The 72,089-nt window shown below is 30.7% G+C and overlaps 1 protein-coding gene and 3 non-coding genes across 8 annotated transcripts; all 4 read left to right on the top strand.

The window, feature by feature from the left end:
- The first annotated feature begins 10,858 nt into the window (after window positions 1-10,858).
- Window positions 10,859-19,814, top strand: LOC115712534 (MADS-box transcription factor 23). 5 transcript variants are annotated; one of them, XM_061114376.1, is made up of 8 exons: window positions 10,861-11,323; window positions 14,285-14,366; window positions 15,174-15,235; window positions 18,381-18,480; window positions 18,563-18,604; window positions 18,776-18,859; window positions 19,035-19,228; window positions 19,413-19,814. In XM_061114376.1, the coding sequence occupies exons 1-7, from the start codon at window positions 11,142-11,144 to the stop codon at window positions 19,194-19,196; spliced, it is 714 nt and encodes a 237-aa protein (XP_060970359.1). In that variant the 5' UTR covers window positions 10,861-11,141; the 3' UTR covers window positions 19,197-19,228; window positions 19,413-19,814. The 5 variants fall into 5 exon arrangements, with proteins under 5 accessions (XP_060970360.1, XP_030496685.1, XP_060970359.1 ...); XM_030640823.2 differs by having other exon boundaries at window positions 10,868-11,323; window positions 19,047-19,228; window positions 19,413-19,813; XM_061114377.1 differs by lacking the exon at window positions 19,413-19,814 and having other exon boundaries at window positions 10,859-11,323; window positions 18,735-18,859; window positions 19,035-19,165.
- Window positions 19,815-27,399: 7,585 nt separating this feature from the next.
- LOC133037562 (small nucleolar RNA R71) lies at window positions 27,400-27,506 on the top strand. Its single transcript, XR_009687652.1, has one exon. It is a non-coding gene; the product is annotated as a small nucleolar RNA R71 (small nucleolar RNA).
- Window positions 27,507-47,589: 20,083 nt separating this feature from the next.
- On the top strand, window positions 47,590-47,662 carry TRNAK-CUU (transfer RNA lysine (anticodon CUU)). The gene has a single exon. It is a non-coding gene; the product is annotated as a tRNA-Lys (tRNA).
- Window positions 47,663-70,380: 22,718 nt separating this feature from the next.
- TRNAN-GUU (transfer RNA asparagine (anticodon GUU)) lies at window positions 70,381-70,454 on the top strand. Its single transcript has one exon. It is a non-coding gene; the product is annotated as a tRNA-Asn (tRNA).
- Window positions 70,455-72,089: the final 1,635 nt, after the last annotated feature.

Below are 72,089 nucleotides of genomic sequence, written 5' to 3' on the forward strand. Positions count from 1 at the left end.
TTTAGTGTCAGTTAGTAGTCCGACACTAAAAGTATAACCGAGACAAAAATTATTTAAAAAAAATATATACTAATTATAAGTCTCGGTTTATATTCGACACTAAAAGTTTATTTAGTCTCGGTTATAAACTGAGACCAAAGGACTGATTAAAAAAAGTCCAAAATAAAAAGCCCAATGAAAACCCTACTATATATACATATTATTCTTTTAAAAAAAAAAAATTCAAACCCCCTCTCTCTTTCTGCCTCACGAAACCTCTCTCTCTTTCTGCCGACTCACGTAACCTCTCTCTCTCTCTCTCTCTCTCTCTCTCTCTCTCTCTCTCTCTCTCTCTCTCTCTCTCTCTCTCTCTCTCTCTCTCTCTCTCTCTCTCTCTCTCTCTCTCTCTCTCTCTCTCTCTCTCTCTCTCTCTCTCTCTCTCTCTCTCTCTGCCTCACGAAATCCTTGGATTGTTTTGGGCTGGATATGATAGGACCACTTTCTTGATGAAAGAGTCACGGATTTGCATCATATTCAGGGTGTATGGCTCGCCGGAGGGGGATCAGAGGGCGTATTCTCGATCGATTTCCGAGTAAGAGAAGCGAAGGACGTTGGATCTAGTCAGAGGGTTGAGAAGGAGGGCGGAGGGGGTTTCGTCGAGGATTACGAGCCAGCCATAAGAAGAGTCGCAACAACGCATGTCGTGTGGTAAAGCTTCAGGAAGGTTGAGAGATTGAAAAAGGCAGCGCGATGGAGTCGGCGGTGGCGGGGTTTGGGTAGCATCAGCCATGGAAGTTGTGGAGATAGGTTGTTTGGGGTACTAGGTACGCGAGTTCCGACATCTGTTCGAGACCGTTCCAGACCGATTGTACAAATTCTGGAGGATTTAGGGTTTTTATTAAATTATGTTATTTATTTTAAATAAAATCATATGTAATATAATATTTGTTATAATTTATATATTATACTATATTTATTATTTATTGTAATGGATATTTTGTAATATGTAATTTGTTGTGTAATAATAATCTTTAAATGCATTATTAAAATTTAATGTATTTTTATATTTTTTAATTTATCTGTATAATTTATTTTAATTATATAATATTTCATATTTTGTATTTTGGAATTACTAAAGTCTATTTTAATAATTATTTTTTTTGCAAATACCCCTTTTAGTCTCGATTTTAAACCGACACTAAAGGAAAATATATAAATATACACTTTTAGTCTCGGTTTTAAAATGACATTAAAAGCTCTTTAGTCTCAGTTTATAACCGACACCAAAATTTTAACTTTTTGTCACTGTAGTATAAGTGTCGGTTTTATGAACCGACACTAAAGGTATAAGTCTCAGTTTTAAACTGAGACTAAAAGTGCATTTTGTAGTAGTGAAACTTTACTAGTTTAACTCTGATTCTAAAGATTAAATGTCTATCTAGTGTGAGTGATATTAGACCCATTGTTTGCTGCAATGTGATCTATAAAATTATCATCAAAGTATTATGTAATATACTAAGACAAGTGCTACCAAGTTTGATTGCTGATAATCAGAGTGGTTTTGCACATGGGAGATACATTGGGCATAATAATTTAATCTGTCAAGACTTGGTTAAACAGTATGGGAGGCTACATAATAGTTCTTCTTATATGATCAATATAGACTTGAAGAAAGCATATGATATGGTGGAATGGGGGGGTTTATAAAAGAAATGTCAATTGCTCTTAGTTTTTCTATGAAATTTGTCAACTTAGTTATGGAGTGTGTCACAACTCCAAAAATTTTCTTAATGATTAATTAATGGCAATTTGTATGGATATTTTCTTCTAAGAGTGGGCTCAACATGGGGATTTGATGTCTCCCATTTTGTTTATGTTGGTGATGGAGTATATCTCAAGATTGCTTGCTAAGGTGTCTCAGATGAATGTTGTAAACACCATCCAAGATGTAAAACTTTAAAGTTGAACCAACTGTGTTTCATTGATGATCTTTTACTCTTCTCAAGTGGGGATTTGCAGCCAGTGATGCTTCTCTTGAGAACCTTCAAAAAATTATCTGAATCATCAGGTTTTCATGCTAACATAAGCAAGACTTCTATCTTTTGTTCAGGTATTTAAAAAGAGGATGAGCAACACATTTTGGATTGTTCGTGGTATACTAAGATCTCACTGCCTTTCAGGTATTTGTGTATCCCTATTTTCTCTAAAAAAAAATTCAAAAATTGAGTGTGATAATATTTTGAAAATATGGGTTCTAGAATTTGACTTTGGAATTCTAGAAATATATCTTATGTTGGGAGGTGTGTGATAATTAATTTAGTTTTTATTATTGTCCATTCTTCTTAGACACAATTAATGGTGTTGCCAAAGTATATTTTAGAGCAGATAAATAAAATTTGTAGAGCCTTTTCGTGAAAAAGTTCCTATGATGCTCAAGGGTCGGGTTTGGTTGCTTGGCAACAGATTTATAATCCTAAAGTTGTTGGTGGTTTAGCATCTCAAAATACTGAACAATAGAACTTTAGGGCTCCAGGAAGATATGTTTGAGATATTTCTCTGGATAAAGTTAGCCTTTGTGTAAGTGGAACCACTCGGTATATCTTAAAGGCTAAGATTGTTGGAGTTATAGTTCTCCACAAAGCTCTATTTGGTATTGGTAAAAAAATATTGAGATTAAGGAGGCAATCAATGGAAAAAAAAGGACTTGGAGAAATTTAAAGGTATGAATTTTAATATTACTAATCTCTGTAAAAATCTTAAAACATCTCATTTGTAGAAAGTGTGGTATGCTTTCATTTGGGACATATTTAGCTGTCTAAAACATAAAGTTATTATATAAGCTCAAAAATTATATCACCTCAATCTACTTTCTAAGGGAATCGTTTTATTATGCGGAAGCATATGTTTTTTACCATTGTCGATAAAGATAATTAAACTTAGAAGTAACATTTTAGTTTCTTTACTAAAAAATAAATTTTAAATACCAGCTAATTTCTAAAATAACTTATAAGAAACTAATTTTTTTTAAACAAATTCTCTCTTTAAGAAAACTTCTCCAACCACATTAGTAATTATTTAGGCTCATAAATTATACTATCGCGAGATACTCTTCAAAGTGATCACTTTGATAAGTATATATTTTTTTCGCCTTTTCAGAGAAGATGATAAAAAATAAATATAACTTTTAAGGTTTTTTTCTAATTAATTAATATAAAAAAAATGTCCAAAAAAAATACTTAAAAAATAATCAACCTTTAAATTTTAACAAAATTTAATAAATTAATCAATTTGATGATGAGTTACTAAAAAGTCGGTTATTATTTCAAATTTTAATGTTATTAGATTGTAGTTTTATTAAATTTATGTTAAAGAGCAATTTTAATAAATTTTCAAAATAAATATATGTACCAAGTAGTATGTCAACTATCATAAAATAAATTATATTTCAAAATAATAAATAACTATTATTATACTAATTTTGATTACATTACTAAAATGTACAAGTTGGTTGGTGTTTATCTTTCATATTTGGTTATATAAGGTGATTCCTCATTTGACGAGTCAAGACACTACAAATAATTTTACTTTTAGTTACAACAAAATTTGTGGCTAAAAGTAAAAAAATTATGACTAATTATAAAATATCATTTTTATGTTGTGACTAAAAGGTCCACGGCTAAAAGTATTACGCTACAACAAATCTAATTTTTTAGGGGTGACAATGTCGCCCCTATTGTCAGGCGACTTTTTTGTCGCCCCTAATAGTACTTTTAGGCGCGAATTATTAGAGGCGACCTTTTAGGGGCGACATGTCTTCTCTAAAAGTCATTACATGAGATTTATTGTTGTTTTAGGGGTGACTTTTGTCGCCCCTAATAAGTGTATTTGTTGTATAGTGTTAGTCACGATTACAATTTTGTTGTGACTAAATATATTTTTAGTCACAATACTTGTTGTAACTAAAACTAAATTAGTGACAACTTGTAACTAAACGTTATGTTTTAGTCACAATTAACTTTTTTTTTTTTGAAAAAAAAGGAATCTTTATTCAAAAACGAGCGAGCTACAAACAACTAAAAGCCAAAACTAACAAAACGACGGTTGTCGAAACAGCCAGCAACCACACCAAAAAAAAACTCTACCAATTCTTAATTAAATTGAGTAAATACAAGTTTCTTTGGCAAAATTTGAAGGGACCTTTACTCATAATTCTAAGTTGAACAACTTTCCTAACTTCCAAACTAAGACTTCTAGGAGAAGCACAAGTCAACTCAAAGATGTAACGGTTCCTATTTTTTCACAGCTGGTATAAAGTGGTTGTTGTCACCATGTTTAAGACCCGATTTTGAAGGTCTTTCGCCTTGATTCTGCTCCTGCTAGTTAGATCAGCAATCGAACTAGGCCAAATATAAACTCCCAATCAAGAGTTCACCTCCTCAAGAACCTGTTTAGCAAATATACAACTGAAAAAAAAAATATGGTCATGAGTTTCAAACTCAGTTTCACAAACAGGGCACATAGTATGGGGAGTTTACAATCTGCCAGTACACAAATTTGTGCTTAGCTAGCAGTAAGTTGTCCCAAATAGCCCTAGCGTACTCAGCTTTAGGCTCCTCTAACAACATATTGTAGAACTTTTTTGCTCTGAGTCTTGTACTTGTCACAGCAAGCCTCAACATGGTTTCATTTGTACTATCACGAAGATTCAGCGACTTCTTAAAGTACCAGTTGGTGTCTCGATTCTTTGGGAAGCTCCATATGTCCATTCCTTTAAGATAGATAGAGTTTATCCACTTTATCCACAAATAATCTTGTTTGTGATAGATAGAGTTTATCCACAAGTAACATTTTGTTGTGACTAAAAGTCACATTTAGTCACAAAAAATTTATGTTGTGACTAAAAAATTGTCACTAAAAATATTTGTTTTTTGTAGTGAGATATTGTACATGACATTTTCTTTGCTATATAAGATGTGTTGATGTTATTTATTTAAAGTAAATTTATTTAGATGTACTGTCAAAACTTTTAAATATGAAATATTTATTATAGTAACCCATAAAATTAATTGGTATACTTGTTTTGTTCAAATATAATATTTAGTTACTTCTTTATTAATAATTTATAAAAGAAATAAAAAGTTACTTTTATCTTGTCCATAATTTTTTATATCAGAAAAAATATATATGTTTCCCACAACTCAAAATATAGTTTAAAATTGATATACTTTTAAAGTTATCTGATCAAAATACAGGGGAAACTTACAAAAATACTGGAATTTGGGTTAACTTTTACAAAAATACTGTTACACGGAAATTTTTTCAAAAATACTGTATTTTTATAAAACACCAGTAAAACACAAAGCAGTATAACTCAAAACAACAGTAGAACACTAGTAAAACACCAGTAGAACACCAGTGAAAACTTAACACAAGATATCTTTAACGATATGAAACTTATAAAAAAACACAGTAAAAAAGTAAAAAATACCGTCTGACAGTATTTTTGTAAAAAAATGGCAAAAGTTAGTATACCATGTAAATTTCCCATACAGAAACTTAATGTGCATGAGAAAAAAATTATCTTGGAACAAATTTTTAAGGGTAAATAGCGGTATAAGTACCCAAAGTTTTATGTTTGTAAGCGGCATAAACTCAATGTTTATTTTTAGCGACATAAGTACTCAATATTTGTAAAACTGTAATTTTCTTCCAATTTCGTCAATATAGACTCTGTTTTAAATTTATTAAAAGAATATTTGAAAGTAACTGATACTACATATTTCTATTTAGATCCAATGATCAAGAATTTAGGCCTTATATGTGCCTTGTTTAAGACAATAACAGAGTTTGTACTGACAAAATTAGAAAAAAAAAATTACAGTTTTACAAACATTGGATACTTATGCCGCTAAAAGTACATTAGGTTTATGCCGCTTACAAACATAAAATTTTGGGTATTTATGCCGCTATTTACCCTTTTTCAATAAAAAGTAACTAATTGATATATTATTTGTAACGTCCCCGCTTCAAGCCTCCATTGGGCCCTTACACCCACGGAATAATAGCTCTTATACACGAGTACGCCACACTCTGGTTGCTTTCTGGATTGATGACTGACCCTACAGATCAACACAAGTGTTTTCAGCGTGCTTTGTCCTCACTCACACGTATCCTGGGAAAACTTCCCAGGAGGTCACCCATCCTTAAAATTGCTCCAAGCCAAGCACGCTTAACTGTGGAGTTCTTTCGAGATGGGCTACCGAAAAACAAGATGCACCTTGTTGACATAGGTAGTACCAATCAATCCATTTAAGCTCTCTTCAACTGTGTAGTCCCATACCTACACAGTCTCAGAATCATCCAACTTGACCTTCCCCAGGCGATGTGGGATTGCACAGCTTACCCGGTATTTCCCCTTACGGATCACGGGACTACTGACTGTCACAATCACCCCCCCTTACGGGGTCCGACGTCCTCGTCGACCACACTTCCGGCTGGGTCAAGGCTCTGATACCAACTGTAACGCCCCAATATTTTTCCTTATTTTATAACTATAGCCAAATAATTGTACACATGAAAACCTTTATCATATAGGTCCATACTAATTGTTCACACCATACATATATACAGAGATCATAACTCCAGTATCATATTCATAACATAATCATATCAATACTATAAATAATAATGTAATTACCATAACATTGACATATCATAGCCATTTCTTACATAACCCGGCCTAGCCTGGCCCTAAAGTATCCTGGGCCTAATCTGCCCATATAATAACCTGGGCCTATGCAGCCCTACCATTGTTATAGGATAGGGTATCTCTATATTCAACAGTAACATCACTGTATCATACCCACCATAACAATCTCATACACGACTCAGTAAAATGTAGGGTAGGGTATCTCTACATTCAACGACCTTATCCCGTATCATACCCCACCATGGTCCCCCACTTTACCTGAGACGTTAGCATACAACATACAACATGCAACATACAAATACAACATACAATATATACTGTTCATACAACCATAATCTATGTATCAATTAACAAACTCATATTGTGTCCATACCACACATTCTCAGTACCATACACATATTCATAATAACAAATCATAAATCATATTTCAATACATAAAGAATTTAAGTTTATCCAGATAAACACATACAAAACTATCTAATTTCCTTACCTCAAATCCCGATGCTTAAACTTGTTATCTCGTCACTACTCAAATACATCGAGCTGCTTGGATCGATAGACATAAGATGATGGTGATCAAAGATGAGAGTGAAGAGTGGTATAGATTTGGCTAAGGATGTAATGGAAAGAATTTGAAAATTTTAGGGTTAGTCTTGCTCAGATAGATGGGAAGAATAGAACGATATAATTTTAGGGTTAATGAAACCTATACTATTTTGACTCTTATTAGGTTTAGTTTTATGAATAATAATAATATTAACATAATAGCAATAACAATATAATAAATTATTAAATAAACAAATATCTTACTTTTAAATTTAAATTGTAACCTCTAAATCTCGTAACTTTAGGGCTTAGTTTTCACCTAAAAAAATTACGAATTATGATATGATTATTTCTACAAAATTTATAGATCTTTGAATTATCTTTCCAACGCCACTGGAATCACCTCAATCGGAGTTATAAAACTCCAGATATGGTCATTTTCGTAAAACAGTTTCTAAACCTGCGAATTTCTCTAAACTTACGATTTTTTTCTAACATTAATAAAATAATAATATTATTTAATACCACTTATACAATTAATTAAATCTAATAAATATATTATAAAAACCTAATGGACTTTCATATCGGGCTTTAATTAAACGATTACCTACTTATGAAAATATCATAATATTTTACTTTCGTAGTCAATACAACTTTAACTTTCTTTAAAAAATGGTACAACTACTCTAAGCAATAATATCAACTCACTAACAACACAAATAAATGAATTATCCTCGCACAATTAATATCCAAACGAAAAATTAAATACTATTTTAAACTGGATATTACATTATTTACATCAAAAACAACTAAAATGTTATTTTTTAAAACTTTCAAAAGACTGAAATTTTTGGAAGCGAGATTTTTCAAGTTTTTTTTTTTTATTTTCAATAATTATTTCAGATTTCAGTATTCATGCTAATGTGACATACTTTAGTATTTGTGTTTATAATTTTATTGAAAGTATTTTTATAAATAAATTCAATTTGAAGTATAATATTGAAAAAAAATTTAAAAAATATTCTTTTCAAGTCCATAAATATCATATCCAGCATAAAATAGATAGCAAAAACTTATGATTATGTTCAACTTTAATGGACATCCAAAGAAGTTTTTTATAGTAATGACTAGTAGAAATAATAATAAAATAGGTCGGGAGTATATTACAACAAATACTTCACTCAAAAATCATCTTGGTAAAATAATTTTCTTATTAATATTTAAAAATATATTTTCTAAAATTAAATCATCAATAAGGTTCACTATAGTTACTTATGAGGTACAGTGGATTGTTGTTTTTCAGTCCATAGGAGCATGTGGGCTTCATCCATGGAAAGAGACACACTTCTCCTCCTTCCAAAATAAAGGCCAATCTTTTTATGCTTTGGGTGGAGAAAACTAATCGAAAGTCATGATAAAGCTCATGTGCATTAGATATATTATTATTGATTATGCTAATTAAAACACAATATTAAAGAAGCAAAACTGTTCCATTGGTGGGATCATAAACTAATGCCAAAAAATGCTCACCTGAATCACTTTTTGTTTGGTCCACTTCTCCTATGATTTGTTGATGATTGACACCTGGCCAAGCTCGAATACATATAGCCATTTAATAATATACTAGTTTAATCTAATCTTTAATTTGGGTGCCCTTAATCCAAGGGACCCGCCTCTGAGGAAATAGAATCTTATTGGTCTAACAAATCCATCCCCACATGGGTTGTAGCCAATGAAAAGTTTAGTTTGGAGAAAGTCACCAAACCTTTTATGATGTTGGCATCCACCAATTTTTCTTAATTATATATTATTAGATCAAAGTTGGTATCTATATATATATTATAGTGTATGTATGGTTTCCAAGTGTCTTACTCCTTTTGGATATATGAGACAAGTAGCACAAGTTGTTGCCCTTTTTCGTGCAGGGACTGTTTGCCATTGGCTAGGCTTGTGATGAGAAGCGTGCGAAGTCTCCCCTCGATTGGCGAATGGTAATTTTGGTCCTCATCATCCTCTCTTCACAATCACATGTACTATGTCAGTCACACTCTCTCACTCACTCACTCACTAACTATGATTCTCATATCTTATATGCCCAAAGAAAGGACTTCAAGATACAATATTATAATCAAAGTGACCATGATATTTATATTAATAAATTTCTTTATATATAAAACATAATGACCTCCCAAACAAACAATCTTAATAAGGCAAGCTAAACTAAACCCATATCTTCTTACTAAATTAAAGTATATAATTCATTAAAAGTGAAATTATATGGAGATCTTCAAAAACATTAATTTAGAAACATCTTAGTAGTTTTAATATTTCACTTATAAAACACACAAATGTTGTCAAACACATCAATATCTTTCACATCATGCATGCGCCAGGATAATTAATTATAATTATACTTTGATACTGTTTAAGGATCAAATGCAAATCTAATTAAATTATACAGAACCAATATATATATATATAGTAGTTAATCATACCAAAACAAAGTTATAGTATTCATTCCATTCAAAAACAAAAATTGAGGGTATTGATTAGTTTGCTGTGTTTTCAACATGTACACTACATTAATTTTCTCTAAATTATAGATTTAAAACAGAAATAACTGAGTCTAGAAAAAATCCAAATTAGGGTGCACCATGCATGTTTTCATAAATAAACATAAAAATGTAACATGTGTTTGTGGTTTATATATATATAGTAGCTGCAACTACTCATGCGACTTATAATTAGTAGAGCGTATGTAGCAAGAAAATGCACACAAACACACTCACTATATATATATGTTAATTACTCTTTTTTCCTCCGAATTCCTCCCCAACACAACGTTTTGTCTGGCAAGTTGAACAGATTTATAAGTTACCTGCAGAAAATTCACCTGCTCTTCGAATCCATTATATAAGTTATTTTCTAAACTACTCTTCTAATATAATCTAATAACAATATATATGAAAAACGAATATTCTTAATTATTTTTTTGGCTAAAAGCCAATATAAAAAGCCCCTTTCCTCTTTTGTGTTAACTCAAAATAAGAGATAGATAAACCAACTAGCTAGAATTAGCATAATTAATAAGTTGCCAATATATGTATAAATATAAATAAAATATAATAATAATAATTTATAATTAGTTAGGAACTACAGGACGACTTAGTAATCGACAAGATCAATCCTAGGTTTAATTTTTGACCAAACACTCAACCAACGGTAAAGCAAACCAAAAAAAGAAAATCAGAAAAAACACATTTTCTTATGTACTGGGATTCTCACGTGTGAAGTTATCTACAGCTAATAAAAGTACTTTTACTTAAAATAATATAAAATACTAAAATACACAGCTTTTACTATTAATTATTAAGTACTTCACTATAGTTTTACAGTCTTTCCTTCTACTTAAATTGTAGTATATATAGTATTATTAATTTGATCAGGTACAAGTACAAAGCCACATTTGTACTATATTTTAATATACTTGAAATACTTAAAACAGGCCTTTTTCTTTTTGGGAAAACTTTTCTAGTTTCACACCAATACATATATAATTTAATAATTTATACACATATATTATATACTTTATATAAAAATAATTTATTCTCGAAAAAAAAATATAAAAATAAATAAATAAACGCTGTGTAGATGAGCACATAAAAGAAAATTGTAATTTCCACACGGCCATCGATCCCTATCACCCACAAAATTCTTAAAAAGCTTTACTTTGGCCAAATCCTAACCCTCAAACCTTATAAATTTTCTGTTTTTTTTTCTTTTTCTTTCTTTCTTTCTTTCTTTCTCATCTAGCTCTAGCCATGAGCAGTAGTAGTAGTATTCATCCTAGTTGACCAAGGAGACAATAGTAATAAAACAAATACTGATCAAACCCTAGAATATTATTATGGGGAGAGGGAAGATTGTGATTCGGAGGATTGATAACTCAACAAGCCGCCAAGTAACTTTCTCCAAACGAAGAAAGGGTTTGATTAAGAAGGCGAAAGAGCTCGCAATTCTCTGCGATGCAGAAGTTGGCCTTGTCATATTCTCCAGCACAGGAAAGCTCTATGAGTTTGCCAACACCAGGTTTGACCACTAATACATATATCTTTAATTTTTCTTTCAAAAAAAAAAAAAAAGGATTGATTAATAATCCTAATTTGCTTTTTCATAATATTTTGGGCTGGAAAAGTTGTGGATTCGGTATTAATTAGCTAGCTAGTTTGGTTTCTAATAAGAATATTTTAGTAAATCTGGTTTTCATCATATGTGTTCTTAAAAGCTGTAATTAATTATGATCATAATTAATTGGAGAAGGTTTTGTGTATATAAATACTGTTTTATTATATAGTACTTATACTGATTTATGGTACGGCATGCAGCATTTTGTTTTTCATTGCATGGGAGTAGAGGCCGCGCGGTCCTTTCCTGCGAGTTAAGCAGATCAATACATGTTTACATATAAATATATATATAACAGTACATGTTTATCCCCATATAAATATATAAACATATATATGCGTTGATATCGTGATACATTAATAGTACTAATATATGTACCTCTCTTATAAATATTATATGTGCAAACAAATATTATTTACAGATATATCTATAAAATGTTTGAGCTTTATTTGAGAAGTGAAGATTACATTAAGGTTTTATCTCCTCTCATTTTCTTTTTACTAATAATTAATTATTCCGATCCATATAAATTGATCGAGATATATATAGAAAAATTTATCCCTAATTGTGATCTCAGTCAATTTATGGATCAGAAACAATTAAGGTTAGTGCTAGCTAATTAAGTATAGCTATAGAGGAGTTTGAGGTAGCTAGAATATTTTTTAGCATAATTATATATATTATAGATAGCATCATATTCATTTCTTATCCATTGCTGCAGATCCATATATGTGTATACACATATATATTATCATTTCAGTATAAACTATAACTGGAGTAGATATTACTCATGATCAGTTTTTTCAATATATATACATATATCTATATACACACACACCATAATTATAAAAATTAAAACCATATTTATTTTATATCTTTGTTTTTGTGCACCTACATATTATGCATATAAAAAGTAGTATATTGGCCCATAATGTGCTTTCTTATCAAGAAATGATTTTGTAGTGTGGCTGTCTCCTTGTATTTATATATAGTTTAGGGTTTATTTAGTGTTGCTTAAACATATTAAGTTTATAGCAACTTAATTTGCAAGTTACTATATTTAATGATGATATAAATTAGAGTATGAAATAATTATGTTAGTTTACATGATTTAGGCTTTCATTGTCATGATTTTTTTTGTTGACATATCGAATTTAGAGTGTATATACATAGCTAAATAATATTCTGTTATTGATGATAAATTGATCACATGTACTATAATTAGTAAAACATAAAAATTAAAACAATGTAATTAAGCAAATTCCTCATGCAACCTAAATAAAACTAAGTAAAATATATTAATTATTGAGATCAACCTATTACTTGTAGAAGAGAAAAAGAAAAAGACTCACTCTCCTTTTTTTCAACAATAGAGATATAATAACTCAGGCATGTTAATTAAGCTGGCACATCAATCCAGAAAGAATATATAGGCAAAAGTGGAGTTATGTGTGTTGAATTTTTCAAAAACCAATATTCATGTTTGGTTTGGCTTGTGATGTAGTCCTCTAAAATGTGAGGAAACACAGCAAAAAAAATTGATATATAAAATGTCCTCTAAAATTATTTCGTATTTGTTCATATTATCATTAACAAATTGATATATAAATGAGTGTGTGGGTTTCTTTAGACGATTATATATTGCTTATTATTAACTATTTAGCACATATATAGCTTGGTTTAAACTATAATCCAAAACAAACAGAATAAAAAGTCACCACAACTCATTAAAGTGAATTAATTAAAGCTTATATATTATATATAGTAGCTAATAATGGCCATAATGTTTGGATTTGTCCTCTGAATATTGTCTGAGGTAAATTATATATATTGTTAGTATATGTTGGTGACATGATGAATTTTATCATTTAAATAAGGCAATTTGAAATATAGAAATATTGAACACTACTCTACAATATAAAAGCTTTTAGTCACAACATTGGTCTTGATTCAAAATTTATTGAGTAAAATGTAGTTGCAGCAATTTACATATATTTACAATAATAAATTATTATAAGTAAAAAAGTATATTCAAGTGATCTAAAATGTTACCTTTCTTAATTAGAATTTCTAATTGTGGTTATTATGACACCTTGTGGTCATCATTATATATTTCTTATTTATATTTATATATGTATATATATAAAATAATTAAATTGAGTTATCATTATCTTTGTGCCAAAATAACCTTTATTATACAGATATGAATCATGTCATTTACTCATTAAATGATATTTTGAATTGTGGGTCAGATCAATATTAATTAAAAGGCTAGTACAGTTGATGATCTATCTCCCTTTAGTTTAGTTTCTATAAGAAATTGTTTTAGCATTTATAAGATATGTATATATACATAAATTTCAGGCATATTTCAGTTTTGCACTTGCAGAAGAGATATTTTCTATTTTTCTAACACCTATATCTCAATTCCTTTATATAAAGATGTATAGTGTAGATATATATATATATATATAATTATAACCTATAACTAACATCTTATACTTGTTTTCAAAAAAAATTGAATAATTTACAGTGTAAAAGATACAATTTAAAGAAGTCTCAGTTGTATATATAAAAAAAAAAAAAAAAAAAAAAAAAACAAATACATATAAGTGAATATTTAAATTATATTTTCAGTAAAGTAAATTATTTATAATTTTCCAAAAACAAAGCATCTTTGATAACCATAATAATGGGTCCTCACCTCATATTATAATTTCTATACTAAGAACAAAAGTGATACATACTTAAATATTTTCTAAATATATTTACATAGAGAATTGTACTGATAATTAATAAGGACAAAAGTAATGTGCCTAAGTAATAATTAATGTTCTGATGATAGTAAATTACTTTCATATCCAGCTGCATGAAATCGATAATTGAACGATATAACAAGGCAAAGGAGGAACATCAGCAACTTCTCAACCCAACATCAGAGATAAAGGTATTCTCACTGTATGCTTAATTGTTTATTTGATGAAAAAAGGGTGCAGCAGTACTATTAGTCATCTTATATATATAATAGTTTTTTTGTTGCTGCAAATTATATATTGCCAGTCAAAAGATATTATTTCTCAGTTACTCAAAGATAGACTCTGTCTGCTGTTAACTTTATAAAGATAGATCAGAAAGAATATACTATAATGTTGTATATATATATATATATATATGTATATTGTTGTGCACATTGTCCCACATAGAATAAATAGTAGAGAATTGAGCCATATATCGAACATGGGCTACTCCACTCATTAACAATTGGTTTTAAGATAGAACCTATAATTCTCAACAAATTAATGTATATGGCTTAATGGTTCCAGCCCCTTACACATTGTTTACAAAAGTACTATAGGTGTGCATTTATATAATATTAATTTATGTAATTTAGCTAAATAGTGAGTTATAACTGTATATCTTTACTCAGAATCTGCTATCAAGAATTAATATGAGTCCTATAATATATATTGTACTCGCGCGTACTAATCTTGTTCCCTTAATAGATGAATATCTCTGACCTTAAGCATGATAGAGTATATATATGCTGTATATAACTGGAAAGTCAATGTATATGAAATTGTGCTATACATACTTATGTTGATTAGCATATATATTATTTCCACAGGAAAATGTGCCAAAATAAACTGGATAGCTATGAGTTCATATTACATGTATTTGAAAAGTAATATGATGATACTTTGTGTAATAGATACTCACTTGTGTTTTGGTTTTGTTAATTTTGATGTTGCTATAGTTTTGGCAAAGGGAGGTGGCAATCTTAAGGCAGCAACTGCAGAACCTCCAAGAAACATATAGGTACTTAATTTATATATAGCCATCTATATACATAATATATAACTTTTTTAACATAAATATATATTGGGGTTGGAATTGTTGTTAATCATTATCTAGTGGGGTTAGAAGGAATCAAAATATTATTATACATAAATTAGTTGCAACTTCATTAATTATATATTCTTTTATATTAACAATATGTACATAATATATAGTATAAATATATTTATAGGAACTTCTAAATATAGTATAGATTGATAAAAATTAATGGTTCTAACAATACTTACAAATGTATAAATATTAAAACAAAATAAATACCCAATAAGCTATTTGAATCATGATTTCAATATTTTAAATTATTTAAAATTTTTTGAAAAATTATAAAAAATACCCTACATGCAATTATAATAGTTAAAATTTTTTAAAATATATTAAAAGTACTATATATTGATATATAGTAATTAAAAGTAATTATAACTATCCAATTATATTTCTTATTTATTTATATATACATACCAGGTTAATTAATATTAGGTGCAATGTATGTATATATTTAGTTATATTTTTAATTTTTTATCATTTATGTATATTTTTAATTGTATAATTAATTTTTTTTATATTATTCAATAAACAACATTATTTTTTATTAAAAAAATATTTAATTTAAGCGTTATTTATAAAAATAAAAATATAATAATATTTAAAAGGGAAATTTACATGGTATACTAACTTTTGCTATTTTCTTACAAAAATACTGCCAGACAGTATTTTTTACTTTTTTACTGTATTTTTTTATAAGTTTCATACTGCAGTATACAGTATTAAGTTTTCACTGGTGTTCTACTAGTGTTTTATTGGTGTTCTACTGTTGTTTTGAGTTGTTCTGCTTTGTGTTTTACTGGTGTTTTATAAAAACACAGTATTTTTGAAAAAATTTCCGTGTGACAGTATTTTTGTAAAAGTTAACCAAAATTCCTGTATTTTTGTAAGTTTTCCTGTTTAAAATTTATTATTAATTATAATTTTAGTTTAACCGTAATACTTTTAATTTTATAATACTTTTTAATTTGTTTTAGAAATATCAAACATTTTTTCTTCTTTTTTTTTTTTTGAAAAAATAACAATAAAAATATATTTGGTAAATGTAATAGTAGTTGCATCATAATAGTGATTCTATTAAAAAGATAAACATTTTTTTTTATTTTATTGTTTAAATAGAAAATAATAATAGAAATATGTTTTTTTAAATATGTGGATTACATAAAAAAAAATATTATGGAAAAATATTTTTTTAAATAGGTGCAATGGTTTAAATTTGAATTACATTGTCTTTTTTTTTTTTTTTGTAAGTAAGCTGAATTTTTATTGAACCTCAACAAATATAATTACTAGTCCACAGACTAAAACACCTTCCAAAAAGCATTAAAAACCCTCCTATACAATTTTGCAGAACCAAATCTTAAACCTATTACAGAACTTTTTTGTATCTACAAAACATAATCTTCCTATCATTATACCATTTTGATTTCTTTTATAACTTTATGTATAGTATATATATTTGATTCCAAAAAGCCTCATTTCAGACACTCTAGATATGGCATTTTGCTGCATTTAGATCAGCAACATACACCAATCTTCAAGGTCTAGCATGCTTGCTTCTCTTTATCCACTTCAAGATTCCTGCAAGCTTATATTGGTTTGAACCAATACCAAGTCAGCCCAATATAACTCTTTGATTACCCTCCTGCTAAAGTAACATTGGAAGAAAAGGTATTGGTGACTTTCTAACTTAGTTCCACAAATTACACACATGTCCTCATTTGTTACCCCTAATCTGACCAGTCTATCCCTAGTCAAGAGTCTCTCCCAAGCAGCCATCCAGACTATGAATTGAATTTTTGGCTCACTTAACTTGTTGTTCCAAACTATGGCATTCTATCTTTGTCACTCTTGAGGCCATAACTTTGAGTAAATCAAAGTAACTCATAATCTCATTTGTATTACTTCAGCTTGACTCATTTTTTCCTTGATAATATTTTTCACTATAATTATCTTTTTCTAATACCAACTCCCCTTTGTGGAGCCTCATAGCTCCACTAATCCTTGTCTTTAATGTAGATCGAGTGTATACACCTGACTTAAAGATCGTCTTTCTTCAAAGCCAAGTCCCAAACATATCGGACAAATGCTGCTATGTTCAACTTTTCAATGTTAGTAAAGCCCAGCCCACTTTCCCTTTTAGATTTGCACACTTCACTCCAAGCTATCTGTCCCAAACCAAGGGCTTCTGCAGTGCTTTTCTGTGGAAAGGCTCGACAGATACAATTTATTTTATAAAGAATAAACTTCTAAAGAAAGGTAATTTGAGCCCAATAAAAATGTATAAAATTTATGAGAATACTTCAGCCAGCATATATAGGATATGTTTCCAGTGCTCCAAGTTTTGATTCGAAAATAATAATCATAATGATAATAATAATAATAATAATAATAATAATAATAATAATAATAATAATAATAATAATAATAATAATAATAATAATAATAATAATAATTTGGGGCTTTTTCATTTTTACACTTCAAAACAGTTTTTTTGCATTTTTACGAAATTCTACAAAGAAACTTCCATTGCAACTAGCACTGCAACCTAAATTGCAACAAAAAATCGTATAGAAACACCTATTGCAACTAGCGCTACAACCACTTTAGAAACTCAAACCGTAAATTTGAGAAAAAGTTAAAAAAAATAATATAGGAAGTAATTCCCCTAATAATTTCTATTATTTAACCACATTTAATATAATATAAACTTATTTATATATTATTATATTTTTATCGTGTTAATGGTTGAATTCTTTTTGAATAATTTCATATATATGATTATAAGCATGAATTATACAAGTTAATTATATATATTTTCTTTTTCTCATTATATGCATTGTTTTCCATAAGTTTTCTATTTTCACTCTCATTCAATAGCTACTCATATATTCTATACGTAAACTAGCTTATACATTGAATCAATAAAGCAGTCGATTCGATCTGTTACGAATAATAATAAAAAAAAAAAAAAATATGAGGACGATGAATATAAACATAATTGATTAACTTGCATAATTTTAGAATTAATTGTGATCACATTTATATTAATATACATAAATTACAGACAACTAATGGGGAAAGAACTTTGTGGTTTGAGCGTGAAGGAGCTACAAAATCTGGAAAACCAGTTGGAATTGAGTCTCAAAGGCATTCGTATGAAAAAGGTCAGAAAATCGTATACTCATTTGATTTTTATATCCAATATCCTGGCCAATAATTAACACTCTTTAATTGATTCTCCTGAAGGAGCAAATGCTCACCGATGAAATACAAGAGCTAAGCCGAAAGGTACGTACATATTATTTTCCTCAAGATATACATATATAAACATAATTATAATTGTTGTTACTTATATACCTTAATTATTCACCACTTAATATACATTTATTTTTATATACACATGAATATGTACATATAGTCTCAAGTCCGCAGTCTTAGTGGCTGTTTCATATACGACAGGGTAACCTTATTCATCAGGAAAATGTTGATTTATATAAGAAGATAAATCACTTTAGCCAACAAAACACGGAATTGCAAAATAAGGTATACACATATATTTATATATAATGTTATATGGTGCATGTTTCTGTGGCTCTTTGCATGCATATGTATACATATTTTGTCAAAATAAATTTACATATATAAATTAATATAAGTACAGTATTACTTTTGCTCTAGTTAATAATTATTAGCTTTATTAAGAGGTAGCATCATATAGATAATTTCGCAGGTTTATGGTGCAAGGGACATGACTACTACGACTGCGACAACAAGCGAAAACAACTTCACTATTGTTTCTTACAATCTGGACATGAATGGAGAGCAGTCAAATAATATCCCAGTCCACCTTCAATTAAGCCAGCCCAGTCAACATACTTAATATTAAGTCATTTCAAAACTCAAACTTAAAAGGTATATATATATAGAGAGACATAATTTACTATTATTATGCTAATGATCACTTACTTACCCCTTTGCTGAAAATAAAGGTTCTTCAAACACTACTACACCTACCTGTGTTGTTATGTGTTATATATTTGTTATCCCAATTTTATGTTACTCTAATAATTTCTTATTTAAACTCGTAATTATGCAGGTATATATATACCATCTTATAATCAATTTTTTCCTGAAAAGATCGAAATATTACCAAAGATATATATATAGTTGATCTTGATCAAATTAACGCGCTTGCCGCTTGCTACACTCTCTGTCTCCGTACGTTATTTCACAAATGAAGAATCGAAAATGTATAACTTTGTCCACCACATAAAGATTAACTATATATTAGTGAATTATTAATGGATGAAGCTACCTATATATTTGTAAAGATCTAATATATTTGAAGTAAGAAAAATAAGAGAATATATAATGTACTCAATAATTTTAGATATCTCGACCATGTACTTTTATGTTTTATGGATTATCTAGCTAGCTAGCTAGCTATACCAACGATCCGAGTTGTAATTGGTAGCAATAATATTGTTTAACACTTTCTTTTTATTATTATTATTATTATTTATTTAAGGATAAATAAGTTTTTTTTCCTTGGAACTTTGTTTTGCACCCTTGATTATTATTCCCTCCAACTTTAAAAATACTTCGTTAAGATTATTGTTAAAGCAGTTTCCCTTATATACCCTAAGCATTAGAGTACTATTCATTGGGTTCAAAATAACAATTTTACCAACTACTTACAACTACAGCTTAAAACAGAAACACAAGATCAAGATCAAAGAATAAACAGGTACAACAAATTCAGTTACAGCATAAGTCACTAGAGCTCTGCCCTAAATCAGTATTTTTTCACAGAACCTAGTCTATTTAAATGATACTTTTTTCCTTTCATTTGGTAACACAGAGAGCCATTTTGAGAGAGCGCTTCAGTTGAGAGAGTTCCTCCTAGAGAGTTTTGCATAGCTCATTTGTGTGTTCATGTAAAGAAAAACAAAAGAGAAATAGTTAGTTTCACAAGAAAGAAAAATAAGAGAGAAATCAAAAGTTGTAAATCAAAAAGGTTTTAACATGTTGTTGATGAATGGATCCAAGATCTGAGGTAGCTTGATGGAGAAGTAGCCGATAACATTGGGTGAACTCCGAGATCAAATTGGTGTCTCCATCTTTACCATTTCTGTTTGTATTTCTCATCTTAATCTCTGTATTTTTTGATATTTGTGTGTGTTTGTGTTCTTGATTTTTTTCGGGTGAGTTGGGTTTTGGCCGAGAGTTAAAGAGAGAGACTTTCTGGGTTTTTCATGTTTGATTATCAGGCAGAAAAATTTGTTTTTGGGTTATTCTTGTTTCGGGTAGAACAAGAGAGAAGAAGCAGCAAAAGAAAATAAGAACACCTTTAGAACCCTAGAACTCATATTCAGCAGAAGATCAGAGAAGAAACATTAGTAAAAACTAAACTCCATATAGAACCTTAGTGTTTCGGCTGTAGCAAGAAGAGAAAAAGATTAGAAGAAACCCTAGTTGTGATTGTAAAGAAAAGAGGAAGAAGAGAAAGGAAAATTTTGGGAAACCTTAGATTTTAGGTGCGACTATTCTGAGAGAGAAAGAAAATTTGAAAAGTTTTGAATTTGGGATAAGTGGTTGCCGTAGGTATTGACTATTAGGTTTAGAAGAGATACCTTTTATATTTTAGGGTTTGGTGATATTAGGGTTTGTATTGTTGAGCTTTGGGTTGTTTTTTCTTTGGGTCGAACCACTTGAGTGAGTGAAGAGAGTGTTGACTCTCTTGTTAGGCTTGGTCTTGTTGGATTTGTCATTGTTGTTGGACCTGAAAGAAAAGATTGCAAATTGTGAGGTTTTTAATAATACCAATTTTATTGTGGATGCACAATAAAAGTAAAATTTGAAAAATATCACTTTTGCACTATTGTATTAATTTTGTGTCTTTGAAGTTGTGTTGGGATAAAAGCTGTAGATTTTGTTAAAATTCCAACAGTGGTATCAGAGAAAATTAATTTCTGCAAATAATGATTCAAATTAATACATTCAAGAAGCAAGTCTGGAAGATATCAAAAATCAAGAATAGGAGGAATTCGATTTTCAAGAACATGAAGATGGCAATCAAGAGGAAGAATTAGATATTGGAGATTTAGAGGACATTCCGTTAAATGATCCAATCGAAATTTTTAAACCTTTAACTGATTTAATTTTTTACAAATACAATATGAGTAGTCTTAAAACTGATATTGATAAGTTTGATGGATTAGGTGACTACAGAATATAGAGGAGAAAGATAAGATCTCTACTGGCACAACAAAGTTGTTGAGGGTCCTTGAAGAACCCATTGAATGGCCAGATGGAACATCTAAGATAAAGCAAGAAGAGTATCTTGAAACAGTTACTGGGATCATCATATCCAACCCCATTGAATGGCCAGATGGAACATCTAAGATACAGCAAGAAGAGTATCTTGAAACAGCTACCGCGATTATCATATTCAACCTAAGTGATGCAATCATTAGGTTGGTTGATAAAGAAGAAAATCTAACAAAGATATGGAGGAAGTTGGAGGAGCAATTCCAACAGAAGTCACTAACAAACAAGATCTTTCTCAAAGAAAGGATCTTTTGTTACAAGATGAATAGATCTAAAAGTCTTGAAGACAACTTAGATGAATTTCTGAAGATGCATATAAAGTTGGCTAACTCGAGAGAAGGAGAAGCATTGAGTGATGAAAATCAAGCAATCGTCAATATCAACTCATTACCAAAATCCTATAAGGAAGTAAAGATAGCAATCAAGTATCACTACAAGAAATGTCCATTTACCAGCACAGTTTGCCACTGCGCTGGTTACTTTTACCAGCATATTTCGCAAACTGCAGTGGCAAAAAGATCAAAGTTTTACCAATGCACATTTGCAGTGGCTAAAATCTAAATTTTACCAGCGCATTTACGCGCTGGGAAAAGTCATTTTTGCCAGCGCTTTTCATTTTGTGCTGGCAAAAGTTCTAATGCCAATGTTAATTTTCCAACACATCAGAAGTAAATTTCATTTTACCAGTGCAATACCAAACTTTTTTCAGCACAAAAATGTGCTGGCAAAAGAGACATTTCTTGTAGTGTATGAAAGAACTTCGATTACCCTAAATGAAGTCATCTCTCCACTAAAGTCTATGGACTTAGAGATAAAGAATGAAAAGTTGGGGAGCTCTAATGGTGAGCTGAACTTGAGTAGAGAAAGGCCTCACAAAAAGAATCCTTGGAGCAATAGGGAAAGAGTAACAGCAAAGATTCTTGACATGGAAATGGGAAGTCTCCATCAAGAGGACAGAAAGATCCTAATGGCTGCTATCACTGTGGTAAACCAGAGCATTTCAAAAGAGACTGTTGTTTTTAGAAGAGAAGTAACAAAGGAAGAACAGATCATAGCGATAGTGACTCAAATCAGGGAGAAAATTATTTCTCAAAGAAAAAGGGAAAGAAGCATGAAGTCAATCTAAGTGGTGGCTATGAGAGTGGAGAAGTTTACATCACTGCAACTAAATTCAAAGATGGATGGGTTTTAGATTCAGGATGAACTTTTCACGTGACTAATAATAGATCCTTACTTTTTGATTTTAGGTAATCCAAAGGAGGGAAGGTCATTCTAGGCAACTGTTGGAAATATTTTACCAGGATCTAGATTTACTAGCAAGTATGTTGAATTAACATCTTAAATATGAATTCTCTAAAACAATGAAAATAAACACATAAGGGTTTAAGAAAACCTTACATTGATTGCAGCGGAATATAATAACTTCTTTCGTTCAAGATCTCTAGCCCTTGATTCCTTTCTGTCGCAGAGCATTATCAATATCTGAATCTGGATCTCTTTCTCTCCTTCAGGTTTGGTTACCACTGTCTTACTGTTACGAATTTTATGTTTATTACGCAAGTGTACGCAATCAAGTAATATCTCACGCAAGTGAGGTCGAACCACAGGGAATTGGATTAAGTACTACTAAACTATACTTATGATTCTATTTGGTAAAATAATAAGTTTGCAATTTGAAAGTAAATAACTCAGAAAATTAAAGAGAAAATAAACGAAGATTAATCAAGATGAGAGATTAGGGAGGTGAATCCTGTTGATAAGCTACCAATGTTAATACCTAATTGCTATCCTTATCTCAATGTGAATGACAGATTATAAATTAACCTAACTCTTTTCAGATCTTTTAGGTTCTAAATAATATGTTCTCTAATTAACTTCTTAATTAAATCAACACAAAATCAGCATTAAGCAATAATCTTTTCGTCACTGAGGCTATGTAAATACTTTCGTTTCACATCAAAACCTAGACTATCCAAATTTTAGCATTCTCAATTCTCACTTTTCAGATTTCGAATTGAGATCATTAAACATGTAAAAGGTGATCAAGCTTGCACATGGAATTAAACACAAATATAGATAGCATTCACACATAAGATGGAGGAATGGCAATTATTTATTAACTAGCATAAACTTAAACAACATTCATCATCCTCCCTTATTGGGAAATTTAGTTCAACATAACTCTAAAAACATCCATGATTAATTCATAAACAAAAACAAACATAAAGAAGAATTTAAGGGTAAAAGAAAAAAACTAGAAGGTGATATCGCTCCGGGTCTTCAAGATAGCTTCCTCTCCACTTGCATCCACTATTTAGGTCTATTTCTGCTTGCTTTGACCTTCAGTGTCGTATTCCTTATATAGGGATGAGAAGTGTGCCTCCAATTTGAGAAAAAACCAAAATTAGGTCAAATCTGTGATTTCCGTACCAAGTTGCGACTAGCATTTAAGCTAGTCGCGACTACAGGCAAACCTCAAAAATCGAAGGTTATGCCAAACCTCGAAGTCGCGACCAGAGTCGCGACTAGGAAAAAGGGTCGCGACCTAGCTCTCTGGAGGTCGCGACTACTGATGCGTCTGGAGCTGAATTTTCCAATTTTTATCCAAGTTTGTCCCAGTTTTTCACCATTTGACTGAATTCGAACTTTAACACCCCGGGAACCTGAAATAATGAAAATCAAGCGTAAAACTGCTCCAAAAGACACCAATAGACGAGATAATGCTAACTTTAAAGACCCGAAACATAGGCTAATAATAACCTAACAAAATCCCCCAAACTAGATTCTTACTTGCCCCCGAGTAAGATAAAAAAAAAAACTAACTACGCTATCAGATAATTACTATGCTGATGACTCATGCTCTGTTTCCTTCCTTGCATAAACTAGAATTTTGATCCTACTAACTCTAACAATTAACTCGGATGCTCAATTAATAACACTATGTACAACTGCAAAAATTTATTCAAATGTGAATTATTGTTATAAAAGTTTTACTCTTTCCAACAGTTTCACAACCCGATAACTCATAAGCTTGCATGCTTACCTTTCTCCACTAATGTTGACAGTATTCTTCGGAATCATTAGGTCTTTTCAAGGCTTAGGTAGTATGGCTCAGATATTCAGGGATAGGCAAAAGACAATTTCGGCTCAAGATATCATAAGCACACAAACAGAACCCACAAGCTTTTTACTTTTCTTTCTCTAGAATCCCATAATGTTCCCAAATTTACCAAGACTGATAGAAGATATCTCTATTACTTTCCAACATCACTGAAATCATATTTATTTATTTATTTATTTATTTTTTGAACACAAATTTTTACTTTTCATTGCGTTTTTTTTTTCTTTTTTCATTTTTTTTCAGTGACATTGAATTACAATTTTTTTTCCTCTTCTCAATCTTACAAGTTTTTCTCTCTCTCACTAATTCCTCACACTAAATGTTTCTCCTCCCCCAAACTAATCATGTAGCTTATGATATCATGGATAACATGGTGAAGAAAAATTAATAGTGTGGTTGCAAAAATTTTCAAAATAAATGGGTGAAAAACAAAACAGGTTTAGGCTCAAAAGGTTAACTAGGGATACACATTATTATGGTAGGCTTGAAAGGCTCAAACTATCCAACAAATGCCTAAGTCATATTCCAATTGAACACTATCAAGGATTTCATCTCAAAAGAATAAACATGCAAGTTCTAAGCCATCCTGCCAATCCTACGACAAACCATAGTAAAACAATTATAACAATTTTCACAGATTGAGTAATTGCAATTGTACACAGGTTTCTAAGCATCCAAACTAATCCAAAGAGTTAACAGAATCAAGCACACAGTTATTTTACAATTTCAGATCACATCACACTAATCAGCAGTATACAACTATCGTCAAGCTTATTGCTATTCCTTAACTAAAACAAAAAACTAAAACAGAAAATTAAAATGCAGAAATTAAAATAAGTGCATAAATTAAATTTTTTTAAGTCTCTCCCCCCAAACTAAATATGACATTGTCCCCAATGTGTACAATAATATGCAGAGAGAAAAAACTTACCTGAGACCCTCTCAGAAAGGGTTGGGTGGACCCTTTTCATCCAAAAGATCCCTCGTACTAAATGAAGAAAATTGACCACCAATAGTGTTGATTTCAGATTGTTGCACAAGAGTAAGCTCACCTTCAGAACTACCACACATCAATCTTTTCCAACGACGCTGAATCGTTCGAAGTCGCTCTTTAGGCTTTGCTTTCTTCTTATCAGCTTTAACAAAAGAACCCTTCACCATCTCAATCTTGCAATAGGTAGGAATGTCAGTTGGGGCAAAAACATTAAAATTGACCTCTTCATCTTGCACTCTCAACTTTAACTCTCCCTTTTGAACATCTATTACTGCTCGGCCCGTGGCTAAGAATGGTCTTCCCAAAATAATGGGAATAGTTGAATCTTCCTCCATATCAAGAATTAGGAAATCAGCAGGGAAGATAAACTTACCAACCTTCACCAGTACATCTTCAATTATCCCACGAGGATGAGTCAAAGAACAATCTGCTAGTTGTAAAGTAACTGTTGTAGGCTTTGCTTTTCCCAATCCTAGCCTCTTGAAGACAAACAAAGGCATTAGATTAATGCTTGCTCCTAGATCACATAGAGCTTTAGTTTCCACCGAACCCCCTATAGAGCATGGAATATTGAAACTACCCGGATCTTTAAGCTTGGGCGGTAGTTTCTTTTGCAAAATGGCGCTACACTCCTCAGTTAATGCCACTGTTTCATAGTCCTCCAATTTTCTCTTCTTAGACAATATCTCCTTCATGAACTTCACATAACGGGGCATTTGTTCCAAGGCTTCAGCAAAAGGAATGTTGATGTGTAGTCTTTTGAAGACCTCTAGGAATTTGGTGAACTGCTTGTCTAGACTTGACTTTCTGAGCCTCTGAGGATAGGGTATTTTCACATGGTGATCAATGCTAATTGGTGGAGACTGTTGTGGTTGTGTTGGGCTGTCAGTAGCCTTCTCTGATGTTGGTGTTGGGGTTGGCTTTGGTTGAGCTTCATTCTCCTTTTCTCCATCAGCTGATTGTGGCAGTTCAGGACCATCATAATTTTTACCGCTTCTCAGGGTAATTGCTTTGCAGTTTTCTTTGGGGTTTACTTCAGTTGTGCTAGGCTAATTCCCTTGAGGACGGGTTGCTACTTGAGTTGCTAGTTGGCCCATCTGAGTTTGCAGGTCTTTGATTGAAGATCTAGTTTCGGTCATGAATTGAAGCAGTAAATCTGTTTGCAAATTAGAATTTCCACCAGAGGCTTGTTGCTGATTAAACTGTTGGTTCTGATTCCGGTTCTGATTTCGTTGCTGATAGAACCCACTGTTTCTTCGGTTATTACCCTGGTTGAACCCATAATTGTTGTTGTTATTCTGCGAAAAATTTCCAATGGCTTTAGCTTCATCCATTGGCAAATCATCCACATCTACTTGACACTCTGAAAAGTGATGATTTCCTCCACATATCTCACAAACAATTTGGCCTTGTTTAGCTTGCCCTGCCATTAGCTTTGTCAATGCCTCAACCTGAGCTGTCAACTTTGTGATGGCATCAACCTCTAACACACCAGCTACCTTCTTAGATTGACTCCTTTCAGTTAACCACTGTTGATTGTTTAGAGCCATCTCCTCCAATAGATCATAAGCCTCATTAGCACTCTTTCTCATAAAGGCTCCGCCATTGTAAAAGTTGTGGACCAGCATCCACTTCTCTATACCATGATGAGGGTGCTTTCTGATCAGATCTTTAAACCTCTTCCAAGCCTCATGGAGAGATTCATTATCTTGTTGGTAGAAATTGTTGATTTCTCCTCTCAGCTTTGCAGACTTTGCTGGAGGAAAGAACTTTGACAAGAGTTTTGTTGCCAGATCATTCCAGGTGGCAATAGAGTTGGGTGGCAAGGAGTTTAGCCAACTCTTGGCTTGTTCTCTGAGAGAGAATGGGAACAGTCTCAGTCGAATGGCATCATCATTAACTCCATTAACTTTAAAAGTTTCACAAAGTTCCATGAAGTTAGAGAAATGCAGGTTAGGATCTTCAGAAGGGAGGCCACCAAACTGAACTGAAGACTGCACCATTTAAAGTATGGCAGGTTTAATCTCAAAGTTGTTCGCATCCACTGCCGGTGGCCTGATACATGACTGCACTCCCATCAGAGTAGGGAGAATGTAATCTCTCAAGCTACGACCATTAGCTTGATCTTCCACGACGCCACCATTATTACCGTTATTACCTCCATTGTTCGCAGCATTAACATTCACATTAGCAGCCATGATTTCTGAAGTTTCAGCAGTTGCTGAAACTCCTTCTTGCCTCTTGTTCTTTCGGTTTCTCCTACAAGTTTTCTCGATTTCAGGATCAACTGGTAATATGGCAGCTTGTCCTTGACGGCGCATACACTTAGGATTCCTGAAATAGATCAAGAAAATTTTGCAAGAAAAAAGGTTAGAAAAATCAGCAAGAGAAAATATACCAAAGTAGAAGTTAGTATAATTTTGTGTAATATTAATCTTTAAACAATTCCCCGGCAACGGCGCCAAAAACTTGTTACGAATTTTATGTTTATTACGCAAGTGTACGCAATCAAGTAATATCTCACGCAAGTGAGGTCGAACCACAGGGAATTGGATTAAGAACTACTAAACTATACTTATGATTCTATTTGGTAAAATAATAAGTTTGCAATTTGAAAGTAAATAACTCAGAAAATTAAAGAGAAAATAAACAAAGATTAATCAAGATGAGAGATTAGGGAGGTGAATCCTGTTGATAAGCTACCAATGTTAATACCTAATTGCTATCCTTATCTCAATGTGAATGACAGATTATAAATTAACCTAACTCTTTTCAGATCTTTTAGGTTCTAAATAATATGTTCTCTAATTAACTTCTTAATTAAATCAACACAAAATCAGCATTAAGCAATAATCTTTTCGTCACTGAGGCTATGTAAATACTTTCGTTTCACATCAAAACCTAGACTATCCAAATTTTAGCATTCTCAATTCTCACTTTTCAGATTTCGAATTGAGATCATTAAACATGTAAAAGGTGATCAAGCTTGCACATGGAATTAAACACAAATATAGATAGTATTCACACATAAGATGGAAGAATGGCAATTATTTATTAACTAGGCATAAACTTAAACAACATTCATCATCCTCCCTTATTGGGAAATTTAGTTCAACATAACTCTAAAAACATCCATGATTAATTCATAAACAAAAACAAACATAAAGAAGAATTTAAGGGTAAAAGAAAAAAACTAGAAGGTGATACCGCTCCGGGTCTTCAAGATAGCTTCCTCTCCACTTGCATCCACTATTTAGGTCTATTTCTGCTTGCTTTGACCTTCAGTGTCGTATTCCTTATATAGGGATGAGAAGTGTGCCTCCAATTTGAGAAAAAACCAAAATTAGGTCAAATCTGCGATTTCCGTACCAAGTCGCGACTAGCATTTAAGCTAGTCGCGACTACAGGCAAACCTCAAAAATCGAAGGTTCTGCCAAACCTCGAAGTCACGACCAGAGTCGCGACCAGGAAAAAGGGTCGCGACCTGGCTCTCTGGAAGTCGCGACTACTGATGCGTCTAGAGCTGAATTTTCCAATTTTTTCCAAGTTTGTCCCAGTTTTTCACCATTTGACTGAATTCGAACTTTAACACCCCGGGAACCTGAAATAATGAAAATCAAGCGTAAAACTGCTCCAAAAGACACCAATAGACGAGATAATGTTAACTTTAAAGACCCGAAACATAGGCTAATTATAACCTAACACTTACTCACTATGATTGAGTACTTGACTTGCTATGTGTGGGCATCTCACTCTTTCACTCAAGGTTCGAATATGGAAGAACAATGAAGGAGACTGAAATCACTAAGGAATGAACTCTCTCATCTAGGTTGGTTGAATAGTCAGGTTGACATTAGTTTAACAAATTGTCAAGAGGATGAGATGAGAGCATCATGTTCCTTTTATATTGTTTCAACTAGGGCTTAGGGCTGAATTATATGGATTAAAAAAGAATAAAATATTGGGCAAAAATTAACTTCATGGCCGTACACTTAATGGACCAATTTCTAGTTAGATTTTTGTCACTTTATCTAAACTACTTATTCTTCTTTTCAATAATACTATATTTTTCAATTCAATCATATAAATGCCAAAACTATTTATTTAATAATTATGATTGATTACTAAATAAAATTGTCATTTATGTAATATATTAATTAGACCATGCAAAGTCTCTTAATTAACAAATTGACCCCAAAACTTCTTTTCTCTACAATTAAGCCACTACTAGAAAATTGGGTTTTAATGGCACACATTGAGTGACTCTAAAACTATATAGTGACACTTCAACGCGCGTCACTAATGAGGGTGACTGGAAAGACAGTTTTTAGTGACACTTCACACATGTCACTGAACCCTTTTACATTCATTTTTTCCGCGTCACTATAGGCATATAGAGTCAGGTTTTGTCAGACTAAAAAGGTAACAGCCACCCACATGAAGTGTCACTATATCCTTTTTTTTTCTTCTTTTTTTTTCTTTTTTATTACTATTTTTGGAGATATAGTGATGTTAGGTTATTTTTAGTATTAATTTAAGATTAATTTTAGTATATTTTTAATTGAGTTTTAATCGTGTTTGGAGCATTTTTACGCTTGTTATCTTTTATTTTTGCAGATTTAAAATAGAAGAAGATTAGAAAAATATCAGAGAAAAAGATGGGAAAAAGATAAAAAAATATCATGATATTTAAAATAGAGAAAATTGTGCAAGCCGAAACTTCAAGCCTGAATTCGACGGTGTTCTGATTGGATTTTGGAAAAAGTTAAAACATGAAAGTTCTAGATCTCTCTTTTATCTTTCCGGAACATCTTGAATCGTCCAATTCCGAGCAATATTGAGAGAGTTATGGCCAAAATACTATCAGTCAACGCAGCAGAAAAAAAATATCTCGTTTGAGGTTTCCTAAAAATTTAAATCCGAATGGGAATTTAAATATTGCGTTTTTTCCATATTTTTAGGCTTTCAATGCCTATATAAATAGAAGAATGGAGTTGATTTCATCAAGCAATTTGAGAGAGAAAAACAGAGAGAATACAGATGCAAAGTGGAGAGATCAACTGCAATATTGGAGGCATTCTTCAGAGGGTTTTCAGCATTCTTCTCTTCTCTATTTTCATCTCTTTTCTTTAAAGTTAATATGTGTAATTGTGCTTCAATGAACATGAGTAACTAAACACTTTATTAGGGTTAGATGGATATTGTTTGACATTGTTTATGGTTTTAATATAATTTATTTTCCCCCTAATTTCTATGTATTCTATTTTATTTGTGCTTAATTACTTTTAATTGCCTGATCACCAATTATCTGTCTATGAGTTTGATGCGAGATCTGAGAAGTGAGTGTCGAATATGCTATAGTTAAATAGAACTGAATTTTGATATAGGACGAGAGTACCTATATGGTTTAGATAGCTTATAGGGTTTCTGTGTTTAATGCCTGTTGCATGTTAAATTTATCACGAGAGTAGAAAGTTTGCATGTAATTGAGATTTATATATCTGAGAAGACTATAAATTACCTTAGTAAACCTGCTATTGCATAGAAATTAATATTAGGAAAATAATCATATTAGGTCATAATCAATAGAAACAATTGAAATCAAAGCCCTAGTTTTTTATTAACTTTCAATTTTCTTGAATAATTGTTTCTTACTAGTTTCTTATTTTTAATTCTTTCTTAATTTTCATTCAACCAAATAGAAGTAAAGGTTTAATTTTAAAGTACTTAACTGCACTCCCTGTGGGATCGACCTCACTCCTGGTGAGTTTTACTACTTGAAACGATACGTACACTTGCGTGTGCAAAATATCGCAACAAGTGACACACAAAAAGTGCCACTACATTAAATATTTTCCTACAAAAAATAATATTTAATTATTTTAATTCAAATTTTATATATTATAAATTTTAATTTATATTAATTATATACAAATACAATTAAATATAACAATAATAATTTTAATTAAGTGAACAATATTTTGTATTAATCATTTTTCCAAAATCACAGTTTACAAATGAACAATTTTTTTACCAATACTAATCTTTTTTCATACAAAAAATCCAAATGTACAGTATGAACCCAACCAAAATAAATATCAACACTTCAAACCCTATAAATAAGAAATAAAATTAAAGTTACAAACTCAAACCCAGTTACAAAATACATTTCTGAAAAAAATTGTTCATTTTCTAAACATGAATAGTCTAGATCGAACACGAGCCCAGCTCTAAATTGTTGGGTTTTATGCCCTAGATAAAACTCATTGCAATCTGATTAGTTATCAATTTAGAAATGAAGTATGATTACATGTATGTTACATGTTTATGGTTTAATACATATACTTGATATATGCACAAAATCAGTTAAATCCAGAATATATAGTTATTCACAATTACAGTATCGTCAATACAGTGGAATGTGATTGTGATTATATGATTCAAAAGATTTGGTCCCTGTTCATCAGTGTTTTGGATTTACACTGATGTGATAATCAGCGATGAAGTATACTTACACTTGGAGTAAGTGTTATGTTCTTTTCAGAACATTGGCAAAGTATACTGGTTTCGAATGCATGGAGTATGCATTGGACTGGACCGATATTGAACTTGGTTAAAGATATTGTAAACTTACCGTTGTATCTTTCCAAGTCAATGTCAGAAGTTGATCTTAGATTAAGAGAATCTAAATCCTGATATGCTTAGGCTCAATCTCAGGAGTGCTATTCTTGTTCTTTGATTTATTAGTTAAAGCCTACCTTTGGGTCAGGATAATACATATATTTTGGGAACATGATAGCATAACTGAATGGGAGTGCTAAACATAAATATGGAAATCTATAGCTTCTACTGGTGTATAGAAGTAAAGTGATGATTCCTTTTGAGGTTAGTTAAATAGAAGTAAATGGATGAGATCTTGTTTCAGTGACTATATATTAGATCACTAAAACATCATTTACAGGTAACTAAGTGTTCAAATGGGCAAAATACATTGAGGGGTGTAAACGGTAAATTGGTCCCATCTCGATGTAAATCATCTATATAGAGGATCTCTAAATCACATTAAGATTATAACAATGGTTAAATGAGATAGCATATTGATATCGTGAAACATATGATATGCTCTATATAAGTACGAGAGTGCGATTCAGGAGTTCTAAGAGTGGATTCAACGAGGAATTAATAAGTTAGGGATTTACTTGGTAAATCGGTTCAACTTATTGGAAGCTCAGTATATAGATCCATGGTCCCCATTGTAGTTGAGACTATACTGTTTGTAAGACTCTATAATTGATTTATGATTAATCAATTATAATTCTAAAAGTTAGACTATGTCTAATTTGTGAATTCTCACAGTTTAGGGATGAAATTGTAAATAAGAGGGTTTCTAAGTTTAATTATTAATTATGAGACTTTGCATGTCTAAATTAATAATTATTTTAAATGGCAATATTATTTAATAATCTATTTTAGTTATTAAATAATTAGTTTTGGCATTTAAATGATTAGAATTGGAAAAATAGCATTTTTGGAGAAATAGAAATAAAATTGAGGAAACTGCAAAATCCATGTGAGGCCCATACACACCATTGTCGGCCACATGATTGCATATTTCCCAATTATTATTTTCATTTTAATTTTCCATATAATTGCTAATCAAAGCCTAGCCTAAATAGGAAAGTGGTGAATCACACTAAATAAGGCAGCTATTCAATTACACAGTAAAAGAGGAAACTGTTTATTTGGAAAGTTGTGGTCTTCCCTTTTCCTATTTATAGCCGCCCCTCTCTACTCTTCTTGTGCATGAGAAAACTTTGCTTTGCATTGTGTATCACACAAAATCAAGAGAGAAAACAAGAGAGAAATTTCGAAATTCCTAGTGAGAGAGAAGTGCCCACACACATCACTCAGTACCTCATATAGTTTGGAAGACTGTGAAGGATCACATCCAACTGAAGAACTTTCGGGCTCAGATCTTGATTATACTCTGCTACAGACAGGAATCAAGGGTTAGAGATCTGAGTGGAAGGAGACATTAATTCCGCTGCAATCACTGTAAGTTATTCTTAACTTTTATGTGTTTAGTTCATCGTTTTAGAAGTTCAATATTAGGTTGTTAAATCAACATACTTGTAAGTAGATCTAAGATCCTGGATAAATATAATACCAACAACTGGCACCAGAGCCATGGTAATTAATTTGCTTGCAAGAAATTTGGACTTAAAACGATTTGCTTGTGATTTGGATGGTTTCATGATGTGTCATATTGATGTTTGATTGATGTTTGTGAATTCTGGGAAAAATAATTGATTGTCTGTATCTGGAATTATTTTTATTGGATAGTTTGGAAAATTCTAAGCAATTTACTTTTATACAGAACTCGATTTCGATTTAATTTGAATTAGTTATGAATTTTTGAAAATCGGGAAAACTCTAGGTGGTGAGCACCTTCCCTACGCGCGCGGAAATCATGCGCAGGGGTGCTTGCGCCCAGTTTTCTGGGCTATGTCTCCCCTTCCACGCGCGCGGACAGCATGCTTTGTCCGTACCACCTGTTATTTTCTTCGTTTTCTTCGATTTTTCATGCTATTTCATGGAATTAAATTCCGATTTTTTGTGTAGTTTTGTATGTTGATTTTTGTTTTTCAAATTTCAAATCTAATTATCAGAAATAAATTAATTTTAATTTTTTAAAATTAATTTTAGATATTAGTGCAATTTGATTTTGAAAATGGGAAAAATCAAGTTTTGCTTACCTCTTTTCTTATTTCTTTTAAATTTTGATTATTTTATTTTTTTTTTAAGGTCAGATATTAATTTTTTTTGGTAACTTGACCTTAATTAAAATAAGATCAAAATAATCATGATAATTTTAAAAGAGGAAATAAGGTATTTTTGTTAACTTTTAAATTTTGTTATTTTTCAATTAAATTAAATTGTAAAATAAGAAAAGGGTATGTATTTACCATTTTCTATTTTATTATTTGATTTATTAAATAACATGAAATTTAAAAGGAAAGTTAGCAATTTAATTTTGAAATGCATTTAGGTTACCCAAAACCTAATTTTTCAAAATGGTAGGTTTAATTTTAATTTTATTTTTCGAAATATAGATTTAAAATTAAATAAATCCTACATCCAACTATCCAGATCTAACCTTGTTGCAGGAGTATGTGTTTTAGATTGTTTGTAAGTTTTTCTAAAACCTATTATTACTTGATCTAAATTGCCAGGGTTAACTTGTTGACAGATCAAATGATCTGATTTTAACCCATGGTTCAATTGATGATAGATCAAGTAGATAATTTGTAACAGGTAATTTTTACAAACTTCTTTCATCTGTGTATGACCTAGTAACATGATAGGATCCATCCAAATCATTTCACATGTGTGAGCCTATATGTTTAATTTCTATTATAGATACATATAGGTTGTTGTTGCTAAATAAAATGTCATAACCTGATAGATTTTATTTAGGCTCATTTAGTTAATGGGCCTATTCAATTAATAACAGTTATTCATTTTAAGGTTAAATTCCTCTCTTTTGGGCCTTGTGTGAGAGTTGGGAGCCTTAGAAGTGGGTGCGACATACTGGACCCAGCCCCCCCTCACATGAACAACCCCAATTGTGAAGGCCCATTTGCCTGATTTGGATAACTGTGCTAGGTTAATTATATTAGTTTGACCTAATAAAATTGAATAGCAACATAATTAATTTCTTCGAAATTAATTTAAGAAAAACATAGTTTAATGAATTTCATTTCTAGATAAACTATTTGTATTTTTCTTGTATTTAATTAAATAAAGAATTTTAACTAACTAGATTCTTTCTGAAACTTACTTTTATTATTTCATTAAATATTCTTATTTAAGTTATGAATTAGTAATTACTAATTTTTCCTTTTAACTTAAATTTGAATATATTTTGATAATAATATTAAGCTGAGGAATTCTAGGAATTAGTTATTGAAGATTCTTAAAAGATATTATTTTAAGTTGGTTTTAAACTTAAAAAGGGAATATCTTTAAATTAGGTAGTTAACACCTAATTTTGATATTTAATTAAATTTTGTTTGGAAAATTTTAAGTTTGTATTTATAGATTCTTTCTATAATAACTTAAATCAGATATTTTCCAAATCTTGAAAAGATACTTAGTAGGATTGAGATATTTTCTAGATATTAATTTCTATACTAATTATTATTTCTAATATAGGAAAATATCATTGATTGTGAAATTAATTGTTTAATAATTAATTTTGGTACAATTCAATTAAGGATATTTTTCCTTGTATTAAATTGGAAATTAATGATTAAGCCTTCTCTATACTTAATTATTTATTTCCTGAATTTAATACATTTAATTAAATTGAAAATTAAATATCTAAGTTGATTTTCATAATGATACTTAGATATTGTTATTTTCATGATATTTAATTAAATAAGAAAATTATTTTAAGTTGGGTATTTCCATAACAACTTAAATTTGAATAATTTTCAAAATATATTCTATTTATTTTATTAATCATTTTTTCAAAATTGCATTTAATTATGTAAGATGATTTTAAATTTATCTTGAAAGATAGATTGAAGTTGTAAATTAATTATTTTAATTAATTTTGAATCAACTTAAATCAACGATCTTTTCATTCAATGATTAATTTAAAATAAAGGAACTGAAATATATTATTAGAAATTGGATTAATTAGTCAAGAAAATCTAGATAGATAATATTTTTGCTTAAAGTATTTTTTCTAAGTAAAGTTTGATTTATTTTAAATGTATTTCGAAAATTATATATTTTTGGAAATACAATATATATATTTGTAGAAAATTTTAATTTGAGTTGCAAATTAATTTAAATTAATACAACTTAAATTAAGTAATTTTCTTAATATTTGTTGGAAAATTAATACTAAGATGGAAATAATTCATTTTATTTTCTTAACCATCTAAGTTTAATTTTACAAATATTAAATTAAATTTTATTTAGATTCTATTCTAAATTTAAATTTAATAAATATATATATAGATTTAAAATAAATAAATAATAGAAGAAAATACAATTTAAATAATGAGCTTTATTATTTTGAGATATTCGATCTCCATTGTTGGTTTTACATAGCTATTGTTTTAGTGAGTAATCCTCCCTAATGGAGGAACGTTCATTAGCAAGTTAGCGCCGTTTAATCTCGAAAGATAAATATGTTTGTAAGTGTTTTATATTGGTATTGATCACCCTAATGGTGGGTACTGTATAAGACTTATAAACATATGAAACAATGGTAGAAGCTCATGAAATAAGAATGACCTTGACTCTCGCCTAAACGGGACAACGTCGGATTCTCTTTTCGATCGAATAAAAGGTTGCTAGAATGTTTGTCATTTTAGATGAGCTGACAACTCTATTCGATGAATGATAGCTTTGACTCTCGCCTAAACGGGACACTGATATCAGTTTGTTGAAAACCTTGGAAATTATTTAGGATTGAATTTTTTTTTGTATTTTCTCTAGTCATTCCTACTTGCTGTGTGCTAATAATTTCTAAATAAGATTTTGTGATAAACCATAATTGATATCTATGTGTTATCTTGTAGTATCCTGAATTGCAATGTCAAATCCCATGTTGTCACTCTTAACTGAAAATAAGCTAAATGGGTCTAACTTCCCAAAGTGGAGAGAGAACATTCATATTGCTCTCATAGGTGAAAGTGCCTCGTTTGTGTTGACTGAGCCGTCACGAGCAGCCAAGTGACAATGCAACCAAAACTGTGAAAGAGAAGTTCGAGCGTTGGCATAATGCTAACAATAAAGCTCGTTACTTCATGCTTTCCAGCATGGTTGACACCTTGAAAACAAGGTTTGCAAACACTGTCACGGCTGCAAAAATCATGACGCAGTTAACTGAGCTATTCGGTATGGCATCTATCCAGTCTCGTTTTGACGCGACTAAGAAATTCATCAACGCACGGATGGAACCCCATCAGAATGTGCGTGATCACCTTCTCCAGATGGCTAGTTATTTCCAGGAAGCCCAGAATCATGGTGCTGAAATGGATCAGACTACTCAAGTGAGTCTCATCTTGAATAGCCTGACTCTAGATTTTCTGCCCTACACATCAAATTATGTCATGAATAAGAAGGAACAAGACTTTCATACTTTAGTCAATGACCTTCAGACATATGAAAATTTGATTGGAGGTCCCAAGAAAAGAGGGAATAAACCTCAGTATTCTGGAAATGGTAATAAGACGAGTAATCCTGAGGCACTTGTTGCTTCTACTTCCAAATCCAATCATAAGAAGAAGTGGAAAAATGCCAAGAAGCGAGCTCAAGCTGCGAATGCAGCTAGGAACAAAAATGCTGGAGCTTCTGGCAATACACCAAAAGGAAAGTGTTTCTACTACAATGAGAAAGGCCATTGAAAATCCCAATGTCCTAAGTATCTCGCAAAGAAACAAGGTATTTTCTTTATAAACTGATGTGTTTTTAGTGAATTATTATCCTTTTGGATTAATAATTCTGGACTACTAACCCTGTTTATTATTCTTCTTATAGCTAAAGCTTCTTAAACTCGGGTGCTGTCTTAGCGAGTTGGATTAGAAAGCTGGATGGTGGATGGAGATTGTCTACAATAAAGAAGAAGCTCTTTCATTTGAATTAATTGTTTAGTTTTTCAAACAATTTGGATTTCAAGTTTTGGGATCTTAATTCCCTGTTTGGTTCTCATAAATATTGCAAACAATTTTTTTTTGGGTTTATAATAAAATATCTTTTTCAATTATATTGCAATTTATGAGTTGAGCTTCAGTACTTTATCTTATTTATTACCGGTTGTTATATTTATTATGTTTGAATGTGTATGTGTTTTTGTTATTGATACAAATTCAAAAGGTATTTAAACTCCTTACAGAGTTATTACTACATAAACACTAGAAGTTATTTCTATGTTTATAAATAATTGTTAGTTCCAAAAACAATTATTTGAGAATTTGTTTAATAAAAAGATCTTTTGATCTGATAGGGGTGGAGAAAAGTTAAGAATAATATGCAGTTCAAACGATTTTTTATATCTAATGAACTCCGGATTATATTCAGCTCCACAGACTCTCTATCACACTTAGAGATTTACAACCTTTAGGGGTGGACCATAATCTCTATAAACTTAGGGGTGGACTTTATTCTACAGTACCCTTTGTGACACATAATTTTAAACATGGAAATAATATAATAAATTAGCTATTATCAGAATAAATCCTTGATCTTGATTATATGTTCCAGTTTAGATTTACTGTTGTAATAGTTATTGATACCATTAAAGTTCTCTGATAATGTTTAACATTACCTTGGTTGAGTGGGAGAATATTAAAATTCTTTACCCATCTTCGTTTGGTTGATAATTGTGATAGGAACTTAAGAACACCTCTGATAAAAACAAGTCTAACCATTCACATGGATAGAAACAACTTATCAGAATTATGAGAGTAAGATAGAAACAGTCTATTCGAAAGACTTGATTCAAGATGTCTATTTCTCATAACATTTTATGGTATCTTGATTTGATTGCTTAAATCTCTAGCAAGTATTTTACACTTCAAATACTAGACTGCTATGTTGTTGACCTAATCTTAAAGAAACTTACAGTTTCAGCTTAGGATAATAAGTCACAATGAGATGTTCCCAGAAACAATAGTAAAAGGTTAAAAGTTTCTAACTAGATATATGCTATTGAGTGGGAGCCATCTGAGATGTAATCAAATGGGAACATTAGGGGACAATCAAGAAAGATTTACAAAAGTGACGTATATGTTATTAAGGAACTATGCATTAGTGATCCTGATATGCACACCGACTCATTAAAAAAATTGTGAGATGGTGGTTACTCTGGGGGTGGAGGAATCATTATAGAAGAGTGTTAAAACCCATCTATAATAATTCAAGCTTCATCAGAGAAGATATAACTTTGTAAATTCAAAATTACCAGAAAGTTATTTTACTGAAGAAAATTCTACACTGCTTTATCTCAATTCCAAATTTTAAAGTTTGAGAGATATGTCTTCTGGTCGTTCAGATGTACTTAATGGGCAGTAAGGATTTCAGTATCCCTTGATGAGTAAAGCATAAGTTAGGGAGGTTTCATGAGTCTTATGAACCTGGTTCCAGATATATGGGTGGATTCAAATATACTACACTTGATCAGAGGATCAAGACAAAAGATTGATTGTAATGCACAACTTGTTTTATGCTAGTGCAAGTGGGAGTTTGTTGGGTTTTATGCCCTAGATAAAACTCATTACAATCTGATTAGTTATCAATTTAGAAATGAAGTATGATTACATGTATGTTACATGTTTATGGTTTAATACATATACTTGATATATGCACAAAATCAGTTAAATCCAGAACATATAATTATTCACAATTACAGTATCGTCAATACAGTGGAATGTGATTGTGATTATATGATTCAAAAGATTTGGTCCCTGTTCATCAGTGTTTTGGATTTACACTGATGTGATAATCAGCGATGAAGTATACTTACACTTGGAGTAAGTGTTATGTTCTTTCCAGAACATTGGCAAAGTATACTGGTTTCGAATGCATGGAGTATGCATTGGACTGGACCGATATTGAACTTGGTTAAAGATATTGTAAACTTACCGTTGTATCTTTCCAAGTCAATGTCAGAAGTTGATCTTAGATTAAGAGAATCTAAATCCTGATATGCTTAGGCTCAATCTCAGGAGTGCTATTCTTGTTCTTTGATTTATTAGTTAAAGCCTACCTTTGGGTCAGGATAATACATATATTTTGGGAACATGATAGCATAACTGAATGGGAGTGCTAAACATAAATATGGAAATCTATAGCTTCTACTGGTGTATAGAAGTAAAGTGATGATTCCTTTTGAGCTTAGTTAAATAGAAGTAAATGGATGAGCTCTTGTTTCAGTGACTATATATTAGATCACTAAAACATCATTTACAGGTAACTAAGTGTTCAAATGGGCAAAATACATTGAGGGGTGTAAACGGTAAATTGGTCCCGTCTCGATGTAAATCATCTATATAGAGGATCTCTAAATCACATTAAGATTATAACAATGGTTAAATGAGATAGCATATTGATATCGTGAAACATATGATATGCTCTATATAAGTCTGAGAGTGCAGTTCCGAGTTCTAAGAGTGGATTCAACGAGGAATTAATAAGTTAGGGATTTACTTGGTAAATCGGTTCAACTTATTGGAAGCTCAGTATATAGATCCATGGTCCCCATTGTAGTTGAGACTATACTGTTTGTAAGACTCTATAATTGATTTATGATTAATCAATTATAATTCTAAAAGTTAGACTATGTCTAATTTGTGAATTCTCACAGTTTAGGGATGAAATTGTAAATAAGAGGGTTTCAAGGTTTAATTATTAATTATGAGACTTTGCATGTCTAAATTAATAATTATTTTAAATGGCAATATTATTTAATAATCTATTTTAGTTATTAAATAATTAGTTTTGGCATTTAAATGATTAGAATTGGAAAAATGGCATTTTTGGAGAAATAAAAATAAAATTGAGGAAACTGCAAAATTCATGTGAGGCCCATACACACCATGGCCGGCCACATGATTGCATATTTCTCAATTATTATTTTTATTTTAATTTGCCATATAATTGCTAATCAAAGCCTAGCCTAAATAGGAAAGTGGTGAATCACACTAAATAAGGCAGCTATTCAATTACACAGTAAAAGAGGAAACTGTTTATTTGGAAAGTTGTGGTCTTCCCTTTTCCTATTTATAGCCCCCCCTCTCTACTCTTCTTGTGCATGAGAAAACTTTGCTTTGCATTGTGTATCACACGAAATCAAGAGAGAAAACAAGAGAGAAATTTCGAAATTCCTAGTGAGAGAGAAGTGCCCACACACATCACTCAGTACCTCATTATAGTTTGGAAGACTGTGAAGGATCACATCCAACTGAAGAACTTTCGGGCTCAGATCTTGATTATACTCTGCTACAGACAGGAATCAAGGGTTAGAGATCTGAGTGGAAGGAGACATTAATTCCGCTGCAATCACTGTAAGTTATTCTTAACTTTTATGTGTTTAGTTCATCGTTTTAGAAGTTCAATATTAGGTTGTTAAATCAACATACTTGTAAGTAGATCTAAGATCCTGGATAAATATAATACCAACATAAATCCCCGTTAAATGCGATGCCCTATCGAAGGCCAACTAACACCCATAAAGTCAATTACAAATGAAACCGAATTGGTGAGACGTGCACCTCATATGCCTCAACCCGAATAGCCTTAGAGGCATACGCATCAAGACCGCCTCATCAGGGTGCACCTATTGATTATGGAAATGGACCAAAGCATAAATCTTTTTAGGACTTTCAATTTCTATACAAGATTATGTTTAGACAAATAGCAACTAATTACATTAAATAAATTTGTACATAAACAACTGAAACTAGTATTAATTAAAATTTAAAAAATAAAAAATAAGTATTGAGATACCTTGAGGTTCCATTGTTCGGGTAATGACTGATAACGAGGGCGTAGTCCCTAGAAGCCCTAGCAAGGAAACCATGGCCACCAACGTGGTGCTCGACGTTGCAAATGACGGTACCTTCAGGGAGAGATCTGAGAGGAAGAACATTACCCACGACGAGATTGGCATTCTTTCCACAGTAGATGAACTGACTAGAGTATAGGCCCTCGGCGGCGATGAAAAGCTCCTTCTGGTGCTTGTACCGGAAAGGGTGATGGAAGGTGACTCGAGCTAGTGGGGCACCTCTTCCTGGGGTGTGGATGATGTCAGTGACCACACCTTTCAGCTAACCATTGCGCTCGCCGAAGTCGAGAGACCTGAACCTTGCCGGACCCTTATGGTGGTGGGTGTGGGACTTGAAGACTGACCCCGCACCTTGCGCTGGTTCATTTTTAACAGTGGTGATTTTGGGTCATGGCTCCGTTCAGAAAATAGAGAGAGGGTGAGGTCGTGGCTCCGGTGCAAAAACAGAGAGAGGCTGAGATGAGAGGCCTCATGCGGTTAAGAGAGAGGGTTTCTATTTGGCTGTTAGAAATTTTAGGGTTTTTTTTTGTGTGTTTAAGAGAGAGAGGGGAAAGAGATAAGGGCTGATATTTGTATATTTATTTTTTTTTAAAAAAAAAAAAAAAAAAAAAAAAAAGAGGAAATAAAGGTTAGAACTTATTGGGATATACAACATTAATTTAGATTTTTTTTTATGTGTTATTTTTTTTGGAACCAAGCACCATTATTTTTTTTAAAGTGTATATATTGTTTTTTTATTAACCTATAGTGACATGCTAATTGTGACAGAGTAAATATATCCCAACATGCATAGTGTGTCACTATATCCTCTTTAAAACCAGCTATAGTGACGCGCTAGGAGGGTTGGGACACACTTTCCCATTCACTTTTGGCGTGACTCTATAGGTTGGCATTTTTAATAGAAAAAAAAATTAGAAAATTATAGGTATTACTATTTAGTGACACTTCAAATTTTTAGTAACCCACATTACAAGAGACTAATATCAAAAATTTAGAGTCTAATTATGTGTGTCACTAAAAATCAATCATAACTCTTTAGTGATGCGCAAAAAAGTGCGGGTCACTAAATAGTGTCACTAAAAGCCTCAATTGTAGTAGTGAGCCCTTGCTTAGTGAAAATTCATAAATAAGACATAATCTAATTTTAGAATTATAATTGACTAATTAAAATCAACTAACTGAGTCTGCAAGCAGTATTATCTCAACTAGTGAGGGGACCATGGGCCTATATAACTGAGCTTTCAATAAGTAGGTTTAGAATTCACCAAGTAAATTCTCTAACTTATTAATTCTGTCTTGCGCCACTATAGATTTGGAATTGAATAGCACTCTCAATTATATAGAACGCTCTATATGTACCTTGATATAGATACGTTATGATTATCCATTGTTACAATCCTAATAGTCAAAGATCCTCTATAGATGATCTACATTGAATAGGGACAAATTTACCGTTCTACCCTTCAATGTATTTTATCCTTAAAACACTTAGCAACCTATAAATGATACTTCAGTAAACTAATATAATTACTGAAATGAGGCCTCAATCATTTATCTCTAATCAGCCAAGCTCGAAGGAGATCATCGTTTCACTTCTAAATACTTATAAAAGCTATAAATTCTATATTTATGATCAGCGCTCCCACTCAATTGAACTACCATGTCCTTAATCTGTACGTCACGAGAAGATCCAATTGGTCGACTTTAACGAACAAATTGAAGAACATAAATAACACAACTAAGATGAACCTAACCATATCAGGTTTAAGATCCATAGACCTAAGATCAACCATTGATATTGACTTAGAAAGATACAATGGTAAGTTTATGATATCTTATCTAAGATCAATATCGGTCCCTTCCAATGTATACTCCATACATCCAATACTGGTAAACTTTGCTAATGCCTTGGAAAGGACAAAACACTTATCCAAGGTGTAAGTATACCTTATCGCTGATTATCATGCCAGTCTAAATCCAGTGAACTGACAAATCATGGGAATTAAACTTTTGAACATATAATTATGATTATATTCCACTGTGCTGATGACAATATAATCATGAACAAATATATACATATTTATATATGTTCTCGACTTAATAGAATTCATACATTAAACATAATCATGAAATAAATCATGTGAATCATGCAACATAAAACGATTTCTGTTCTTATATAAATTAGTAAATCTGATTATATTGAAATGGGTTTTATTTAGGGCACAAAACCTAACAAACTTCCACTTGTACTAATATAAAATAAAAGTGCATTTCAAATAATTTCAACACCTTGATATCCAGATCAAGTGTGGAATGTAGTATTCTCTCCGTAATAGGATCTAACAGTTTGTATTCAATACAACCTTTCTCCACCATTACATCACCTTAATCACAAAATCCTTGATATTGTGAAATTCCTCTCTATATGTCTACTCCTCTAGGGATACTGCCTAGGGCTGCACATTTTGAGCGGGTTTGACCCGAACCCGAGCAACCCGCTCGAACCCGAACTGGTGAACCCGCAAAAAATTTTTTTAAAAAAAGTTTCGGGCGGGTTGGGTTCAACCCGAGTGGGTTGGCGGGTTGAGATTTTAGGAGTACCGGGTTTCGGGCCCGCGAACCTGCCCGCCAACCCGGTTTATAAATATATTATATATTTTTTTATTACTGTTTTTATATATATAATATGGACTTTAGATTTTTATGGACAATGGACATTGGATATGGATGTATTTTGAAATATTTTAGTTTTCACTTTTATCATGAGTCATGAACATGAATATGAAGTTTGATTTGAATCTTTGATAAATAGGTTGTTTGTTTGTTGGTTGGATTGATTAATGCATTTTTTCTTCAATAGTAGATACTATGAACAAATTGTTATATTATATATGCTTAATTTAATAAATAAAAAAAAATTATTTGAATAAAAAATTAATTTTTTTAAAGAGTTGACCGAGTTGACTGAGTTGACCGGGTCAACCCGCCAACCCGCTAAACCCGACCAACCGAAACCCGCCAACCCGTGACCCGCCAACCCGCCAACCCGCCAACCCGTGCCCTATTCGGGTCCGAGTTCGGTGTCAATTTTTTGAACCCGAAACCCGTGAACTCGAAACCCGCCAACCCGAAACCCGGTAAACCCACCCGATGTTCAACCCTAGATACTGGATTCTTTACTTTTTGGAAACTACTTCTGTGTTAGTCAGGAAGTAACACTAGTAGTTAATAAATTGTTGGTACAATGCAAAAAATTGTATGGAACTTTTCATAGACTAAATAAGTATCTTTCCTGCAACTTTAACATTCAGTCTTATTGGTAGAGTTAGAGACTTCAGATCAGTTTTTACACTTCTCCAAAATCACTGCTCCACCCCCAGAGGAATTACCATCTCATCAGTAGACTTTCTAGCATCAATGCAAGTCTAGAAACCTGATTTGGTGTAGTCTAAGAGTATTGAAACACCAGCCTTATCGACTAACATATAGTTCCTCTTCTTGATCTTTAGATTCATTTGATTGTCTTCCAATGTTCCTTTCTTGGATTAATCTAATACATACTCATTACTCCCACTCAACAGCAAGTGTCTGGTCTAATGCATAGGCATATCTGAGACCTCTCACTGTTGATCCTAAGGAATTCTTTCCTTGGCCTTTATCTTTTCTGGAATAGTTGAAACTTTTTCTTAGATAAATAAAATCTATGTCTAGAAGTCGAGAAGCTTCTATAGATGTAGCCATTAGAAAAATGCACCATCATCTTACAAAAGTAAGTTGCTTGTACTAGAGTAATTAAATTACCAGGTATACCACAAGCCATAGATTTAGATAATCTCAAACCTGTAATTAATTTTTGGTTTTCGTAACTCTTGAACCGGTTATATTTCAATTATGCTCGGTTTGAGTTATTTTATGTTATTTGTTTTTATTTATTACGTTATAGAACCAGTTCTATTTTTGTTATATCTGAGACATCTATTTCTGGTGACTTTTCTTGTCATTTTTTTCGACGCGATGACATTTCCAGCCATGGTAACTTTTTTGGCGACTTTTTCGATGATACTAACTTTTCTGGTGCTGGTGCCTTTTTTAACGAAACTTATTATTATTTAACAAAAATGAGATTTCTATCTTCTTTTATAAAAATATGACATAAAAAAACCCATATAAATGTAAAAAATAAACGAACTCATAACCCCATGATATTATTTATTTATTATGTCATAAAAAAGTAAACTCTTATAATTTTCTCATATATTGTGTAATTTTTACATAAAAATGCATAAGATGCTAATAAAATTATATATCATGTCAATAAAAATATAATAGAAAATAGAACTTAAATATTATTTAAAAAAGTGATATAACGTATAACAAAAAAATATATATATAATTCACCAAAATATATATACTAACAATAATAATAAGAAAAATATATATTACTAATGTATATATGTGTATACTATACTAACCAAATTATATACCACAATTGAAATGTATATACCACGACAATAAAATTATATACCACTATTGTATATAATAAAATAATAATTAAATATTATTCAAAATAAATATATACTCTACAATTGAAATATATAAAAAATAATAATTAAATATATGTAGCATTTATACATACATTTAAATATTTGTATTATGTTAATAAAATTATATTCCACTATTATACAAAACAAAACAAAAAATAATTATCATCTAAGAATAATAATATACTATATAACAAAACAGAAATATATTGTACAACAAAATCTATATACCAAAAACTCACAACAACTCATAAAAAATTAAAAAAAAAATCTACATAATTTTCAAATAAAAGAGATTTTTAACAAAACTTATATAGATATACCACAATTTTTAAGTAATTTGCTTCTAATTCTTGAAAAAAAAAATATATGAAAAAAAATCATTTTTTTATGTGGTAAAAGACAATATAAATAATAAACAACCTAAAAGAGTTATTTTGGTACAAGTTTTGAAATGAAAACATTTACTAGCATAGTCTTATAATTTGGGGCAATTTATTATAATTTCCCTAAAATAAAACTAACTATTGATATTAAATGAAATAATGTGAAAAAGAAATTTCAAAAAAAAAATATGACAGGTGATTTTTAATAATTAATTTAAGTTAATAATTTTTTAGTATTGCGGTGTATTTATAATTTTATGGGGTGCAAATAAAATTTTTATATAAATAATAATATTAATATCAAAGAATTAGCATAATTGCCCGTCTAGCTCAGTTGGTAGAGCGCAAGGCTCTTAACCTTGTGGTCGTGGGTTCGAGCCCCACGGTGGGCGTTTGCTAGTTGTTTATTGTAACTTTTTGTTGCACATTTCTATTAAATTATTACTTGCACAGATGGATCACGGACTTAAAAGATATCATTTTTACCTGAAAACTGATAAGCATCGAAAGATTTGACTACAGAAGCTCTCCTTGTTGGATTAAAAAATCCTTTGTGGGCACATATGTATAATGTATATGCTATTATAAAGTGTGATACAAAATTAAGTGACCAATTATGTTATGGGTATCAAAAGGGTATTAAAGTGTCATGGAATTAATGTGTAGATACCATAAGTTAATTTATAATTTGTTGAGGGGCCAAATTATAAATACCCAAGAGTTATTCTAAGATGACTCTATAAATAGGTAGTGGTCCCCAAGAAACACTAGGGTTTCTGTATTCTCTCCTTCCCCATCAGAGAAAATACCTAAGAAAATAGTGTATTCTTGGAAGATCAAAACCTTCTCTGTAATCTCCAACAATGGCTTCAGGTTAGTGCTTCCGCTCATATTTTATCATCTTCTTTAATTTAGCAAAGGATGATTTATGATTTAGGGTTTTCTATATTAAAGCACTTTTAGGAATATGTTTGGATCTGTGATTTATATATTTCATAAGTGTTTTATAAATACTAACAAGTGGTATCAGAGCCTCCTTTGTTGAATTAATTGAAGATCTGATGATTTGGTTTATGAAATTTGGGGATTTTAAAAATTAAGGTTTTGATTTTCTTTGAATTGTACTGCTGCCGTAATATTTTGGGTTTAGTATATGTGTATCAATTATTTTTTTTGGTTGCTGGTAATGCCCGATTATATATATATATATATGCATATGCGTGTTATTGATATATATATGCCCGATTATATGTATAAGAACAATTGTTCTCTTTTTTTGTTGGGGAGCGTGTTGTCTATGACTTCGGCTTCTGTATTGGCTTCAGTTTTGCTTTGCAAAGTTGATTATTAGGTTTTGTTTTATCTTCTTTCACTGTTTTTTGAAAAGCCCAATCCAGAAAATTTTTGTTTTATCTAAATGATATATTCGGCTTTAGTAATTTAGTTTTATCTGTTTATTAATATATTATGCGATCCTATCGATATATGGGTTCATGTGCGTGAGTGTCTCTCATAGTATATATATGATTAATTTATTGATGTCAGCGTAAACAATTTCATATATTACAATTTAGTTTATTTTATGACTTGCTGTATATATATATATATATCTTATTAAAGTTTTATACATATTTATAAATAATATGCTTCAGTACTATGTTATATATATATATATAGTACAGTATAGTTTGGTAATTATATATTTTGGTGCAAACAATTTAATTCAAATTTTGGTGTTGGTTTAGGACTAATATTTTGAATAAATTAATTAAAACAATACGTCGCCAAAGTGACCTCTTTTGTGTAGATTAATTTATTTAAATATTAGGTTGGTTGTGTGTTTGTAATTGATGCTTATATTGACTAGCCCAAAGGTAAGTGAATATTTTGCTAGACTTCAAACATACCTGTGGCGATAAATGTGTGACAATTATAAGGTATTTTGTGTGAGCAATACGTTAGTCCAAAGATTAATCTATTGTTTGACACAGTTTTATTGTCAATATTTGATTGCTACACCAAGAGTACCGCTTACAGTTAATATTACTGTCCAAAGACTTGATATTAATGTGTGTTTGGTATCTTGAGATGGGATTAACCAAATTTTGAATTTATTGTTTAATTATGCATATTAATGTGAGCTTGTTTTATTTGTTCTATATTCAGCTAGTTCATCTTCTTTCGCTTCAATATCTGCTAACATTAATTCTATTCCTATGCTTAATGGGACCAATTTCAAGGATTGGAAAAGGAACCTACTTATAGTTCTGGGATGTATGGATTTGGACCATGCACTAAGGAATGAACAACCTGCACCTCTCACTAAGGAAAGTTCCCATGATGATAAAAGGGAATTTGAGAGGTGGGATCGTTCAAATCGCATGAGTCTAATGATTATGAAACACGGCATTCCGAAGCCTTTTGGGGCCTGAGAATCAGAAGGGGTTGCTATGGCTAAGAATTTCCTTGAACAAATTGAGGAACGTTTTGCTAAAAACGATAAGGTTGAAATGACAACACTTCTTGGTTCTTTAATGAACATGAAGTATAAGGGTCAAGGAAATGTAAGGGAGTACATTATGGAAATGCATCATATTGTCTCAAGATTAAGGACACTTAAGATTGAGCTTTCAGATGATGTACTTGTACTCATGGTTTTGTTAACGCTTCCTCCACAGTTTAACCAATTTAAAATTAGTTACAACTGTCAAAAGGAGAAATGGACTCTCAACGAGCTTATTTCTCATTGTGTGCAAGAGGAAGAAAGGTTAAAAAAGGACAAAACCGAAAGTGCTCATTTGGCCACTACTCCTAAGGATAAGGGCAAGAAAAGGAAATTTGAGAATGAAGCTGCTAAGGGTCCAGTTCAAAAGAAACAACAACAGGATTCTAAGGGTTGTTTCTTTTGTGACCAACCTGGACATGTGAAGAAAGATTGTGCCAAATATCACGCATGGCGTGTAAAGAAAGGTATTAATCTTGCTTTGGTCTGTTCTGAGGTTAATTTAGTTTCAGTACCTAGAAACACTTGGTGGATAGATTCTGGTGCTACTACTCACATAAGTGTTTCTATGCAGGGTTGCCTGAGCTACCGAAAGCCAAGTGATGGTGAAAGATACATCTTTGTGGGCGATGGTCAATCGGTGGAAGTGGAAGCAATTGGGCATTTTAGATTGTTATTAGGAACTGGTTCTTATTTGGATTTGAAAGACACTTTTGTTGTGCCGTCTTTTAGGCGGAATTTAGTTTCTGTTTCTTTGTTGGACAAATTTGGATATTGTTGTTCATTTGGAAACAATCAGTTTACTTTGTCTTTAAATTCAAATATTATTGGAACTGGTTATTTGAATACTTATGACAATCTTTATTTGTTAGAAACAATTGCATCCTATAATGAAACCTTGCATGTGGAATCACGAGGTACTAAACGCAAATTAAATAAAGAAAATTCAGCGTCATTATGGCATAAACGCTTAGGTCATATCTCAAGAGGTAGAATTGAGCGTCTTGTGTCTGATGACATTTTAGAGTCTCTTGACTTCACAGATTTCAATGTCTGTGTAGATTGTATCAAGGGAAAACAGACCAAAACTAAGAGATTGGGTGCCAATAGAGCTTCAGAAGTCTTAGAATTGATTCACACAGATATTTGTGGGCCATTCCCTACGGCATCTTGGAATGGTCAACAGTATTTTATATCATTCATAGACGATTACTCACGTTATGGGTACCTATATCTCATTCATGAAAAATCTCAGTCTGTGGACGTGTTCAAAGCTTACAAAGCTGAAGTTGAGAATCAACTCAACAAAAGGATTAAGAACGTCAAATCTGATCGTGGTGGTGAGTACTACGGTAGATATGATGGCTCAGGTGAACAACGTCCAGGACCATTTGCTAAATTCCTAGAGGAATGTGGTATTGTCCCACAGTACACCATGCCAGGATCACCTAGCATGAATGGTGTTGCTGAGAGACGAAATAGGACTCTTAAGGATATGGTAAGGAGCATGATCGCTCATTCTACCTTACCAGAGTCCCTCTGGGGAGAAGCATTAAAGACAGCAGCTTACATTCTGAATAGAGTACCAAGTAAAGCAGTTGCAAAAACACCTTATGAGCTTTGGACAGGTCGAAAGCCTAGTCTAAAGCATTTTCACATTTGGGGATGTCCAGCTGAGGCAAGGCCTTATAGGCCACATGAAAATAAATTGGACTCCAAAACAGTTAGCAGCTACTTTATTGGTTATTCTGAGCGATCTAGGGGCTATAAGTTTTATGATCCCACTGTCAGAAATATTATTGAGACGGGAACTGCAACATTTTTTGAGGATATTGAATTTGGGGGGAGAAATAAGGTTAGAGACATTGTTTTTGAGGAGGAATTGAATTCAAACTCAGTTCCTACTATCATTTTAGACAATGTTCAGGCTTCCACACCTGTCATTGATCAAGAAATGAATCCGGAACCTCAACAAGACAATGTTGAACAACTCCCAAATCAAAATGAGGCTATTGTTCCAGAAGAACAAATTCAACACCCTCAAGAACAAGAGCCATTAAGGAGGTCCACAAGAGAGAGAAGAAATGCTATTTCAGATGACTATTTTGTATTTCTTCAAGAACATGAGGATGAAATTGGAATGATGGAAGATGATCCAATCAACTTGCATCAGGCCATGAAAAGTTCTAACTCTCAAAAGTGGATTGATGCCATGGATGAAGAGAATAAGTCTATGCAAGACAATAAAGTTTGGGAAGTTGTCCCATTACCAGAAGGTGTAAAACCAATTGGTTGTAAGTGGATACTTAAAACCAAGAAGGATGAATATGGTAATGTGGTGAGATTTAAGGCACGTCTTGTAGCAAAAGGCTATACTCGAAACAAGGCATTGATTATACGAGACTTTCTCTCGGTTTCATCGAAAGACTCTTTTAGGATAATATTGGCACTTGTTGCTCATTTTGACCTTGAGTTACATCGGATGGATGTTAAAACAAATAAGCTTTCTCAATGGCGACATTGATGAGACAATTTATATGGAGCAACCAGAAAACTTTGTGGTTGGTGACCCAAAGAATATGGTTTGCAAATTAAAGAAATCTATCTATGGACTCAAGCAAGCTTCTCGTCAATGGTATCACAAGTTTCATCAAGTAATTATCTCATTTGGTTTTGAGATGAATATTATTGATGATTGTGTATATCACAAGTTCAGTGGGAGTAAATACATATTTCTGGTTCTATATGTCGATGACATATTGCTTGCCACTAATGATATAGGCTTATTGCACGAAACCAAGAGATTTTTATCTAAGCAATTTGAGATGAAAGATCTTGGTGACGCCTCTTTTGTATTAGGAATTCAAATACGTCGAGATCGTTCTCGGGGTATTCTTGGATTATCACAAAAGAGCTATATCGATAAAGTACTCAAAAGATTTGGCATGCAAGATTGTAGACCAGGTGATACCCCTGTTGCTAAAGGAGACAAATTCAGTCTTAGACAATGCCCTAAAAGCAGCCTTGAAATTCAGGAAATGAAAAAGATTCCCTATGCATCAGTTGTAGGGAGTCTAATGTATCTTCAGGTATGTACGCGTCCAGATATTGCGTACATTGTTGGGATGTTAGGCAGATATTTAAGCAACCCTGGTATGGACCATTGGATAGCAGCCAAGAGGGTTATGAGGTATCTTCAGAGAACAAAAGATTACATGCTCACATACAGGAAATCAGATCATTTGGAGGTCGTAGGGTATTCTGATTCTGATTTCGCTGGATGCCAAGATAGCAGAAGGTCTACATCGGGCTACATTTTCTTTTTAGCTGGAGGAGCTATATCCTGGAAAAGTGTCAAACAGACACTTGTAGCTTCTTCCACTATGGCAGCTGAATTCGTAGCGTGTTATGAGGCATCAAATCAGGGAATATGGCTGAGAAACTTTGTCACTAGGCTGCGTATTTTGGAGAATGTTGAAAGACCACTTAAGATATTCTGTGACAATAAATCAGCAGTGCTGTATTCCAATAACAATAGGAGCTCATCCAAGTCAAAGCATATTGACATAAAGTTCCTAGTTGTGAAAGAAAGAGTGCAGAGTGGACAGATTTCCATAGAGCATATTGGGACAAACTCCATGATAGCGGATCCGCTCACAAAAGGATTACCACCCAAGGTCTTTCATGAGCACACTGCTCATATGGGTGTAGTATTGCTTGAGGATATCATGATTTAGTGGGAGTTTGTATTTTCTTTGCTTTATGTTTGTTTAAGACATTTATGTATTTGGTTATTTTCTGATCAGAAATAGTTTTCAGTTTATTCACTCTGTTTTGTTATGTTTAAGTTTGACCTCACTTTGGTTTAAGGAGGACCAGTTGGAAATAGGCATGTTCGGTTCACATTGCATGTAATTTCCATGCTACACATCCATGATTGATCTATGTCATTTGGCTATATTTGTATATGTGACCATTGATGGGTTTAGTCATGATTGATATGACGAAAATCGCTTTGATCCTATATGGGTATAGTTGATGGACGAGATTGTTGTGAATACCTTTACATAATAGCAAATTTTGAGCTCATAAGGTTATACATTTATCAGGTGACATATGTTGCCCAAGTGGGAGATTGTTGGATTAAAAAATCCTTTGTGGGCACATATGTATAATGTATATGCTATTATAAAGTGTGATACAAAATTAAGTGACCAATTATGTTATGGGTATCAAAAGGGTATTAAAGTGTCATGGAATTAATGTGTAGATACCATAAGTTAATTTATAATTTGTTGAGGGGCCAAATTATAAATACCCAAGAGTTATTCTAAGATGACTCTATAAATAGGTAGTGGTCCCCAAGAAACACTAGGGTTTCTGTATTCTCTCCTTCCCCATCAGAGAAAATACCTAAGAAAATAGTGTATTCTTGGAAGATCAAAACCTTCTCTGTAATCTCCAACAATGGCTTCAGGTTAGTGCTTCCGCTCATATTTTATCATCTTCTTTAATTTAGCAAAGGATGATTTATGATTTAGGGTTTTCTATATTAAAGCACTTTTAGGAATATGTTTGGATCTGTGATTTATATATTTCATAAGTGTTTTATAAATACTAACACTCCTCACCTCAATCTAGCAAATCTGATAACAAGTGGCTTATCTTCAAAACTCTCCTCTACTGAAAAGTATTAGGGATTTTTTCAAAAATATACATAAAATACAAAATAATTACAAAAATAACCTAACAAATCTCAATTACAATAATATCTTGTCACGTCATTAAAAAATACCTTAATTCCAAAATAATATGCCTGAAATGAAACTATTCCCGAAATTTTTTTTTTTTTTAATTTTCCTGCGTTTCAAAAGTAACCTTTTGGTTACTTATGATATTGATAAGAAACTAATAAGTAACTTTTTCTTAAAAAGTATCACTTTTATATCATATAATTTGAGATACATTTTGGTTACCTCAAAAACTTACATGTATAAACTTTAATAATCAATTAATTATTTAGATTATATTAATACATTTGAGTAACTTTCAAGTTTATTTTCGAAAATAATGAGTTGTCATCCAGTAAACTACCATTTTAGTAAATTGTATTTAAAAAAAATATAGATCATAAATGTTTAAGTCACTCATATTTTTTAAATATAAATTGATATATGCATTTTGATTAGTTAAATAAAGAATGAAGTTACAAATAACTTTTGAATTATTACTAATAAAAGATATTTTTAGACCAATTAATTATGATTTCGATAAGATACCAATTGGTTACTTTTGATAAAATTATCAATTTTAAAATAAAAAAGATGATAATCAGACCAAATATTCTATAATCAGACCAAATATTCTATAATCAAATATTCGATAAGACACCAATTGGTTACTTTTGATAAAATTATCAATTTTAAAATAAAAAAGATGATGATCAGACCAAATATTCTATAATCAGATATGCATATACTCATATATGTCAAATAAGGCATATTGAAACAAAATTTTATTCTTTGTTTATATTTTTTATATAGCCTACCATCGTACATGCTAATAAATTTATTGGTTTATTTTGGCATGATGAAATAAATTTTTATTTTTCTTTTCGTATATTAGAACAATAATTCATTTCATATAGCCTACCAATATATATGTCAATAAACTTACTAGTTTCTGTTTGATGGAACAACATTTTATATTTTTCAATACAGAGTAAACTATAATCAAACATAATGATATATGCTGATAAATCTATTAGTCTATTTTTTTGTATATTGGAACAACAATTTATTTTTTTTATTTCAAAGACATTGTGTGCTATAAAATAACAAACTAATTGGTTTTTTTTTCTTCAAGTGTAGACATCAAATTTGGCTGTATACAAAGTACATGACTGTAACATGTCTTACATAGTAAACTTGGATAACAATATATGCACTTGTCAAAGATTTGAATATGAAATGCATTGCTCACATGAAATGTCTTGTTCATAAGTTTATTTTGGCATATTAAAACAAATTTTCATTATTCTTATAACCACACAATCAGCTAACCATTGATTGAAAATTAATTAGTCATCTAAATTAATTACTAATTAGTTATTTTAAAGGTATATTACGATATCTTAATATTATTTAAGATACAGTTTTGTAATTTTAATTTATTGTAAAAACTAATTAGTTATCATAGTATAATAATTAAGTTAACTAAATTCTAAAATAAATATTGACTAAGATTAAAGACAAGATAACTAATTAGTATACGATTAGTATTATGAGTAATCTAATGGTTTCTTTGATTTTTGAAATAACAAAAAAAAAAATATGTTTTCCGCATTTTAAAATGCTTACATTGAAGCGTAGATTATAATAATATTTTTTCTAGGCTCAATTGAGTAACAACATGACCATAAATTCTTTTTAAAATTTAAAGATAAGAGAGAGAAAGAGAGAAAGAGAAAAAGATAAAAAGAGGGGAAGATGGTAAGGATAAACTGGAACTATCTATGCTTAATTCCACATGCTGTACAAATAAATAAGTAAACAAAAGGAAAAAAGAAAAAAAAATAAAGAAAGAAAGAAAAAGGTATCACCTTAGTATATCAATTAAAATAAAAACGGTATAAAACAAACGGTAAAATTATTAATTAAATGTTGTACAATATTACTGATAATAAGATATAAAAAACGGCTGCACATGTAAATTTCCCAAAGTATTAATACATAAGCTTACAAGGTGAGTGTGCTAGCTAGGAAATAAATTATTATTATTCTTTCCCCTATCATATTTTAAGTTTATTTGTAATGTATGTAGGTTCTTAAATTATACATATTTTGATAAGTTAGTTCTTAAATTTTATTTTTTAACAAGTTAGTCTCTAAAATTCATTTTTTAAAAAACATAAAATCCTATTTTATTTATTTATTTATTAATTTTCAATAATTTTATATTAATATATTATCAAATTAAATAAATATATTATATATATATTAATATATATATTAATATATTAATATATTTTTTATAAATATATTAATATATTTTTTATTTATATATATATTTTTAAATATTTCAAAATAAGAAGAAGAAAAGAACAATTAAAAATGCTAAATAATAATATTATTTTTCTTTAATAAACTACTGAAGTAAGTTATATTTTATATTTTATTTTTATCTTGTGCTTCGTGGAGAACTTATGAAATTTTACCATCGTTCATGCAAAATTTAAATAATCAATAAATATATTACAATTAAAAAATTATTAAAATTATAATACTACATATTTATAAATCAACAATAAAATATGCTATAAATCCTAAAACATAAAAAATGAGAAGGCTAAAATTCTCTCTAGCCGAGTGATCTATTGTTTATACTTTTTTTTATATGTTAAATATTTTCTTAAAAAATAAATATTATACTTATATAGTATATATTATATGAGTAATTAAAAAATAAAAAAATCTGAATATAATTATTTTTATCAAATTAAAATTAAGAAATATAAAATTATTTGAATTTAACACAAAAAATAAATTAAAGTGAGTGCGAATTTTTCGCCTAAAAATTCGAGAGCAGTATTTTATAAACTTGACACGTGGATCCAATCCCTGAGAAAATGATGACATGTTAATTAATGACTCTCAAAGAGTTAACCTCACTTGATCTGAACTCGCGAGATGATGCGACATTGACAAGGTTTAGTCGCATACTATGCCTTGCATAGTCAAAGACAAGCAAGACCGAGAGAATTTAATACAAGTCCCGTATATATAGAAATATATGCTACAACTAGGTAATCTTCTCCTGCGACTAGTAAATATCGCTTCTTTACACAAATATTGGTCCGAATGACTGATCGTGTTCGACGATTTGTTAAGGACTCGCATGTCCTATGTTGTCAACACGTGAGGTGTCCATCTATGCGATTTTTGTTGAACGCAGACATCCAAATGATAGGCCCATGAGCCAATTAGCAAATACAAGATGCACCAAAAGCCTGGAAGCTTGTGCGAGAATACGAATAGGCAACTTGGGCTAATTAGCAAGTCGCATAAGTTGCCGTACTTAAAGCAAGAACGGATTAAACTGTTCTTCATTTATTCTTTAACGTTTTATTCTTATTTAAATTCTAAAACCTATCAGTTATGTAAAACCAAAAGGACACTTGCTTTTTATATAAAGGATTGATCCAAATCAAATAAACTAAGCTTGCAACAGTAGACTAGGCGGACCGAGATCTGACTAAACCACAATACTTTCTGTATTTTTGTTATTTCTAGTTTTTGTTTTGTTTGTTAATTAGTAGCTAATTCTTTGAGTACTCGCTACTCTAAGTGAGTACTGACAAGTTTTATCTGAGTATTCTTAATAGCATTAAATACTCGCACGAATTTCGATATTGTCTAAATTCTTTTGACAACATAAAGTATTTAAAATAAATAAAAATCAATAAAAATGTCAATATCTAATAGTAGTGACTTAACATTGCTAAAAAATAAAGGTTTAGGGATCAATTTACTAAAAAATATAGTTTAGGGACTAATTTGTCAAAATTTATATAATTTAAGGACTAATTTGTCAAAAAGTAAAGTTTAAGAACTAAGTTGCCGAAATTTATATAATTTAAATATTTTATGTTTATGTTAATTTATTTTGATTTGGATTATAGTTTAATAAAGCACAACCATAAAATTTTCAATTTTGTTGGAAATAACATATTATTGTTATTTGTTAAAGAACAATAATGGTAACTGGTACTATTGGAGACTATAATGGGTTGGTGTTATTTCTAATAATAAGATGGTCACCTTAGACACACTACAATATATGAGAAATTCATACTAAATATTAATTTTTTTTCTAAATTTTATATTTATAGTTTAACAAGTAAATTTTTATATTTATACTTTCACTACTTAATTTTTTTTTCTTTTTACTAATTTTTACTTATTAAAGATTCAAAAAAAAAAATTCTCTTATTTATATTTTTTTTTGTCAGCTTCATTTTTAAGTTAGTTGCTAACTTTTTTTTCACTACAAAAAATTGCTACTTTTAGTGATAACATTTTAGTCATAACATAAATTTTTTGTAACTAAATATGACTTTTAGTCACAATAAAAATTGCTACTTTTAGTCATAACATGACTAAAAGTGATAACATTTAGTGATAACATTTTAGTCATAACATAAATTTTTTTTAACTAAATATGACTTTTAGTCACAATAAAAAGTTACTTGTGACTAAAACATAGTATTTAGTTACAAGTTGTCACTAATTTAGTTTTAATTACAACAAATATTGTGACTAAAAACACATTTAGTCACAACAGATCGTAATTTTTGTGACTAATACTTTTAGCCACGGACCTTTCAGTCACAACATAATAATGAGAATTTATAATTAGCCCCAACTTTTTTATCTTTAGTCACAAATTTTATTGTGACTAAAAGTAAAAATTTTTGTAGTGTTTTTTTTTCTTCCCCCTCTCTAATATTTTTGTTTTTTATTTTTTTTTCTCTTATATATGTGCATTTTTTATTGTGTATATTTTTAAATTATTTCAGACGATATTTTTGTTATATGTATGTGTATTTATTTTGTTATTTTTTATATTTTTTTTTTGTTTTTGAGTTTATAGTTGTTTTATAACTATATATCACTAACTCAAAAAGGAAAAGAAAAAAAAATTAAAAGAATAAAGTTGTAACAACAAATTTTATGAAAAAAAAAATGTAATAGTACAAAAAGATAAATCATGTTGTCAAAATCAAGTAAAAAAAAATTCGTAATACAAAAACATATTGAGGAGTTGATATTATTTTGCTTATTACAATTAGGTCAATGTTTTGATTCTGTTACTTTGTAGTTATATTTTTGTTGTTTATTAAGTTGTTGTAGAGTTGTTTTTAAGTTATTTTTTAATGTTACTAAAACACAGTATTTTTATAATTTTAAAATTTTAAAGACAATCTTTTTATAAAGTTAGTACAGAAAAATGTACAAAACTTTATGTTACAGTATTTTTGTAAGTTCCCAAAATATATTGTGATCAGCCCATTTGAAATACTATTATCTAGGCCCAATGATTATTATGAATATTTATTCATTTTGATATGAGTGTTAAAAGGGTTAATTTCACAAATGCACAAAAATAACAAAAAATAACAATAAAAATACGGTTTCACGGAATTTTAAACATTTTTACGATTTTTTTGATTTTATTTACATAAAATACGGTCTTTTTATGTTGAAATTTTATTCATTTGTTGTTAATTTTTTGTTATATGTATGTTATTTTTTGTTGTTATTTTCATGTTACTTTTATGTTGTTTTCTTGTTGATTTTATGTTGTTTTCGTGTTGTTTTTTGGAAAATCGTAAAAATGTAAAAAAAACATTCTTTGAACGTAAAAATGTAAATATTTTACAAAAAATGGTGCCTTATGTAATTATTCCTATTAATATTGTGAGGTTCTATATGGTTCACTTTGAGATTTTAATAGATAGACTTATAGAGTGAAATAGTGAGATCAGTGCTCCAAAAGATATAGTCTCACATTAATTATCTTCTAATTTTTGTTTCTTGAATTCCTGGTTGTGGAAGAAGCTATAAATTGCTCTAAGAGAAAGCATCAATGCTAGAGATGTTGGTTCTAACTCATCCATCCATTGTTTGGCATACTTTTGAATTCAAATTAATGTATATTAATTTGATGAGAGCTAGTTTATTCGAAATCTTTGTATATTTGTTTGATGCTCATCTTGAATTCAGCAATTGTTTGTAGTTTTGCTTATGAAGATATTAATCGTATATTATATTAATTTAAAAATAAAAATTGATGATCACTACAGTATATAATTTTCATTTGGGAACAGCACAATTAAATATCTTATACAAAATATCATGAATAAAACTATTGTGCACCAAAGTGTGCACCGCTTAATAATCAAGTTTAATTATAACTAAAAATTAAGGACATATATTATTGAAGCACTGGGGCCTGTAAAGATCAGAATGGATTATTAGGGTTTTAGGGACCCATTTTCTCTTTTTGTACAGCTACAAAGTCAGGGCTTGTCCCAAAATAATTCAACTTAATTAATTTGTGGCTTTCTGCTAAGCATATTCCAAACCCAGTTCCCAATACTCATTAACATTGTTAATTAATTATAAAACATCCTCTACAAAACTTTTAAAGATCTCTAAATGATGATCACCCAACAACTAATAATTCATATCATCATCTTACTAAAAAAAATCTTCAATATATAAATTAAACTCCAAGTATATGTATTAAAATTTTCACTATATAATATACCACATATATTGCTAAAAAAAGTTAAATGTTACATAATGCACATTATAGTTTGCTTAATTATGATATAATCAATACATAACTTCAAATGGCAGATCTACTATGCCTTAAGTGATTCTATATTACACAACCAACAATATATATACTTATATATATACACATTAGTTGGAAAAAAAAAAAAAAAGAAATAGCCAGTATATATACATGTTCAATATCCTCATCAATCATAGAGAAAAAAAAAACAAGAATGAAACAAAACATAAGGCATAAGTAAAAAAAAAAGGACCATTTTGATCAAAACCAGATATAAAGATCTTAAAAGTAGTTAATAACACAGCTTGAACTTTCATATCAGTATGATTCTATAATCTAAAAATATATATATATCATCTAACTTCTGGATAAACGGCAAGAGAACGGCGTCTGTTTTCATCGTAAACATGGCAACCTTCGTCGAAATTCTGTGAGTAACTAACGGCGTCGTAATGAAACGAAATGGGCTTGTGATGATGATTCATGGATCCACACAAACCGATCTTGTTATTTCTTACCAATCTCCATAGAAAGCTTCTCCACCGCCAGCCTCTTCTCCGGCCGCCGTGTGGAGCGGCGCAGTAGTGGAGGCGAGAGTACTCGTTTTCTTCACGTAGCGGAAAACAGGTAGACGATGCCAAACAGCTAGAAAAGTACGACGGCCGCGGTGGAAGACGGCGGCTGAGATCCCTCTCCATAATCTGATGGGTTATCACTCTCTCTCTCTATATATATATATAATAAAGTGTTGTTTTTCTTTTCCAAAGATATATATAAATGGGGGAAAAAATAAAGTGAATAAATAAGAGGATGGGTTCATACCCGTTTCTCTCTTTATATAGGTAACTAATTACACCTTTCTATCCATTTCAAGGTCGTTTAATATGTGGGACATATTTGGTATTCATATTCTTTTGTCACAAATTAAAAATTTTATATGTCATATTATGTAATATTTACTTGTTTTGTGTATAAGATGATATATGTATAGAGAGGACAAAATATGATCACATGACCTTGTTCCACTAAGATCTAATGGGAAAGTTACCACTAGTGCTTTTTGTGGGGTACTTTTCTCTTTATGAATATATAATATATGGATATATATATATATATGTGTTATGTATTACACTAATTGATTATGTGACCAAATTAATGATATAATTAATAGGTTAATTTAATTTTTAATTTATACTAGTTATTTTATGCTTTCTGTTGGGTTAATTTGGTTGTTAAATTAATTAATGTAACAAAGATGTGTTGTTTATATTGTACATATGTCAAAGGCAAAATCATGGTTGGTGCATGAGGTCAAATTTTGATAATGTATGGAGAGAAGGAAGAATCTCTCAATCATTATGATTGATTGAATATATATAGAATTGGTTGCCATTTGTTTCAAAATTAATTGATTGATAATATTATATGGCATTTTTCTTTGTGTGGCGTAGTGTGGTCGACACCTATTTGATATTTCCTTTTTCTTTTCTTTTTTTCTTTACTGTAAATAAACATTTCAAGAAGAATCTAACTAAAGCAAAAACATAAATACAAGTTATCAAAATTCAGAAAGAAAATAAAAAGAATATTGATTTTAAGGAAATTTAAGTGAAAATTATAATACAAAGTCTTTATGGCGATTTAAACAATGAAAGTGCCTTTAATTGTACAATTAATTTGATTCTATCAAATCAGTGCATGTGTAATCTCCTCCAGCTATAGCTTTAATTAAAAGATAGAGATATATAGATTGGAGAAAAGGATCTAACGTAGGCTTATTATACATACAAAAAAAAAAACTAAAAAAAAATGTAGGCTTATACATAACTTATATGGGTATTAATTAATTGTAATAAAATAATTTTTTTTTTCTTTTATTTTCTTTCAAATATTATCATAAAGAACATTATAAGTTGTTTGATGTTAAAAAATTTCACATTACTTATAAAAAATAGTAAGCAAAAAATTGCTGCTATTTTGAAGAATATTATATAATAATATATATAAAATTTTAGGATTATTTTTCTCATTACCAATTATTTTTAAAATAAAATCTCATACATTTTACAACATTTTATAATTTTATATATATAATAAATGAACTCATTTATATATTGTTTTCAGTAGTCTCTTTTGACATCATTGATCGTTGAAAGGAATTATAGTTTTTTTTATGAAAGATTAAGCATATGTGTGTGAGTTTGGTGCAACTACACATCGCAAAACAGCTATATAACCCCCCTTTTCAAATATTAAAAAAGAAAAAAAAAAACAGCTATAGCCCCCTTTTCAAATATTAAAAAAAAAACAGCTATAGCCACGTCCACCAAATTTTTGTGGGGACTTCATATATATTACTTATCATTTAATCTAATATCTGATTAAATTTGCAGGGTAACAGAATGCAACCAACGATTAGACAAAATAAACAGAAAAATGAAAAAAATCACCCTAATAATAATTAGTAACCCCATCTCTTCTTTTTATCTTGTTATGTGAGTTGTGAGTTGTGAGACGTCTATATATATCCTCGGATTCCTTTTGTTTTGTCTCACAGTCACAGAGTTGTTCCAAAAACATTCGTTTATAATTTGTTTGGTGAGAGACTAGCTAGCTACGTTCAAAAAACTTTATTTCCATAATATATTGTAACCTACTTTTGTTTCTAAATTTTTTAATTCTTTTAGTATGTATTAAACATAAAGATAAATCTAAAATAAAATAAAATAAAAGATAGTTACAAAAATATAACATATCTTATTCAAGACTTTTTTTGAACATATATCTTATTCAAGACTTGATAGTATTACTTAATATCAAAAAAAATTATTTAATGTATTATATATATACATATATTGTTATAAATTAATTATTTAATTTGTTCATTTTTTGTCAATCAGTATGTAGTGTGGAATAAGTAGTTAATATATATAAAATGATAAGTTGACACGAAAAGGCGATAACTCAATATAAGCGAGAGGTAAAAAAAATTTACATGAAATGAAAATAAATCATATTAGATTGACTAATGAGAAATTTGGTATTATATGCTTAAAATTAATTTATCCACAAAAAATGGGTTCTCTTGAGTGGGATGAGGAAGTTCTTCACAATTTATTTGTTCAGAGGGATATTGATTTGATCTGTTGTATTTCGTTGTCTCCGTCTTCGGTTGAGGATGCTTTGTTTTGGATGTTGGAGACGCATAGGGATTATTCTGTCAAAAGTGCTTATCGCGCCTTACAAGTAAGCAATAGTGGTGGAATACTCAAGACAATTCGGGTTTTTGGAGGATGTTTTAGAACTTGAAATTACCTCCTAAGGTGAAGAATTTTCTTTGGTGGGGTCTTACCAATTGTCTCCCTACTCTTGTGTCTGCGGTCTAAAAGGGTCTACGTGAGCGGATTGTGCCTGATGTATAATCGGGAGGATGAGACAATTTTTTATATAATGGTTAGCTGCACTTTTACTAAGAGTTACCTGGACAGGGGGCTGGGAGGGACGGTTGGAGGGGGGTGTAGCTGCTGTGTTTGGCAGCTGGTTTGAGTAATGGGCTAAACCTTGTTTTAGTGAGATTAAGGTTAATTATAATGATGCTGTCTTTGCGGATGACAATAGTCTCAATTTGGGGTGGATTGCTCAGGATCATAATGGTTTATTCATTGATACGATGGCGGTTAAAACTTATGGTCAACTCGACCCATTTTTGGCTGAAGCTATGGCGTTGAAGGAGGCGCTAAGTTGGGTGAAGGGAAGGTGGGTTGAGGGGGGTGTGCCTGCTGGTGTGGTTATGGAGTCAGACTTGCTGCTGCTGGTGTAAGTCGTGCAACAAAAGAAGCATTTGTTGTCTCTGGTGGGGCTTTTAATTTCGGATTGTGTTGCTCTTATGTAATTCTCTCTTTTATTTCCTATTTCAATTAAATTTATTTCCTAGCTGTGTTTCCCGCGGGGATTTTGTCCCTGCTGGTCTGGAAGCTATCTTGGTAGCTGATTTGGTTTATTAAAAGTTAATTTTTTGGCTCAAAAAAAAAATTATCCACTAAAAATATGCTAGCATATTTTGCATCATGCAAAATATACTTACACCATTTTTCTCATTCAATTTTACCCCTAAATAAATAAAAACCAAACATCCATCTCTCTCTCTCTAGGATACTCACACCACACACACACACACACACTCTATCAGACGGACGACCCATCACCGAAGCTAGTGTTGTTCGGCGGCCTTACATTTCAAAAAAACTTCTCTCGTTTTTGCATTTTTTTTCTTCTTGTTTACCAGTTTTTTGTGATATTTAACGATGTATTTGCAACGATAGAACAAATCTGAGGTCAGGGATGAAGTTTAGTGATGATTTGTGATATTTAGCGATATTTAGCGATGATATTCGCGATGTGTTTTGCGATGTTGTGAATTGGAGACATTTAGGGATGTTTTTACGATTTTGTGATGTTTCGCGACATTGTCAAAAACCAGAAAAAAAAATACATAAAATAAGTGTTGTTGTGAATTAGAGACATTTAGAGATGTTTCATGATTTCGCGATGTTTCGCGACATCGTCAAAAACCAGAAAACAAGCGCTAGATGGGTCAAAAACCAGTCAAAAAATGCGGTGGTCGTGGGTTGTCTTGGGTGCTTCTCGTGGGTCATCGTGGGTTGTCGTGGGTCGTCATGGGTCTTCTCGGTCGTGGGTCGTCTTGGTCGGTCGGAGCTCATGAATAGTCGGGGCTTGAAAGGTTTGGGGCTGGATGGGAATAACAGAGAGAGGGGGAAAATTAGACAGAGAGAGTGGGAGAAGAGAGCTTTTGAATTGTAAGGGTAATTTTAGAGTTTTAGGATGTTTGGAGAATATTTAGAGTATTTATTTAAAGGTAGTATATTAAAAGAATAGTCTAAATTTTTAAGTATATTTTAACAAATTTCTCTTGACTAATTCAATATGCCAACTTACATAGCATGAACGAATATAAATATGCACATCGGGTCAAGCAAAAATAAAATTTAGGTTTATATACACAAGCTCAATAAAGCTAAAATAAAAAACTGTAACTAACATAACAACTAACTATATAATCGATATCTAACTAACTATATTGAGCTAACAAACATTAACTACTAGATGTCAACTCAGCTGGCTTAGGTTCATTAACAGGCTCCCTTAAACTTAGGGGGTTGAGCCCAAGTCAATATGTTATTTGTATTTACCCCGTTAGTGAGAAAAGTGAAACGAATAAGAACCCTAGCGCTATAAATATAAGAACACACATTCAAGGAAAGGTTTACAATCTCATTTCTTAATTGCTCATGAAAAATCCAGGGTTTAGAATCTCATAAGGCTTTTCTAGTCTTATCGTAATAATATTGACTCGTGGACTAAGACTTGTTAACGCCTCAACCACGTAAAAACTCCAATATTATTTCTTTATTACTCATCTATTTCTTTAACTTTCACATATATTTTATTGCTTTCCGAATAACCTTGATGAACAACAAGCATTTAGAGAAGACACTGAAGAATGAACATGATGAGAGGAGGAAACCTAAGAAAAAGGAAACGCGTTATCATCAAAAAGGACATCTTGAGAGATGTACACCCTTGTATCTTTGAACAAACATTTGTAACCCTTGTGAGATAGGATATACCTTATGAATGTACAAGGTTAAGACCTGTAGTGGAGTTTAACTTTGTTGTAAGGCTTGAGATTTGGGTAATTAAGGCAGACAAAGACTTTTAGAGAGGAATAATGAGGTGTAGTTTGAAATAGTTTCTCTAAAGAAGAGATATAGTTGAGAAGTGGAGAAGGCACTGTGTTGATAAGAAACACAGTAGAACTATAAGCTTCATCCTAATATCTAAGATGGAGAGAGACTTGAGCAAGAAGAGTAAGATCACTTTCAACTATATGCTTGTGCTTGCGCTCAACAATACCATTTTGCTCGTGAGTATAAAGACATGAGTCTATGTAAAATGCCAGATTCATTGAGAAAACTAGTGAAAGCTTGGTATTCCCCTCTCCAATAAGATTGAATTAATTTATTTTCCTGCTAAGTTGAAGCTCAGCTTGGATTTTATTAGCCTCAATCTTGGTGATGTCCACCTCTTTTGCTGCTTTATCAAGGTACACTTCTTGAGCCATTAATAAGGCTTCAATTTCTGCAACAATATAAGCATCTGTGCGCGTGTTAATAGAGATAATGAAGACATTGTACTCATTGGTGCAGGTATTGAAGATAACCTCAATATGATCTTGAGCAAATGTTTTATGGCCAATCAAAGCAAGAGTGTCAATGAGGCTCTTGATCTTGAGGAGATAGTCACTGAGAGAGCCTTTCATCATTGTGTTTCATAGCAAAGTTTTGTACTGACAAATGTGATTCAATACAGTGTAATGGTCTCTAAGAGTAATCCATATGTGAGAAGTTGTATCGCAACCAACCATACGAGTGAGAACTCTTTTGGACATTAAAGAGAGAAGCCAGGAAACAAGAACATTATCTTGTTGCTCTCAATCTTCAAACTCTAGATTGATTTGATTATCACGACAATCTTGATCAGTGACAAATGCAGAGACGTGAGATTTGGATCAAGAAGTCGCTGAAAACAATTTCTTTTTATGGCGGGAAGAACTTGTTGCTTCCATGGGAGGTAATTTCTTTCAACCGAACAAACCAAGAGAGAATGCTAGAAAGAAAAAAGGTTTTTTTTTTTGGAATGGGATTTTAAGAAGACAAAGAAGGATTCAACAGACATCCATTAACGGGTACGGACAAGTTCTCCATACCTTGAACAATCAAGCTCAGATGTCATGTAAAAACTCTTAGACCAAAAAAAAAAAAAATCAATGATTCTCATTGATTAAAGAAGAAAGTTACAGAATTTATATACACAAGTTCAATAAAGCTAAAATCAAGAACTGTAACTAACATAACAACTAATCGTACAATTGAAATCTAACTAAGTATATTGAGCTAACAAACATTAACTGCTAGATTAACTGGCTTAGGTTCATTAACACCTAGCACCCTTATGACTTATAAGGTATCTTATTGTGAAATTTAATATTGAATCTCACTTATTTTACTTTTAATAATTATTATAAAAAATCACTAATTATTTATAGAGTGTCACCTTATAATGGTGCTAAACATCATATAGCTTAATAACAATACTCATTTTCATAGACTTCAATATTTAATAAATATTATAAAATAAGGCTATAATAAAATATAAAATAATACACAATTATATAAACATAAATTTTAGTGTGGCCACATTTTGCATTAATTATAAGTTTTTTTTTTTTTTACCAAACATTAATTATAAGGTTTAATCCAACATTCATACAAAAAATAGATTGTGACCTCCTTAAATTAAAAAAAAAAAAAATTAACACTACACCAAACAATATTATTTAATAATATTTGATCAAAGAATATAAATACTAAAAAAAAAAATTGATTTAGAGCCATAAGTTTTAAATTACTTATAATTAAGCTAAATTTTAAGTAGGACAATTCTGTGGCTTCACCCATATACAATAAACGCAAATTGTGACTCTAAATTATTATTAAGTTGTGAACTTCATTTTTTTTTTTTTTTTTGAAGCATATCAAGTTATAAATCTTGAGTGTTCATTTTTAACTGAATAAATGCATATATAATAGTACTCCGAAAGTAACTAGAAAGGATAAGAATGATTAGTTTAAAATATTTTTATTTAAAAACCAAAGGCCTTCCCTAACATGCCCATACTAGTTATTTCTATTTCTATTTATTTATTGTTCTTGTCTTTTTGTATATATTTAATTTATAGAGAATCTTTATAATAAATTCCATTTAAACAGTCTATAATAAATTAAAAAAATATATTAAGTTTATTATAAAGAGATGAGAATCCTATGTTATTTTAACTAAATATTATATTTAGTATTTATATTTTATAAATCTATTAAAATTAACCAATCCACTTAATTTTAGTCAAGAATTTTCTTAATATGGCACTCTTTTCGATTATTATTAAAATAATAATTTTTTGACAGATTATAGTTAATATAATATATTTTGTAAAATAATAACAATGATTAATTATTTTGGAATTTTAAAAAATATTTGTCAAATTATATGTTTAATTGAAATTCGTTAGAATAAAATAATCTATATATATTAAATATTAAACTATACTACAACAGTTTTTGGTTTTGCATTAAGTGATAAGAGAAAGAGAGCTCTTTCATTCTCTTCCCACTGTGTTTGGTCAAATGGTCCTCACTTGTTTATTTTCATATTATTCTCTCTACAATTTTATGGCCTATCTATGGGTATGGACCAACCCAAAGTGAAAAGTAGATAACTCATATAGGGTCATGACTCATGTGTAACACCAAACTGGGATTTGAGTTTATTATTTAAGATTTTTATATATAAGACAACAACTAAAGCCAAATTGTTAATAAATAAATAAATAAAAAGAACCAATCTAATAAACCATGAACGAAATAACAAAGTACCTAATTAAAGATTAACCCTTTTTTAATTCACTGAGAGGTGAAATGGGATTCTTTTTATTTACTTATCAACCAAATCTTTGTATGATTGTGGTAACAGAGTGAGTGAAGGTAAAATAATAAATAAATAAATAAATAGAGAATATTTTGGGACCCAAAGATTTTGATTTTGAGTGCACATGAAGGGATATATAGAGTGGTGAACTTAGACAAAAATCAGTGGTTAAGTCTCCATTTTGCACATGGTCGGATCACAGAGATATGGCTCCCACTCCTCTCTCTCTCTCATGTGCCTTGACCTGATCTGATGATCCTGGCGTAGAGATAATGTATATCAACTTATAATGGGAATGAGAAAAAAAAAAAGAACAATGGGAATTTTATTTTATTTTTTTCAAAGAAGAAAAATGAAACTTAATGTGAAATGTTTTTTTTCTTGCGTGTTGCCTTTCTCTTTTAACCTTTAGGAATTTATAAGTTTACGGCTACCATTCAACCTCACATATCATGAGTGACATTACTATCGAGATAAAAATGTAATTCTTTCTGCTGTGGATATGTATATCGAGATAAAAATGTACTCTTTAATTTTCTTATTATTATTATTATTATTTATGGATACATTTTTCGTATAATTAGTTTGATATGCCTTACCTTTTACTCAACAATAATTAACAGCATGAAAATATTTATGTGTTACTATTAATAAATAAACATATAAATGTATAATCAACAAGCTGGAATAGCTCAGCTGGTTAGAGCGTGTGGCTGTTAACCACAAGGTCGGAGGTTCGAACCCTCCTTCTAGCGGGTTTTTCATTTTTTTTTTTTTGATAATTTTTAACTTCTTTGCTGCTTTGTTGGACCGAAAAGTAGTAAGGTTTCTGTAGTGGGCCTCTCTTCCTTTTTTTATTGGAATAATTACATACTGCACCATTTTTTGTAAAATATTTACATATTTACGTTCAAAGAATATTTTTTCACATTTTTACGGTTTTCCAAAAAATAACATGAAAACAACATAAAATTAACAAGAAAACAACATAAAAGTAACATGAAAATAACATCAAAATAACAACAAAAAAACAACAAAAAATAACATACATATAATAAAAAATTAACAACAAATGAACAAAATTTCAACATAAAAAGACTGTATTTTATGCAAATAAAATCAAAAAAATCGTAAAAATGTTTAAAATTCCGTGAAACCGTATTTTTGTTGTTTTTGTGCATTTGTGAAATTAACCCTTCTTTATTTGGGTTTTTTGGAAATATAGGAGAGTTTATTTTGGGAAACTTACAAAAATATTGGAATTTGGGTTAATTTTTACAAAAATACTGTCACACAGAAAAGTTTTCAAAAATACTGTGTTTTTATTAAACACCAGTAAAACACAAAGCAGAACAACTCAAAACAACAGTAGAACAACTAAAAAATACCAGTAGAATACCAGTGAAAACTTAACTTAGTATACTGCAGTATGAAAGTTATAAAAAAATACAGTAAAAAAGTAAAAAATACCGCCTAATAGTATTTTTGTAAAAAAATAGCAAAAGTTAGTATACCATATAAATTTCCCTTTATTTTTGGGGAATTTTCATAAATATGGGAATTGAGGGTATAGTTTACTTGTTTATGACATAAATAAATAACACTAGAGGGTTATGGGTTTTTTTTTTATTTTTTTACATATATGGGTTTTTTTATGCCATATTTTTGTAAAAAAAAAATAAAAATCTCATATTTGTAAAACAACAATAAGTTTTGCCGGAAAAGTCACCCGCACCGAAAAAGTCGCCGGAAAAATCACGGTCACGCAGAAGAAGTCGTCAGAAAGTCAACGAAAAAGTCAACGTCGCTGGAAAAGTCACCATAGTAAATGTCTCATATATAACTAAAATTATAACCAGTTTGAGTTCTTTCGTGTTATTTGTTTTTATTCATTATAACACTGCTATAGAACCGATTCTATTTTAATTATAACTGGTTTGAGTTATTTTATGTTATTTATATTTATTTATTATGTTACAGAACTGGTTATATTTCAATTATAACCGGTTTGAGTTATTAGTTTTTATTCATATAACCGGTTATATTTTTAGTTATATATGAGAGAGTAATTTGCGGCAAAACTCCCTTAACTATCAATTTACTTGCAAAAAACCATCCAACCTCATATTTTGGTGGGAAAACCCTCCAAAGTACTATTCCGTTTACATTTTTAAGGTGTCATCTGTCTAGCCTCGTGAAGTCCTAATTTTGGCCACGTGGCAATGACAGGTCACTAAAAAATTATTCTATGTGGCCATATTTTACAAAATAAAAATTAAAATAAAAATAAAAAATTTAAGAGTAATTTGCGGCAAAACTCTCCCAACTATCAATTTACTTGCAAAAAATCATCCAACCTTAAAGTTTTTTAGATAGTTTTTTGCAAGTAA

The sequence above is a fragment of the Cannabis sativa genome, chromosome 4 (genome assembly GCF_029168945.1).
Source record: "Cannabis sativa cultivar Pink pepper isolate KNU-18-1 chromosome 4, ASM2916894v1, whole genome shotgun sequence".
Lineage (NCBI taxonomy): Eukaryota > Viridiplantae > Streptophyta > Magnoliopsida > Rosales > Cannabaceae > Cannabis > Cannabis sativa.

Bases quoted from the DNA above. Each gene is read 5' to 3' on its own strand.
- LOC115712534 (XM_061114376.1), top strand. From the start codon at position 11,142: ATGGGGAGAGGGAAGATTGTGATTCGGAGGATTGATAACTCAACAAGC. The intron at 14,367-15,173 runs GTATTCTCACTG...ATGTTGCTATAG, and splicing joins ACCCAACATCAGAGATAAAG to TTTTGGCAAAGGGAGGTGGC. The intron at 18,605-18,775 runs GTACGTACATAT...CATATACGACAG, and splicing joins TACAAGAGCTAAGCCGAAAG to GGTAACCTTATTCATCAGGA.